This window comes from Gossypium raimondii, chromosome 13 (genome assembly GCF_025698545.1).
Source record: "Gossypium raimondii isolate GPD5lz chromosome 13, ASM2569854v1, whole genome shotgun sequence".
In the NCBI taxonomy this organism is placed as follows: Eukaryota; Viridiplantae; Streptophyta; class Magnoliopsida; order Malvales; family Malvaceae; genus Gossypium; species Gossypium raimondii.
In genome coordinates, this window is record NC_068577.1 from 11,431,251 (window position 1) to 11,503,339 (window position 72,089).

The following is a 72,089-nucleotide window of genomic DNA, read 5'->3' on the forward strand; positions in this document are numbered from 1 at the left end:
CTTCCCACACGGGCTGAACACACGTCCGTGTGAGCCACACGGGCTGGACACACGACCATGTGCCAGACCATGTCAATTTTGTGACTTGCATCCCAAATGCGCGGAAAAACATAATTTTTAGGCTTTCTAAAAATTCTAAAGTCTATAAATACCAAACAGAAGAAGAGAGAAGGGAACCATCAGAGAATATCGAAGAATATAACTCGAAGAACACCATTGGAGTCAACTCTGAAGCAGATTTCCATCAAGATTGAAGAGCTCCTTTTAATTTCTCTTAACGTTTTGATGAGTTTCTTTATTTCTTGTGGTTATTCTAACTTTGAGATGTTTTTATTCACAATTATGAACTAATTCCCTAGATACTTGGGGAAGATGAACCCTATGATGAATTGTATTATTTGATTTCTGTTTTATGCGATAAATACTTGATTCTTGTTATCAGTTATGTGCGCTTATCTCTTGTTTTAATATTTCTGGGATATTAATTCATGTTCATTGTGTTTAATTAGAGGAGCAAAAGTCTCTGTTTAAGAGTAGATCTAGTATAATTGAGTGGAGTTGCATGCAATCCTAGAAATAGAACGACATAAATCTACCAGATTAGAGTCAAATCTAATAGAGGAATCCATAAATCGAGTTAATACGATAACAAGGATTTTAATTAGAAAGAAATTTAAATTAATCAACCTAAAGTCAGTTTCTCTTACTCTCGGAAGAGATATTAGCATAATTTAGGGATTTCTATGGATCAAGATATCAAGTGAATAAATTGTTTAATTTTGATTCATAATAATAGCTAAACTCTAAGTGGATTCTTTCTTAGGTATTGTTTCTCTCATTAGTTATTACTTGATTATTTTATTGATTCATTCTCTGTTGAGTTCTTTAGTTAGATTAATTTAATAAATCTTAGTTTAAAACAATCACTCCAATTTGTCGACTAAATAATAGGAAAACGGTAATTACTAATACTTTTAGTCCTCGTGGATACGATATCTTTACTCACCGTAACTATACTATTTATCAATAAGTGCACTTGCCTTTGTGGTATTTTTAGTTAGTCACGTAAACATACATCAGTATTCATGGGCTAATTAATCACTCAAACCTCAACTTTGATGTAAACATGTCGGGTGAAACCTGCTTTCTGGGTCATGAATACAAACTATTGGTGCTTAAAACAAAAGAAGCCAATCCGCCTTGAACTGTGTCAACCAATTTTTTCTCTGTCTCAGCTTTGACCAACAGATAAAGAAAGCTCAAAGGGTGCTTCAAACTATGCCATTGGCATGGTGAACATCTTGATCAATGGATCAACTTTGTTATTTGAAAAGGGATTAAGAAGACTGACCTGTTTTCATCAGGAAAGAGGTGTACCGATGTGTACTACAATGATGACATGTATGAAACGACTTTTTCTTATTTCAATGTTTGATCAGAGTAAGTTCTTTGAATTTGCCTAATATCTTCTTCTTGGTGATGGGAGTGCTAGGCAAACGAACATCATTTTAATTTTCTTGGTTTCAAGACCCTCAGAAGCCCGGACCTAAATGGGTGAATTTGAAATCGGATGATCATTTTCATAACAAGTTGTCAAATTATTATCCTTTATGTCGTCAACTGAGGTAATTAAAGATTTGTGGCAGTATCTGGGATGATTTGAGAGAGTTGCAGATAAATGGTAGTGATGTTGAGACATTGGAATTCAAGGGTTACTGTTTCATTCACTCAAGTAAAAAATTCTAAAGACTGCAGTTATTCGTTTCACTGATGCAAAGACAAGAGACGATGCACTTTTGGCCTTTCTACAAGTTTCCCTGTGATATTCCACAGCTTGAGACATTGTGGTTAAGCTACATTTTCTACGGGAAGGTCAATGAGTACATGATGATGTATTTACTTCAGTGAGTTCTAATTAGTATTATTTATTTTTTGTTGTTTTAGGCCGAGACAGTCCCTGAGAGCATGCCAACACGTTACAGTCTCAAGCATATATAGCAATTTTAAAAGTTTTCGTGCCTCACATTGGCCTTCCGTGGATAAGAAATGTTCTCCAGGCACGTTCATTGATGCAAAAGTTCAGAATGCACGTAAGTTATTGTTTTTTGCAGTCTTTTTCCTCGTCAATTTTGAGTTTTTGACATCCCACAATGTGGAAATTTACCACTCAAATTCCATTATCATTGACGATACTATACTAATTATTTACTAAGAAGAAAAAGATTTTTCACATTAACTTTCGAATCCAGATAAATTACCATGAAAAGAAGAGCAGATATTCTTCTGCGTAGGTATATGGTTGTTGTGATTAAAAGAATATTCAGACAAACTGAAAATCAGTTGGGAAAGAACTAATGATAGCTCACATCAGCATGAATGATCTAGTAAAAAACATAGCTTGAACCAAAGGCAGCATTTGTTGGTGATGAATAGGATTGTCTTATCCTTGACTGCTTTAACTTTGCTGAGTTTCCCTGAAGCTGGACGACTGTTATCGATTAAGAAGCAGCAACAACCTGTCCTCCGAGCTGCCCTCATTTATCATCTAAGGCAAGTTTTTATTGCTAGCACAGATTGATTCATGAGATTGAGGTTGCAATCTATCTACTAAACAATGCAATGGTACTTGAGAAGATGGTGATTGATCCATGCACTAGATCTTACAAAGTGTAATAAAGATGGGAAGTTAAAGAAACTTGTGACAGTTGAACTACTATGTGAAGGCTGAGGCTCTTTGCACATCATAGAGCCGAAGTTCGTCCTGTGGAACTGCGTATTAGTTGAACAGCAAAATACTTAATGCAATAAATCCTGATGCATGGTATGTAAAATGAACATGATAATATGTGTAAGTTGAAGGAAGAAGATGTATACACAAACCTTGCCTTTATAGTTATGACTTCTTATGCTCATCTTTCTAAACAGTGTCAGGTGGCAGCCAGAGTTCCCCCAAACACTTCAGTAGGTCAGTGACCTCCCTTATATTAAGGGTCCAAGAAGAGCAGACCCCATAACCCCAGTGAAGTGAACAGGGGAACTCTAGAGGACATCTGACTCTCTATGTCTTCTTTGTGGTTAGTTGATTAGGCAATAGGAGGTCAGCCTACCTATTTATAAGTAAAAGCTCTATACGTGCATGTGGCCTAGTAATTGTGGCCAAGTAATTGTGACCCTTCAGCTGATCTGACCGGCGTCACATGGCAAGTTATTGAAACTCAAGGATAGGGAATAATCTTGAGCTCTCCCTCATCTTTTCCATACTTGTATTACTGTCATAGTTCAAAAAGTTACGTATGCATTGCCCTTAATAACTTTGACGCGTCTGTTATTAACAGTCCATGCTATCTTTAATTAGGAGTTGTCTGTATGTATATTTTTGACACGACATTAAATAAAAAGGTTCATTACGAAAGCTATATTTCAATTATTAGCTGCTTAGATTCTATGCGGGTGGGGTGAAGAAAATGATGGATAGAGAATAAAAGTATATATAGCCAGAGTTTTATGCAATTTTTGACCTCAAAATCCTTCAAAAGGATTCATCTGGCCTGTTATTGCGTCTAGATTAATTTTTCACAAGGGAATTTATCCCATCATCTTTAGACTCACATAAATCAAAATAAACAACCAGCAACATCGAAGATAATCGCAAGTGTCTTACCGAATAATTGAGGTTAATCAGCCCAAGTTTCCACATGAAGCAACCAGCAGAAGGAAGTTAAACAAAAAGAAGATACTTTGAAGCTACTCTCTCGAAACTGCAGTTTTCTTGTTTTTGCAGACAGTCCTGACATAATCAGGGAGCTACACAAAATATACTGCTTTCTATAGTTATTTTATAATGGTGATTCAAATGGCTTATTGCTACTGGATTTGATATGCAAGAGCAACAATTCTATAGCATTGTGTTGCCTTGTTAATAAAGATAAAAATAACCAGATGAAGTTGATTGATTACCTACTAAAACTGGTTTTCTCTTTTCTTTGCATAATAACTAATAATCTTTCTTGATTAAATCTGTAGGGAATTATGGTTTTTTATCAGTTGTATCATTACGCAATGCTTTGTGGCTAATAAGAAATCGTTGATGGCTTTTCTAGCAAGGTTAGGCTATTGTCATAAAACCGTTTCAGCTATGCTTGTTAACAAATCAAAAGTAGAGATTCTCTTTCTTACTTGCAAATGAATGGAAATTTTTTTTTATTGTAAGTACAAAATTCCGGTGAGAAAAATTTCGAATACACGAATGGAACTCGAAAAAAAAAAGAAATAGTACAAGGCTCCAAGGCGTGTATCAAGCCACTATCTTTAAAGTTATATTCGTCCTCACCTATATTCGGTGTGCAAATGAGTTCCAAGCAAATTAACCTCGAGGATACAATGAAGCCAATGACTATTTGAGTTTTACACTGACGAGAATAGTTCACTACGCACTGAGCAATGTATAACAAAAACTCAATTTCTACAAAGGATTTTTGCAGTAATACTTTATAGAATAATCTAATAATATTAGAAAATGAAGGAAGAAAAGAAAGAATATTAGAATTTGTTGGTGTGTTTTCCAAATGAAATCTTATTCCTATTTATAAGAATTTTCATGTCTCTTCATAGAGTCATTTTTCATCAATAGGTCATAATTATTCATTTAATATTATAACTATTCAAATAATATTATTTAAATAGTTATAATTCTTTTAAAAAAACAAATAATATAATCTTTTAATTAATTACACTGATTTATTTATAGTTATTGGAATACTATAAATATTTAAAAATATTCAACATTTATTCAGTTTAATTACACCATGATAAGATCAAGGCTAAACAAGATTGATTCATATAACTCCTTTAAATGAAGTTTTTTGTTGCACCAATATTGACAATGTTAAAGATAGAAACTTATGATCTGATTGAAATGCTAAACATTGATAATTAGCCATCAATTTCATAATTCATCAATAAACTGCTTTTTTTTAATGCATTGCAGATGCTACAAGAGATTTGACTAAACAAAATTTCTCATTTACTCCTAATATTTCAAATTTTTATTAAATGATTTAATTTTCAAAGCCAAGGAAATAATCCTAGTTAATGTCGTCAAGCATGAGGCATAGTGTTTTATACTTGAAAAAGGGTTCCTTTTTTCTTCTTCTGAAAAGTGAAAAGAAGAGGTCGGAATGGACAGATATTTAACATGTAAAGAGTTGGGGAAATCCAAAAAGCTTTTTGTCCACTTGTTACCATTCTTCTCTTCTCTTCTATTGCTATGCCCTTTATTTCCCCTCAAATATAGGCCGGGTTCAATTCGAACAATATGAAAGCTATGAATTTCACTCACTCTCAATCATTTTTCCCACCATGGATCGCCATTTCAAAATGTGTCAGTCTCTAAGCTTAGTGAAGCTTCCCTATTTATACAGTGAACCCTAATTGCATAAATATACCAAGAAAGAGTAGCATGAGAAAGGAAAGTGAGCTATTCCCTGGAGTTGCCCTGATCACTTCGCCGAGGCTATTTTAAGACCCTTAACAGAGGGAATTTGGTCCTACTGAAGTGTTTGGGGTAACTCTGGGAGATAGTTGACACTGGTCAGCAGCAAATGTTGTTGGAGGCTTATTTCATGTCTAGGCAAGCTTTCCCAGTACCATGTAAACTTCCTCATCCATTCTCCATTGTAGACATGCTGCCTGGTTTCCTTTTGCATCATTTGGTTTTGTTCTTATTATTATGTTTTTCATATTTGCATTACTATCATCTACTGCTCCAACAATGCCAACATTCATAATGAAATTTACTATCAGTTTCTATTGGTAAAATATCAAACTCTTTTAAATCCATTCACAAAAGTTACCCGATAACTAAAATAGCTTCAATAAGAAACAAATGAAAGAATGTTAAATACACAAAGTTCATATCTAAGCCTAATTGGCTGGCATCTCAAACCGATAAATAGGGCAATAATGGCTCTGCCTCAGCCACTTCTCGATGCAATCACCATAAAAAGTATGAGAACAAGGCATCCGAGAAGCATCAAACCCAACCTCGAGCTCCTCCAAACATATCATGCAGTCTTCTTTATCTCCAGCTTCTATTCTGACCGTCTTTAGCATCTCCTTAACCAAGGACTCTTTAGCCGGAACCATGCCATAGTTACTGTTTTCAAACTCTGGTTCTGATTCAGCCAAAGCTCTTCCCATCAAAATCCCATCATTGTAATGTTCCACAACGGATGCCTGTATGACTGATCGTAAAGGCAACACTTTACAATTAATTCCTCTGCTAAGAACCCAATGTGACATTCTTCGTCCACGTTGGAGAATTTCATGAATGAAGCTGTGATAACCAACAGAGGCTGTGTTAATTCGGAGTCTTGTAAACGAGGGAAATAGAATTTGGTGAAGCAGGTTGGAGATTCCATACTCGTTTGGAATTGAATCCATTAGGAACTTAAGAAGCAAGAAACGTTTATACTAAGAACCCACTTTGAAGTTTCCTATTCTCCTAATAGTATTTATAAGAAAAGACAATGGCGGTGTAGAGTATGGAGTAGAAATACGTAAATATATTTTGTTTAATCACTAATTATAAGTATTCCTATTCCTCTAATGACTCCTATAACGATTAGCAGTTAGAAACCTATAAATGAGAGGGTAAATACTAAATAATCCCTTGGGCTATTAACGTAAATCTGAAGGTTTCAAGAATAATTTTCATTCTAATATTTATTTTCATTTTGGCCAATTATTTTCTTGCTTGTTTTAATACATTTTTAAAGAGTTTGTTTCTAGATAATTCTTTTTGCTAAATAATGACAATAATAGTATTACCAAAAATAATTTTTATAATTTTTTAGGGCTGAAATTAAATTTTAATTTTTACAATAGTAAAATGTAATTTCACCATTTGAATAGCTTATATCTTTATAATTTTTAAAGGATTAAGTCAAATTTTATCATTTTCAGGGGCAAATGTAATTTCACATTTACTAATTTAAAATTTTAAAAAATTAAAAGACCTAAATGAATTTTTTCCATTTTAGGGAGGTCGAGACCCCACCCCTTGAGATTATTTTGTTCTCCACCTTTATAAAAATATTTATTTTAGCATTTCATTAAATTTTCATCTCTTTTAACCTTTAAATTTGCATTGTTTGTCAAATCACTTCAAGATAGGTGAAAAAATTAAGATCTGTTAACTTTGCTGTCGTGGTAATTCACGTGGCATCAAATTTTTAAAATTAATTAGCAAATAATTAGTTATTAAAATATTTAAAAAATTTTAAAATTTTTTATACTGTTAATCATTTTAATCTTAAATTTTAAAATTTTAAAAATAATTAATTGTTGATGTGACAATCCACTTTATATTATATTGTCACATCAATAAAGTTAACAAACATTAATTTTTTATCCATTTTAGAATGATTTGACAAACAATCTAAATTTTAAGCTAAAGATTAGGAGAGCTAAAATAATTTTTCTTTTTTAGTTGGAGGGCAAAATAAGTTATAATGCCTTTTATTTTTGTATTATATTGATATATTTAAGTTTAGGTCAAATTTTACTAGTCCTTGTACTATACATGAGATGTGGATTTAGTTTCATATTTTAATCTAATCATTTTTAGTCTTTTGTATTAATCTAAAATATTTTCTATATTAATATATATTTAAGGGTTGAAAGGTTTTTTAAATAAAAGGAATAGTTAGAAATTTTTAAATCATGTCAAATTTGACATGGATGATCTACATGAATGAAGAATGAAATATGACAATTAGATTGTTAAAATATTAATCGTATAAAAAATTACGAAAATATGTAAAACCACCAAAATTTTACACCAGTATAAGTTGTGTGTGTTTTTTTTAATAAAGAGAAGGCCTAAAAAGGCCATAGCTAAAACTTGTGTGAGACATTCGGCCAGCTCCAAATCTTCCATCGGCAACTTCCAGCTCCCAGCTAGTAGGCCTTCCAGCATCTGCAGTTCATACGGTCTCTGCTTGAAATGCTTTGCTACAAAATCAACAACTTTGTTTGCCTCCCGTGGCACATGCTTGATCTCCACACTTGACTGCTAGCTCAACAATTCCTATATCAGTCTCCAAAGTGGCTTTAAATAATTCTCCACAGATGCATTATTCTGTATCAACTTGTTGGTGTTAAAGGCAGTAAGCAAGTTGATTTAGCTTGGCTTGGTCAGCAAGCCTCGTGACTTGGAGAAGAAACAAAGTAGAAACCTTTCTTGGTTTGTAAGAACAGAAATTGAAAGCAAAGAATAGAGAGTATATGAATGAAAACAAGCTGAATTTTTCATTAAATCAGACATTGGCAAGTTGCCATTACATATAACAAATATGACTCAAGCTTACAAGTCAATATTACCTAAACATTTACCTAACATGACTTAACATATTGAAAGATAGCTAGACTAGCTTGCACTAGTTACTTTGCTAAATTTCAGTCAATCAAACATCTGAAATTACATCAAAAAGATTTACCAACTAAGTTTAAATCCAACTAGATTACAAAATGATCATTGGAGTAACAAGATGTACAAAAAAAACAGCAACATTGTGCTTCAGTTGCTGCATAGCTTAGCCTGACCGCATGTTTCGTTTCTTGCTGTATGTAACCTGTATGGTCACCTTTGCTTGCTGCATGGAGGCTAACTTCAACACTCCTCTTTAGCTTCCATGCTGCTAGCTCCCATTTGATTTCTTCAATTGTTGAACCTTGACACACCGAGGGCCTTAGTGAAGATATCTGCAATTTGTTTTTCTGAATTGCAATGAATCAGCTCCACCTCTCGAGCTTGTTCCATCTCTGTTATCACATGCAGCTTGATGTTGAAATACTTCGTTCTGCCATGGAAAACAGGATTCTTTGCAATTGTAACAGCAGACTTGTTATCACAATAGATCTCTGTTGCTCCTCTTTGATGTAGGTTCAAATCAGCTAGAACTTTTCTCAGCCAAATGGCTTGATTAACTACACTAGTAGCTGCAACATACTCTTCTTCTACTGTTGACTGAGCCACCATCGATTGCTTTCTTTAACTCCAACAAAACATAGCTGAGCTAAGTGTAAACGCATAACCAGAAGTGCTTTTAATATCATCCTTTGAACCAGACCAGTCACTGTTAGTATAGCCAATCAGTTTTAAATCGTCAGCCTTGCTAAAGTGTATTCCATGGTTCAAGGTACCTTTGATGTACCTAAGCACTTTTTTTCCTACTTGGAAATGCTGCTTGTTATAGCAATGCATGAACCTTGATAATATGCTTACAGCAAACATAATATCAAGTCTTGTTGCTGTCAAATACATCAAACAACCAATAAGGCTTTTGTAGACAAATTCACAAACATGTTCATGGTCTCATTGGCTCAACAGCTTTATACCAACAGCCATAGGTATGCTTGTTGGTTTACAGTTTTGCATAGAGAACTTGTTTAAAATCTTTATAGCAAAAGCTTTTTGACTAAGAAATATTCCATTTTTGGTTTGCATGACCTCCATTCCTAGAAAGTAGTTAATTTGGCCTATGTCAGACTTATTAAACATGCTCTGCATTTTGGCTTTGAAATCAACCAACATGTTTTTATCTCCTCTTGTTACCAAAAGATCATCCATATAGAGAGACACAATGAGTTATGTTCCGACCTTGTCCTTCTTGACATACAATGTTGGCTCACTAGTGCTTCCATCGAATCCCAAGCTGACCAAATAGCTGTCAATTCGAGTATACCAGGCTCTTGGAGCCTGTTTCAGGCCATACAAGGCCTTTTTAAGCTTGTACACCATGTGTTCTTTACCAGGCACAATATAACCTTGAGGCTGTTCAATATAGATCTCCTCTTCAAGAATGCCATTGAGAAATGTAGATTTTACATTCAATGGTGAATTATCCATAGGTTTTGAGCAGTCAAAGCAACTAGTAATCTGATTGTGTCAAGTCTGGCTACTGGAGCAAATGTTTCCATGTAGTCCAGACCATCGATACACCCATTTCACACCAATGGTCCTTTTGTTGGCAGGCTTTTCAACCAGCTCCCATGTCTGATTCTTTTGAATCATCTTAATTTCATCAACCATAGCTTGCTTCCATCCTTCATCAGCTTCAGCTTCTTTAAAATTGTTTGGCTCCACTATGGCAACTTGTGCTCTCTCATAAATTTCAGCTAAGAATCTGGTCCCTCTAATTGGCTCATCATCGATGTCCATTTCAGGACCAATTTGATCAGATTCAAATTGTTCAGCCATCAGCTCTTCAGAAATAGCCTCTGGCTGATTTTTTTCCCAGTTCCAGCATTCATTTTCATCGAAGACAACACCTCTGCTTACTTGGATCTTGTTTGTTAAAGGATTAAGGATTCATTACAGTAAGCTTGAAAATGAGCTGAGGTGTACTCAATCCCATTGTCTGACCTTATAGTCTTTAGCTTGCAGCCTGCTTCAGTTTCAACAGCTGCTTTGAACTTCAAAAACACTTGAGCTACCTCAGACTTACATTTCAAAAAGAAAATCCAGCAATATCTGGTACAATCATCAATGAAAAGAATGAAGTACCTGTTACCATTTAGTGATTCAGTCTTCATTGGGCCACATACATCAGTGTGCACCAACTGTAATTTTTCTAAGGCTCTCCAAGCTTTGTTGGTAGGAAATGGCAATCTAACCTGTTCTCCAAGTTGACAAACCTCACAAACCTCAACCTTTTCTACAGAGTTGGTGAAGTTTTCAGCTAGATCTTCACTGACCATTCGAGCCATCGATCTGAAGTTAGCATGCCCAAGCCTTTGGTGCCAAAGCTTGGAATCATCAGTTGAGGCAATGTAGGCTGAGTATTGTAAGTCACTTGGCCAGTTGACTTCAAAGTAGTTATCATTCATGGTGACTATCATGAGGCTTACTCCATTTGGATCAGCTATTTGGCACTCATTGCCCTTGAAAAACACTGAGTAGCCTTTCTCAGGCAGTTGAGCAATGCTGAGAAGATTCCTATCAATCTCAAGTACTAGCAACACATTTGAAATAATTTTATTGCCAGTAGGGGTGCATATTAGCACATCCCCTTTTCGTTCAGCCTTTATGAATTGACTATTGCCAACCTTTACGTTGGTTTTGCAGCTCCTGTTGAGAGTTTTAAAAATGCTTGCATCTGGTGACATGTGGTTGGTGCAACCACTGTCCAACAGCCAGCTTTTTGAACCCTTCTTCTGATCAGCTGAGCATGACACAACAAAGACCTGTTCTTCATGATCACTATTGTCTTCTGCCACACAAGCTTCAACATTCTTCTGTTGTAGTTGAATCTACCTAGGTTTTCCCTTATTTTTGCAGACCCTTTCAACATGCCCCTTTTTTTGCAATGTTGACATACAGCATCTGGTCTAAACCAACATTTCTGTTCTGAATGACCAGGCCTTTTGCAGTGCCTGCAGAGTTGGTCCTCTCTTCTTGCAACATCAGGTTTAGGCCTATTTTTCCAAACCTTTTTGCCTTTGAAGGCATTGGTGCTCGAGGCCTCTCGGGCCTTGGCTTGAAAGGCACATTCTTGGTGCTCTTCGACCCTGCTAGCTCTCCTTTGCTCTTGAGCATAGAAGGAGTTGATTAGCTCAGTTAAAGAGATGCTAGCTAGGTCTCTTGAATCCTCTAAGGAGGATATTTTTGCCTCATACCTCTCAGGTAAGGTAGAGAGGACTTTCTCCACTATCCCTGCTTCATCAAACTGCTCACCAATGAGCCTTATTCTGTTGACCACTACCATGATCCTATCTGCATACTACTTTACTGTTTCTTCTTCCCTCATCTTCAAGGTTTAAAAATCTCTTCTCAAATTCAACTGCTGCTGTTGCCTTATCCTCTCTGTACCTTGGAACTCTTCTTTAAGCTTTTCCTAAGCTTTCTTTGGTGTCCCACAAGCCATAATTCTGGTGAAGATGACGTCTGACACACAATTTTGAATACAGGACATGGCTTTGTGCCTTTTAGTCCTATTATCAACATGTTGTCTGATTTGAGCCACTATGGGATTGGCCCTAAGTGGTGTAGGCTCAGCATCAGTATTCATAGCTTCTCACAAATCAAAGGCCTGCAGGTAAGTCATCATCTTGACCACCCATATATGAAAGCCTTCCCCATTGAAAACTGGTGGGGCTGCTGGAGAAAATCCTGAAAAAGCCATTCGAGTTATGGTTCAGTTACAACAGGTCCACTAAGACAAAGGCTCTAGATACCAATTGTTAGTGTTAAAGGCAGTAAGCAAGCTGATTTAGCTTGGCTTGGTCAGCAAGCCTCGTGACTTGGAGAAGAAACAAAGTAGAAGCCTTTCTTGGCTTGTAAGAACTGAAATTGAAAGCAAAGAATAGAGAGTATATGAATGAAAACAAGCTGAATTTTTCATTAAATCAGACATTGGCAAGTTTCCATTACATATAACAAATATGAGTCAAGCTTACAAGTCAAAATACTACCTAAACATTTACCTAACACCACTTAACATATTGAAAGATAGCTAGACTAGCTTGCACTAGTTACTTTGCTAAATTTCAGTCAATCAACATCTAAAATTACATCAGAAAGATTTACCAACTAAGTTTAAATCCAACTAGATTACAAAATGATCATTGGAGTAACAAGATGTACAAACAAAACAGCAACATTGTGCTTCAGCTGCTACATAGCTTAGCCCGACCGCATGTTTTGCTTCTTGCTGTATGTGACCTGCATGGTCACCTTTGCTTGCTGCATGGAGGCTAATTTTAACACAACTAGATGGCCTCGAAGTTATCACACTCAAGCTCTACAAGCCTATAACCCTGTTGCCAAACTATTTGGAAACCATCGGTCATAGCCTGCAACTCCGCTTGTAGTATTGAACCCACTCCTATGTTCCTTCCAAAACCAGTTCACCATTTTCCCAATTTAGCTCGAGATACCCCACCTATGGCTTACATAGAGGAGTCCATTGCTCCATCTACGTTAAGTTTTATCCAACCCGACTTCGGTAAAGGCAATATACTGCTTCCCATATTCGACTTGGGCACCTTGTCCCTCCCTCTCTTTGCATGCTCCATACTTTATGCCCAACTTAAGTTGTGATTGAGCACTAGGTTAGAACAGTAATGAACATGTTGGAACAAGTTCTTATTTTTCCAGATTTGCCAAATAAGCATTCAAAAAGCGAAGCCCATTGCACTCCCGCATATTCAATACCACCAAGTTTGTTATCAATATTATCAGTAATCCAAGAGCTTAATGGAGCATTGAAAAAAAATCATCATTAACCTATTCGAGAATCACTTTCTTTGAAGTTGCCATAGCCCCTTGTACGATCACCCACTGCATGGAGAGTGGTATCATCATAGCATATTTGGGAAAAAAATATTTTAAGAAATACTTTTGAAAATATTTTATAAGGTTTTGAAATAATATTTTGAAACATTATATATTAATGATATTTATGATGTTTTAAAATATTTTCTATTAGAAATAAATTTAATTTCTAAAAATAAAAGTATTATTTTAATATATTATTAAATATATTATTTAATACCATCATAATCCTATAAAATTTATTAAATTTAAATTTTATAATTCAAATTCATCATTTAATTTAAGGGTAAATTCACATTCTATTCAATTCCTTACATAATCTTTTTCGATTCTTCCATCCAACCAAAAAATGTAATATTAAAAATCTTATCAAACGCATATGTGTGTGGAAACCACTAATTAAAAACATTAATATATAATTGATGGAGGTAATAAAATATTTATAATAAAAATTAAAAGATGAAAATTATATTAAAATAATACTTTAGTTTAGTAGCAATATTAATGTTTTATAAATGTAAATAACATGGGTTCAAATCTCAATCATGTAAGGTTTTTATTGATTTTTAAATAAAAATATTAAAATACGACTTTTTACCTACATAATACAAAAATTAAAAATAAATACTTAAATAGTATGTCAATACCATTATTTACCAAAATGGTACGTGTGCAATAGTACTAAGGGGTGGAGGGCATGGAGGAGGTGACACCCAATTTCTTTCTGACACATTCATTCAAACATCATTACAAAATGATGTATTTTTAATATATATATATATATATATATATATATATATATATGTAAGGGTGGAGGGTGTGAAAGAGGCAATACTAGTATTTTCTGATGTAGAAATACGTTTTAATTAGGGGACGGTGAGAGAGAGGCGGTACCAATATTTATTTATTTTACAAATGATTTTATTGATGTAATTGGGTTTTGATTTTGTAGAAAGGGTGTGTTTGAAAGAAATATAGGTATGTTTCTCCTGTGTGTTTTTAATATTTGTTTTTGTTTTTAATTTAAATGCAAGTAATAGAAAGGGTATTAGTTTAATTTTTGTTGATAGTTTATTTTGCAAAGAGGGTGTTTTGAAGAAAGAGAGTAGGTATGTTTCTATTTTTTGTTTAACATTAATTTTTGTTGTTTATGTACTTAATACATGGTCTCATTGTGTTGAAATTTTTGAGAGTTTTTTGCTATTTACTTAACTAGTATAGAGACGATTATTATGTTCAAGAATGTAATCTTTTCAATTTTATTTCTAATTATTATGTATTTATTTGTTGGCTTTGTTATCTCAAAAATACAAAAAAAAAAAAAAACTCAAATGGTAAAATAAATAAATACAAAAATAAATATTGGTGCCGCCTCCTCTATGCCCTCCACCCCTAGTACTGTTGCAAACATACTATTTTGGTAAATAATGGTATTGACATACCATTTAGGTATTTATTTTTTATTGTTGTATTATGTAGGTAAAAAAAACCTTAAAATACTCTCGAATAATATAATTTATTTTAATTACGGAAAAACATTTTCATAATTTCTCTAATTGAGTTAGTGATTGGTTGACTCATGGCACCAACTCAATCAGGAGCTTAAATAATAGTAAGTATATATATAATTGATGGATGTAATAAATTATGCAAAATAAAATTAAAAGGTGAATATTATATTAAAGTTTCAGTTTAGTGGCAATGTTGATGTTTTATTGATATAAATAGCATGTGTTCAAAAGTCATCCCATTTAAGTTTTTTTATTTGTCTTTTAAATAAAAAACTAAAATATCCTCGAATAATGTAACTTATTTTGATTATGAAAGGATATTTTCATAATTCCTCTAACCGAGTTGGTGCAAGTTGACTTGTGACACTAACTCATCAAAGGATTAAATAATAATATAGATTATTACTTGTGTATTCTATTACATCCAACTAAACGACTAATATTTTATTTCATTACAACCCTATTTTATTCCTACAAAATAGTTATATTTATAATGAGCCAAATGTGGCATTAGGGATTTTGTCTTTTTTCTTCTTTGGTTTGTTTATTATGTAACCAATATTTTGATAGCAATGATCCAGTTTAAATGAAATGAATCAATGTAGTCCATATAAAACGAAAGTAAGATAGTTAGTATTGTATCGGTGAACGCACTATTTTTACTAGAATTAGTATGTATCGGTATTGATTTGTTTTGGTGCACCATTTCAGATTTATCGATTTTTAAAAATACTTAATATATATATATAAATATATTTGTTTGATAATCAAATGAGTAATTTTTTTATTATATTTAGTTTTTATATTTTAAATGTAAAAGTATATTCTAAAAACTTTTAAAACTTTCACGTTCCAATTAAGTAGCATAATAATAAATAATTAAAAATTTTATATATTTTTTAATATTATCCGCACGAATCAAAATTTTCAGTAATGAAAAAATGATAATTGTTCTAATTTAACAATGAAACGGTGTGTATTGGTTGGCACAATCGAAACCAGTGCAAAACTAACCAAATTACATTAGAATATATAAAAAAGTAAAAATAAAGATATCTGTCCCCGCTCCGGTGATGCCCCTAATTATACTTACACATAGGGGTGAGTATTCGATCGAATCGAATCGAAAATTTTCGAGTTAATCGAGTTTTCGAATCTTATTTTATCTTCTTAATTTTATTTGAAGTTTTCTCGAATCGAGTCGAGTGAGATGGAATTCGAATCGAATATATTTGTTCGAGTTAAATTTTAAAAAATAATTTTGGGTCCTTGTAACCACTGTCACCCATCGTAATAAAATTTGTTCGCCTTAATCAAATTTTTTATTAACTTTCATCGCCTCATAATTTATTTATTAATTTTTTATATATTGGTTAGCTTCTTTGCTTGCTTAGTTGTTTCAATTATCTTGATTCTTGTCACTATGTATTTTGGAATTAAAAATATATTAAATGTAAAATTATGATTTTTAATAAAAGTTATTTTAAAAATAAAATGTGAAATTGATACCAATATAAAATTTTAACACGAATATTTTATAGCATAATTGATAATTCAATTTTAATATATATATTCAATATGACTAAACAATTCAATAATATAAATAATATAAAATGTGAAATTTAATTTAATAATATAAATAGTAGATATAAATAAAATTATTACTATTTATGTTTAGTGATTTTTTTTGGATAATTTTGATTTTTTATTTGAGAGTACAGGGTGTGAAGTAAAAGTTTAGGGGGAAAATAAAAAGTTTTGAGGAATAAAAGTTTGAAGAAAAATAAATAGGGGGAGTAAAATTTTGGAGGGAAAATATTAAAAAAAAATTGGAGGGTGGAGGGTTTGGGGTAGATGAGAGGTGAGATGAGAAGAGAATAAAAGTTTTAGGGGAAAAACAGGAGGGAGTAAAAATTTTGGGAGAAAATAAAAAGTTTTGAGAGTTTTTTGGAGTAAAATTTTGAGAAAAGTAAATGAGAGAGTAAAATTTTGGTGGAAAATAGATTTTGGGTGGATTGGGAAGTTGGGAGGGGAGGGGAGTAAAAGTTTTGGGGAAAAAGTGGGAATGAGTAAAAATTTTGAGGTAAAAGTAAAAAGGTTTGGGAGTTTGAGATAAAAATATAAAATATTATAGTTTGATATTCGAATTATTCGAATTCGAAAAGTGAACTCGATTCGAACTCGAAATTTGAAAAAAAAATTCGAGTCGATTCGAATAACTCGATTCGTTTAACTCGAAATTCGAATTTTTTTAATTTTTTCAAATCAAATCGAGTTTTGCTCACAACCATACTTTTCTTGTCATTTGTCTTACACATTTATTTGTGCGGGCCGTTTTCATCTCTTTCTTAGTTTTTATTTAGTTTTAAATTCACTAAAAAAAAGCCTGCACGAGATTCTCTTGTTCGAGGAATCCTTCACGGTACAAAATTCAATGCTACAATTCTTTTTTGTTCTTACAATTACAGTTTTAATTTCTCTTATATATAAATAAATAAATAATATTAAGCTTGCAAAATAAAAGTTCTAAAATATAAACACGAAATTCGTTCTTCAGATCTCTGAATGCTCACAGTTTCGGTAATGGCAGCTTAGTACCGAACAAGGACTTCATATTTGATACTCTTTTCAGGCAAAAGCTTTTGATCCTCTCTTCTTTTTCACCATTTTCCAGTTCTGCCAACACGCTTGCTTTTACTTTTTTTTTCTTGATTTAGTTATATTATTTTTCATTTACTTGAGTAGATGTGGATTTTGGCTATGTATCTTTTACTCTCTTTTTTTACCGTTGAGATTGTGAAGAAAATCTGAAAACTGAAAGGAAAATTTCAAACTTTCTTTGTTTTAGTTTGCTTGTCTGGGTTCTATATTTTCAATCGCTATCCAGTTCGATATCATTTTTTGTTTTTTATGATTGAATTAAGTTTGTCTTTTATTTATAGTAACTTATAACTAACAAGCTAATGATTATGTAGTGTACTGCCGTTTTGACTGCCATTACTTGCAAACCGTATTATGATATTGAGTGCGTTTGGTTGTTTTTAAAATGCTACTTTTAAAAAAAAAAATAGAGTTTAATGCTAACTAGCTAAATATTGACGCTTTGGTTGGGTATGACCTTCGCAGATTTCCAGATTTAGAAACTTGGGATTTTAATTATTTTTGGGTTTAACTGAGATGGGGAAATCTCCAGCGAAATGGATCAAGACCTTGCTTCTTGGGAAGAAATCTTCGAAATCCAGTTTCTCAAAAGGAAAAGATAAGCTGGTAAGGAAGTATTAATTATCTTCAAATGTTAAATAGTACTTGAAGATTGAAAATGTTGCATTTTCTAATTTTTGTTGATTATCATGGGCAGAATTCTGCAAATAAAGGTGAGGTTTTGGTTTCTTCCAAGGTAACTGTGTCTGACCTATCAGCGGATTCTCCATCGATTTCAGCACCTATTCTAGTGAGCCGTGCTAGGAATGTGGTGGACTCTGAGAAGGGTATACCTGCCCAATTGCCGATTGATGGGGAAAATATTCCATCTCTAAAAATGGATGGAAATAATGCCACAACCGGTAATTTTGGTAACCCAGAAAATCCTGATAGGATTAGGCTTGACCCAGCTGCTGTGACAGTACAGGCTGCTTTCAGAGGTTATCTGGTAGCTACTCTCCCTTTAAAAGTTACTTTTATACTTAAAGGTCATCCATAGTAATGAAACTTGTACGCATTTTACTGCTATAGTCTTCGTTCAGTTGTGTGAAAACTCTGTTGACTGTTATTCGCAGTAACTTGAATGCACTGTCACTGTTCTGCTTATTTTTCTAATATTGGAACCTTGCACTTTGCATCATGCCTTATGTTGTTAATGATGATTGTTTTAACTTATAGTTAAGGATATGTGAAGATTGGATGACATGTGATTGATTCATACTTCTTTCGTGGTATGATCTAGACCTTTCGTTTTATTGGGAGGTAGAACATTGAACCAGATATTGGTTTAACTGCTTATATATGTCAGACTCTACAATTGGCTGGCTGACTCTATGTTTTATATTTAGTTCATACTTTCATATTGTTATGAGCATAGGGGATGTAAGTGAATGTAATTCTTAGGGGCCTGGATTACTGTTTACAGTAACTTGGGTAGTCTACTACTCATTTGACTAAGTTTCTCAGGTTAACACAATTATCAGTTTCATCTTGTTTAGAGATATTTGAATCTGTAAATATTCGACAACCTGCTGATTTATAGTATTTGTATAAATTTTAAATGCAAATTTGGTTTTTATAGATTTGCATAAAGTTTGATAGGGGTACTGAATCTGCTGTCAACTTTTACATGCACTTATATTATGATTATTATCCTCCCTAAAATCATGTAGTTTTATTGATGACAATATCATGTGTTGGAAGGCTCGCCGGGAATTTCGAATCCTCAAGGGCATTATAAGGCTGCAGGCAGTTATTCGTGGTCACTTGGTTAGAAGACAAGCTGTTGCTACTTTATGCTGTACATGGGGAATTGTTAAGTTGCAAGCACTAGCTCGTGGTCAAAAGGTCAGATGTTCAGATATTGCCATGGAAATACAGGAAAAACATCTAAGACTGCTTCAGGTGATTTTTCTTACCGATCAGTGGATAATGGCTTGTTGTTTCTTGCTATCCTGACAATAACTGTAGACACCAGTTGTATGCCCTAGTTGAGTTTGTTGTTTATGTATAAAGTCTATGAGAATAAAGGTATTTTTGTGATTATATTGATATTAACATGGGCACTGATATCATAACCATTCAATAATAATAAAGGATTATTTTATTTCAGGTTCTTATCTGAAAATAAAAGTATACGTCCCTTTTGTTTCATTATGTGGCATTTTGAGTAGCTAATTGCACATAACATGATAAGGTAGCTACTTTTTCTTTCTTTATTTAAGCAGAGTTTGAAAAGCTCAAATTCTATAGGAGCGAGCATATCTTCTACAGTGAAGAATTTATCAAGTAATGTGTTTGTTCAGAAGGTATGATTTGGTTCCTCATACTACTATTGTATTCTGCTTACCGTTTAAAATGAGAACTTCTGTGCTGATAGAAAGTCCATGATGTTTAGCGACAATTTTCATGCTCCTAATTCTTGCTTTTGTCACCACAGTAGTGGTCTGATGCATATTTTTTAACATATCACTGCTCCCGTTTCTTTTGTGCTTCAAACTTGCGCTTATGCACCTTGATCCTTTGAATGGTTCTGTTTACTTTAAAGTTATAATTTTCTATTGCGGATATTCTTACTCTTTGTTATCTTTAGTATTTTTTTTTTCTCTGTGGTGCCTAATGTTTATAATATCAGTACAATAGAGGCATCTTTCCTATTTTAACTTGCAAGTGATGTCTAAAACTCTAAATAGCTGTATGCCCCATATTATTTTGAGAGCCACCATGCCTTAGTCCTGTATTTCACCTTCTGAGAATCTCGAATGCAAATGTATCAGTTGTTTATAGATCCCTTCTTTTTTTGTCAAAGCTACCTCTGGCCTATTTTTTAAGCTTGTTTATTTATCTACATTTTTTACTACTATTGATTTTTGATAATACTTACTTCTTAATATGTTCTTCTCAGAGGACTTAAATCTTAGAAAATGTCTTCAATTATTTTGGGCCCCCACGTGTGGCACTTCCTTTCCTAAGCTTGTTGAACCTCATGAAATGATAAACAAAAAAAGAAGAAGAAGAAAGAAAGAAAGAAAGAAAGAAATGTTATGCCAAGTACTCAGACTTTAGAACTCTAGCATAACTAGTAACAAAATTTTGCATGAAGATACATTCCTGTTCCTGGCCCCTTTTCCCTGAATATGGATGAAATTTGTTAGAGATAATGTTTTTGATGAGTGCCACTGCTTCCTGTTCCTAGCTGATGGCCTGTTGTGGATGCCAAGAATCATGGTGTCTTGACCTACGCCAGTTCTGTAATGTTTTTTTTTCATTGTTGTTCCAATCTGTATGTGACCATGCATTTCAATCATTTCAGCTTTTGGCCTCGTCACCTTCTGTATTGCCTCTACAACTTCAGTATGTTCCAGAGGAGCCTAACTCATCCTGGCAATGGCTTCAACGATGGACAAGATCACAATTTTGGGAATACCCCTCAAAACCAATTAGGAGTGGAAAGACAAAGCTAAGTGTTCAGAAACTATCCTTTGCAAAAGCTGTTAATGGATCTAGTCATTCTACATTGGAGTATGAAAAAAATAAACGAGGTCTGAGGAGAATTTCTGTCAACTCAGCAGCAGATTCAGTTCGGGAGCATCCACAAAATGAGCTCGAGAGGGTTAAGCGCAATTTAAGAAAGCTTTCCAACTCTTCAAAGGAGGTTACTGATAAGTCTGAGTTTGTTAATGAGAAAACAAAGAAGACTCTGAAAAAATATTCTAGTTCTAATGGCCCTGATGTTTTAGAACAGGAATCTGCTGAGAAGATAAGAGATGTGACTGCAACACTATCAGAACTGTCAATTCTTGAGGCAGATCTGAAATTTTCCTCAGAACATGCTTCTCTTGGTGAGCCTATTGTCTGTCCTGCAGTTGATTTTCCACCGGCCAAAAACAATGGTAAAATTGAGCACATGCCACTAACAGAGGAGTTAAACTCTAAGGATGAGCAGGTCGGTGATGAGAGCTCAAACACAAACCAAAGAAGAGCTTCTTTCCCAGCAAAAATTGATAATCAGGCAAATGGGTTAAATCACATGCCAAAAGTGCCCAGTTATATGGCACCAACTGAATCTGCGAAAGCTAGACTTAGGGGTCCAGGGTCCCCAAGGTTTATCCCCGAGGCTGTTGAGAAAAATGGGTTAAACAGGCCGTATTCTTTGCCAACTTCAACCACTAGTAATACAGGTTCACAATCCCCACATACTCAAAGACAGGTTCGAGTAGCTGGCAAAGGTGCTATCATCAGTGACAAATCTCAATCATCCTCTAAAGATGCTAATGGTAAGCACAACTTCACATTGAATGTTTTATGCCCTTCTGTTCGTGTTTCTGTTTTGCTAAATTAGTATTACCTATGGATTTTCTGCTTAGTTTTCCCCCATTCTTTAAGTAAGACATGGAAACTGGCAGCCTCTGTTGTACATAAATTCATGTCTACATGTGTGGTTAAACATGCTCTTATGTGGTAGTTCTATGCAATAATTAGCATGCAAGTTTCATTTTGAGCATGGTATCTAAACTAGACAGTTTTCGTCTTTGCTCATCACTATTGAACATGTTTAGTTCACTCCCTCTATGCTGCTTCTACATGATGACCATCCTTTATTGTTGGCTTGGCAATTTCAGATAAGGTGGTCAGAGCCGAGTGGAGGAGGTAATTCTTGCACAAGGAATTGTTTCGATGAAGTTTCCATGGGTAAATATTTGTAGATGTTACAGTTGTTTATTTGGTTCGTTTGTGTTTGGACGTAAAATTCTTTGGATCCCCTGTTCACTCTTTTCTACCATTTAATATCATAGGAATAGAGTGTGCCCATCTGCATATCTGGCTTTCAGAGATATCCTAGTGTCATAAATCTATCTATCTATTTATCTAATCTATCTACCTAATATATATAAAAGTACCAACTCTAAAATTGTAAATAGTGAATGACATATTTACTCTGAATATTTTTACAATTAAGTATTCAAACAGTAATTATGCTAGTAATAATTCTTAAATATTCAAACCTTAACTAATTCTTTTTATTAAATTAAAATATCAATTAATTTTATTGATTTTACTAAAATTCTTATTAATATGAAATTCTTTTATTTAGTATTTTATTCTTCTATTTAATATTTTTTTACTTTCCTTTTGAACGTATATATGATTTAATTAGATTTTTTACTTCAAAATTTTAATTTTATATCAAAATAATATTTAAAATTAAATATTCAAATAGTAAATAATTTTATTTTATTAAATTAAAAGATTAATTAATTTTATTTTGGTATTATTTCATTAATTTTTTATTAATGCAGAATTCATTTAATTAATATTTTTACTCGTACATTTTTGTCTATGCATTGAAAAAAATGACAAATTTGACCTTTAACATTTACACTTTTTATCAATCTTGTTTTTATTCTTTTTTTTGAGTTAAATTTGACCTCAACCTTTTAAATAGAGTAAAATTTGACAATCTGCATTTCAAAAAGAGTGAATTGTTTTTTTAAAGAGAAATATTAACTAAAATATAAAAAATTTTAAACATGGCAGCTCGCATGGCAACCCATGTATACTTCATGTTATTTTTCTTTTGAAATTTTATAATTTTTTCAAGTTATTTTATTTTTGAATATTTTATAATTATTAAATTATTATTGACGTGACATACAAGACAAATAGTGTCATGTCAGCATGAAGCACACGTAGACTGTAATGTTGACATCGTGAAAAGATTAATGTTTTAATCATCATATCCGTTAAAAAAAACGATTTAACTACTTTTTGAAAAATCAATGATTAAATTTAACTAAAAAAATGAATCAAATTGAAAAATATGTAAACTTGAAAGAGTTAAATTTATCATTATGCATTGAAAAAATTAATTGTAATATTAATGAAGATAAAATTAATGACTTTCTATCCTAAAATTACTTTAAGTCTTCCTATAATTCTACTTAATTTACCAATTCCTAGGACTTATACATGCTTCTCGAAATTTTGATTCTGTGATTCACTGCTTGATTGCATATTTATATTTACTTCCTCAAATTTATTTTAGGTATACAAATCACTACAAGTATGATAATTGTTTTACAATTTTCATTTTATATACTCATAATTTATTTTCATTATTTATACTTAAAGCTTCCGAATAAAAATTATATCCTTTTGGGAACACGTCAACATTTGTTTAGTACACAATATGTATATATATTTGTTAAAGATCTAAATTCTATCACAAAACAAAAACAAAATCATCGTACAATTCGTAGAACTTACAAATATATTCAAGGAATTGCAATCCAACAGAACCAGTAGAACCAAACTACACTAAGAAACAAAAGAAGAATAAATTGTTTTTTTTTCCCTGAGCCTAAAAAATATAAATACTAAAATAGTAGCTTGAGAGAGATGTTTATAAAGAAGAAATTGGAATGTATCATTGTAAGAATAATATCATATATGCAATTTCTTCTTAATTTTCAAGTGGACGGGATTAAAGAAATGTTTCTTAAGAGGGGATTAGTTAAGATATCAAGTTAATTTGAAGCGGTGGAACCATCAACGCGTTTGGACTACATAAAACATTGTTGATCTATGGGAAAAATAGCATCAATGAAAGAATCACTCACATAAGGATATGATTATAATAAAATGACTATAAAGTTTTTAATTAATTGATTAAGTCACATTGAGGAGGTTTTGATACTCAATTGTGATTGCATTCAGTCATCAGTTTTTGAATACAGAGAAGTATTGACATTCGTTAAATATTTTTGTTTGGAAAATTGTTCTAACAATCCATATATTCAATGCCATCTGATGTTGAATTAAGTGGCTTTGTTGATCAAAGAAAAAATCTGAAAAAAAAAAACTTATTTGTGTAAGTGGTGGAAATAATAAAAAAGAAGATGTGCACATTTAATGAAGTGGCTTTGGGAATTTTTTATGTTGAACATAACAATGAAAAAAAGGAGCATAATATCAAACATGATTATGTATGTATTGGTAAAAGGTAGATGTTGAGTATTTAGATGGAAGCAATTATCAAGAAACAATATTAAGTGAAACGATCAATGGAGATGAAGGAAGCTTACTACACCAACATTGGGCAATAGTAATTCATGGGCTTCTTCAATTAATATGGGCACAAAATCTTTGAGGTGATGTAACTAATGTGATTATAAACAAATTTTTTGGAGAGTGAAAATAGATATAATAGTCTTGGAATTAATAGAACAAATAATGATGGTCAAACTAAAAACAAAAAAAATTAAAGAGGATAATGGTCCATAAGTAAAAAGAAAGAAAGTGAAAACTCTTGAAGAGATCAAGAATGCACTTTGTTCGAGAGTAACAGGCAGAATCTTAAGAAGAAAAACGAGTAAACAAAGGAGAGAGGGGCAATCACCGCTCAACTAAAGTGAGAAATACGAAAATGAGTCTATTACTAATTTTGATATTCAAACCATAGGAGAATTTTGTGTAAAAATGTAGAGGAGACATGGAGAATATGAAAACTTACCTGATCATCAGAAAATTGTGATGATTAGTTAATCATTAATAAACTTAATCTTAAAAACAGGGTTTAGGGTTTAAGGTATATATATATTCTTTTTCAAAGCTAATCTTTTGATGTTGGATTGCAAAACCTTAAGATTCCATCATTGAACATTGAGGATGTAAATAGTAAAATTAAGTTGAGAAACATGAAACAATCAAGAAAATTGAAGGAAGCTTAGTTCACCAACATTTGACCATAATAATTCATGGGCTTCTTTAATTAATTTGTATAGCAATCAATGAGTTTTAGGGGTATTTTAGGAATTTTAGTCTTAGAATGTTCAGAACTTTGCAACATGGTTTATCAGTAATGTTTTCGACTATGGTTTTTAGAAAATCAAGTCAATTTTTGAAAATGAGTTTTAAAGACCTTTAATTTTAAAAAAGGATTTATTTGTAACAAGATCAAAATTGTGAGCATTTATGTTGCAGTTTTACCAAATTTTAAAATTGAACCTAATAAACCCCCATTCCCAGTTTTATTTCACGATAGCCACTCTTCATCCCTTGCTTTGTCGTTCCTCACTCTCCCAAGTCTCTCCCAATTGATTTTTGATTTCCAAACTACATTACTTTGATTCTCAGAATTCCCAAAGCATTAAACCTTCATAAATCTCCAAGAAATCACTCTAAAATTCCATATATTTCATAATCCTTTCCGCGTGTGGATTTTCTGGGTTTTCGATAAAAGTCCATTTTTCTTCCATCAAAAGTAACCAATCATCTACCCATTAGTTTTTAATATTATTAGGCCTTTGAAATTGAATTTTTAGCGTTAAATCGCATGTTTTGATTAAAAGTCAAAAATAGATTTATTAATGATGAATTTTAGATTTTTGAGTAAAAATGTAATTTCAAAGTGTTAATCATTAGGTTTTGATATGATTAAGAGATTTCTAAACTTGTTTTGAAGTATCGTTAAGGATTTTTGGGTTTTAATGATTTTTTCAAAAAAATAGCCATAAACATGTTAAAAAAAGCGATACTATGAACTGAGTATTTTAGTGTAGTTTAAAGGTTGGGAATTAGTCATAGGTGAATTAAAAGATGAACGGAATTCGGTTTAGGCGAAAAGATTGAGTATAGACTGAGATATTTGAATGTAAAGATTGCTAGGTTAAAGGTTTCGGTTATATGGGAACATAACTTAGACTTATGTTTTTGATTGCTTGTGGTGAATTCTTAGCTTTTTTTTGAATGTATTTTTGTGTGAATTGTTGTGTTGAAGTTCCAGATTCGTTAGGATGATTTACAAGCTAGGAAAGTCTAGTTTGAGCTTTCGGCATTTTTGCGAAAGTATAGTGGTGAGTGTTTAGATTAACTGTTTGTGGACACGATTCAATGTGTTATTGAGAATTTAGTGGTAGCCTAAACCCTTACTTTAAATTTTGAATGTAAGATTTCTTGTACTTATGTTTACCTTGTGAGATATATGCTTGTGTTATTGTGAAACTATGAACTGAAATGAGATGTTATATATATGTTATATGCTCATGATTACTGTTGTGAAAGAGTATATGTGTAGACATGTCAGACATGCTAAGTGACAGTGATAATATTGTGCAAATGATACAAATGCACAGTGAAAGTAATCGGAAATCGGTAAGTAATATGTGTGTTTAAATACGTATATTTTGGCCTTATGATACTTGAGATCATTGGATATAGTTGGCATGCCATAAGATTGTGAGTACTCACCTATATGTATATGTGATTTGGGCTTTGAAGCCGTGAGACATGTTTAGAGAGATAAGGGAATGTGAGCTAATCTCCATTCAGTAGGACATGTTTGGTGTGTTGGAGAGTGTTGGAAACACGAAAATATACACATTTTTTCATGCCCTTTTTAACTCAAATTCATGCAGTTTCGGTAAAATTCGTGTCGAAAAATAAATAATAATTATAAAATAATTAAATTGCACCCAAATTATGAACATGTTAAATTTTAATTGATTTTATATCAAATTTTGATTAATTTTGATTATTTTCGACAAATTTGCACAAAGAGCGAAAAAAAGCTTGGTAGACACTACTAGAAGCACAAAACCGAGAACCAATTTTGAAGCATCAAGGCTAATTAATTTTTCAACCTAAGACGGTCCAAATTATGTGTATTAATTCATATTATAATTCATTTTAATTTTAATCCAATTTAATTTGGGTTAAATAAATTATTATTAATTAATTATGAAAAGGGGCCCAGTTAAGCTAAACCGAGAAGATCCAACCGAGCATTGGGCAGCCCAAAACCATCTCACATGCTGACCCAATCAGATTTCTTGGCTGACTATTTGGCTTGCAAAATGACCCTTGAAGACTCCTTCAAATTGCATTCAAACCCCTCCACTATTTATGTCTTTCTAGATTTGCCCCTACAATAAAATAGCAAGTTTGAAACCTTCAAATTTGCCACATGTGTGGCCGGCCATGGGGGGACTCTATGGATGCTGATTTTTGCTAATTTTAGCAGCCATCCCAATCTACAAATAGCCCCTCTTGGCTGTTCACTTCAAACATATCTCAAACCCATTCATTTCTTCACTTCTGTCTCACTTTTCTCTCTTCATTCCCTTCTATTGTTCTTCATTTTCTCCCCCTATTCCTTTTCCGATTTCACCTCTTGAAAAGAGTCATTCATCCACCATTTGGAACTACATTCAATTGTTCGTGGAAGATTCGGTTTAACAAGAACAAGCAGAGAAAGATGAGCGGAGCAAACTAGTCAAGCCTCAGAGAAACATCAGATTTGATTCTTGTTCCCTATCCTTTTAATTTTGTTGTTGTTCTGATGAACATGTCTATTAATATTTGTGAACTTGATATGTTTAATTTAATTAATATGGCTTAAATTTAATTTGTGTTAGATTGATTGCATTTTGTCTACTTAATTTATTAAAATTGTGTTTGTGTTGTTATAGGTCTCGGTAAGATATTTGATTAAGTAAAACCATAACTAAGTTATTCTTACATTACAATTTTAAGGTAACTAATGAATTAATTATTTAAACAGATTGAAATTGTAATTAATTGACACAATACTTAATCAGTGCATGTTTAATCATCTAAGGTAGATGAGGATTAAATTAGCAACGGTATCTAACAATACATTAGCCTTGCATAACTTGCAAGATTATTGTGATTAAACTGTTTCAAGGTAGAAATCCATTGTTACTTCACGTAATCTTTATGTACTTATGAGATTGAATTAATTGTTTGAATTGGCATAAAGATATGTATAAGAGAATATTTTAATTTCAAAAGTATGTATGTTCATTAACACATTTGCTTATTAAAATTTGTTTAATCGGTTTAATTGACATAGAGATATAGTCAAGAGCTAAATGGATTTTGGTAAGTAAGTATTTTAATAAGTTAGCAAATTACCGAGTTGCCGTGAATTTATTCGTAACAACATAAACATGAGTTTAATAATTCTAAGTTAATAAATGTAATTAATCTAACACAATTATGTCATCTTGGTTAAAATCATCTTTTGAAGTTGTGCATTGAAACTTTTATTTTATTTTATTTTATTTTACTTAGTTAAAGTCCTAGTTTTTAATCACCTCCTCAAATCAAAATATTTTTCTTCACCAAAGTGTTTTAAAATTGCATTCATAAATAATTCTTTTCACAGTCCCTATGGGTACGATAACTCGACATTTACTTGTCACTTTATTACTTGTTGTGATTGTGTACACTTGCACATTTCCTTTGTTTCAAGATTTTAGCGCTGTTGCCGGGGACTGTTTTAAAAAGTCATTATTTGTGAATTTGTTAATTTTGCATTTTGGTTTATTTTTCTGTTCAATTTTAACTTAATTAATTTTTCTATGTTTATTTCAAGTGTTTATGAGTATTGACCGAATTATCGATTTACTCCCCGTAGACCTTGAGATAGAAAGAGCTCTTCGACAGCGGAGAAGATAAGCAAGTCAGAAAAGGACTGAAGAATCAAGGAAACAGAGCAAACCCTGCTTAAAATCTTGTCCTTATCACTGATGATAGGGATAGAGCTTTAAGACAATATGCCGTGCCAGTGTTTCATGATCTTAATCTGAGTATTAGGAGACCCGAAATCAAGGCACAACAATTTGAGCTGAAGCCAGTCATGTTCCAGATGCTTCAAACAGTGGGCCAATTCAGTGGAATGCCTATTGAAGATCCTCATATTCACTTAAGACTGTTTATAGAGGTGAGCGATTCTTTCAAGTTATTCGGAGTACCCGAAGATGCACTACGATTGAAGTTGTTCCAATAGTCGCTAAGGGATAGAGCTCGAGCCTGGTTGAACTCATTGCCACCAAATTCAATTTCCACATGGTAAGAGTTAGCAAAAAGATTCCTCATGAAGTATTTCCCGTCTAGCAAGAGCGCTAAGTTGAGGAACGAGATCACTGCTTTCCAACAAATGGATGATAAGTCCTTGTATGAGGCATGGGAAAGGTACAAAGAATTATTACAGAAGTGCCCTCATCATGGAATCCCATATTGCATCCAACTTGAGACATTTTATAACGGTCTCAATGCCCACACGAGGATGGTAGTGGATGCTTCTGCTAATGGTGCTCTCATTTCTAAGTCTTATAATGAGGCTTATGAAATCATTGAGAGGATTGCAAACAACAATTATCAATGGCCAACTAATCGAGCAGCGTTAGGAAGACGAGTCGCTGGAATACATGAAGTAGACAGTCTCACTTCACTCACATCTCAAGTATCTTTAATTTCCTTAATGCTTAAAAATTTTACCACTAATGGGTTTAATAGTTTTGCAGCACAACTATCGAATCAATTTGAAAATGTAGTCTGTGTCTATTGTGGGGAAGGACATCTGTTCGAAGAATGTCCATCGAACCCAGAATCCGTGTATTACATAGGTAACCGGAATCAAAATTGAGGAAGGCAAGGACTACAATCTAATTTCTATAACCCATTGTAGCGAAACCACCATAATTTCTCTTGGAGTAACCAAGGGGCTGGACCCAGTAACACATATGCCCAACCTAGATCAACCCAGCCACCTATTTTTACCCAACAAGTTCAAAAACAACCTCAAGTTGAACCATCCAATGGCTTAAAAAACTTGTTGAAGGTATACATAGCCAAGAATGATGCCTTAATCCAAAACAAGGTAGCTATATTGAAAAACTTGGAAAACCAAATGGGCTAGCTTACAACTGAACTCAGAAACCGACCACAAGGTGCTTTACCTAGTGATATGAAGAATCCGAGGAATCCAGGGAAGGAGCATTGTAAAGCATTGACAATACCTTGCAACATTGGAGCAATATATTGTGGTAAGACACTATGTGATTTGGGTGCGAGTATCAACTTGATGCCCATGTCAATATTTAAGAAGTTGGGGATAGGTGAAGTTAGACCTACTACGGTTACACTTCAATTAGCAGACTGATCCTTGGCACATCCACAAGGAAAAATCAATGACGTATTGGTACGTGTAGACAAATTTATTTTTCCCGCTGAATTTGTTATTCTAGACTTTGAAGTAGACAAAGAAGTGTCAATCATCTTAGGAAGGCCTTTTCTAGCAACCAGAAGGACCCTTATTGATGTGTAGAAGGGCGAGCTGACTATACGTGTTCAGGATAATCAAGTAACATTTAATGTTTTTAAGTCTATGCGATTTCCTAACATAATTGATGATTGTTCTGCAGTTGATTTAGAGGAATTAATGTTGGAAAGGGAACTTAACTATGTTGAGGACCCATTTGAATAAATTTTGACATTAGACCCTCCAAATGATGAAGAGGAGGATGAATACTTAGCTTTGTTAGAAGCTAATAAGAAGGGATTTAATTCGTAATCCCGTTTTGAATCTTTGGAGTTAGAGAATAGAGATTATACCCAACCAAAAGCGTCAATCGAGGAGCCACCTAAATTAGAACTGAAGGTACTTTCTTCACATTTAAAATATGTTTATTTAGGTAACGCTTCCACTTTACCTGTGATTGTTTTAGCAGAATTAACCGTTGAGCAAGAGGAGAAACTCATCCTAGTATTGAAGCAATTCAAGAAGGCTATCGGATGGACCATAGTCGATATTTGCGGCATTAATCCGTCTGTATGCATGCACAAGATCATCCTAGAAGATGGCGAAAAAGGGACGATTGATGGAAAATAAAGACTGAACCCCATCATGAAGGACGTGGTAAAGAAAGAAATCTTCAAGTGGTTAGATGCGGGTATAATTTACCCCATCTCAGACAGATCGTGGGTAAGTCCGATCCAGTGCGTGCCAAAAACAAAGTTATTACGGTAATTGAGAATGAGAATAACGAGTGGATACCAAATAGAACAGTTACGGGATGGAGAATTTGCATCGATTACCGAAATTTGAACAATGCAACTAGGAAAGATCACTTTCCTTTGTTGTTTTTGGACAAGATACTGGATAGACTCATGGGGCGAGACTATTACTATTTTCTTGATGGATACTCAGGGTATAATCAGATTACAGTAGCACTGGAATATCAACATAAGGCAACATTCACCTGCCTGTACGGTACATTCGTATTTAGACGCATGTCATTTGGTTTATGTAATGCACCTGCTACATTTCAAAGATGTATGATGTCTATTTTTACTGATATGGTTGAGAAATACTTGGAAGTCTTTATGGATGATTTTTTAGTATTCGGAGATGCATATGATGATTGTCTAGCCAATCTAGCCAAGGTACTAAGGTGATGCGAAGAAACAAACCTCATACTCAACTGGGAAAAATGTCATTTCATGGTAAGAGAATGTATTGTTCTAGGGCATCAGATAATGAGACATGGAATCGAGGTAGATAAAGCAAAGGTAGACGTTATTGAGAAACTCCCACCTCTGACATCTGTAAAGAGTGTTATGAGGTTTTTAGGTCACGCCGGTTTCTATCGAAGATTTATCAATGACTTCTCCAAAATTGCTAAACCCTTATGCAAATTACTAGAGGACACACGTTCAAATTTGATGAAGAGTGCTTAAGAGCTTTCAAATATTTGAAGAGTCAGTTAGTTTCAATACCCATAATCATCACACTAGACTGGGATTTTCCATTTGAATTGATGTGTGACGCAAGTGACTTCGCGATAGGAGCTATCATGGGACAACAAAGGAACAAAGTTTTTCATCCCATCTACTACACAAGTCGGACTCTAATAGGAGCTCAACTGAATTATACGGTAACAGAGTAAGAGTTACTTGCTATTGTGTTTGATTTTGACAAGTTTCGATCCTATCTTGTAATTAAGTATATACTTGCAAAGAAAGACGCTAAGCTGAGATTGATCTGATGGGTACTTCTGCTTCAAGAGTTTGATCTAGAAATTCAAGATTGAAAGGGAGTAGAAAACAAGTAGCAGACCACTTGTCCAGATTGGAGCCGCAAGAAGGTAATTCTCCACTTATACCTATTTAGGAGACATTTCCAGACGAACACATACTGAAGGTAAATTATGTCCATAATACCCCTTGGTTTGCTAATATTGCTAACTATTTAACTTGTGGTTTGATGCCGATTGATAAGATGTATCATCAAAAGAAAAAGTTTCTTCACGATTTGAAGTACTATTTCTGGGAAAAGCCATACTTGTTTAAAAAGTGTGCAGATCAAATGATCAGGAGATGCATGGTAGAAGATGAAGTATATAAGATTCTATATCATTGCCACTCAGCTCTGAGTGGGGGAAACTTTGAAGGTGCACGTACTGCGGCCAAAGTATTGTAAGCCGGATTCTTTTGGTCAACACTATTAAAGATGCATATGCTTACGTAAGGAGCTGTGATCGATGTCAAAGGGTTGGAAACGTCACCAACAGAAATGAGATACCTCGAACAAACATCATTAAGGTGGAATTATTTGATGTTTAGAGTATTGACTTTCTCGGTCCTTTCCCTCTGTCTTTTGGTCACAAGTACATATTGGTAGCAGTAGACTATGTGTCTAAGTGGGTTGAGACTGAGGCATATCCGACGAATGATGCTAAGGTTGTGATGAAGTTTTTGCAGAAGCATGTGTTCACAAGGTTTGGAACCCCAAGATCCATCATTAGTGATGAAGGGTCCCATTTTGTGAACAAATGGTTGAAATGGTTACTCGACAAACATGGAGTGAAGCACAAGGTTACCATAGCTTACCATCCGCAGACGAATGGGTAAACTAAACTGGAAAACAAATAGATTAAAGGCATACTCGAGAAGGTAATTTGCCCAAACCGACGAGATTGATCCAAAAGACTGGATGATGCTTGATGGGCCTACAGGACCGCATACAAGGCACCTTTAGGGATGTCACCCTATAGGTTGGTCTTTTGAAAAGCTTGTTATCTACCCTTGGAGCTAGAGCACAAAGCTTACTGGGCTCTCCAACAACTCAACTTGGATCTTAAGCTTGCTAAAGAGAAATGGATGCTTCAACTCAACGAGTTAGAAGAATTCCAAATGTTCTTATACGAGAATGTCAAATTACTCAATGAAAGACTTAAGAGATGGCATGACAAGCACATTCGGGTTTGAGAATTTGAAGTAGATCAGCAAGTCTTGTTATCCAATTCCAGATTAAGGTTATTTCCAGGTAAGTTAAAATCACGTTGGTCTGATCCATTTAGATTTCACCAAGTTTACACATATGAAGTTGTTGAACTTCAAAGTAAGGGAGGTAATTTCTGAGTCAATGCTCAGCGCTTAAAACATTACTGGGGAGATAAAATTGAATAGGATCAAATCTCATTCATTTTATCAAATATTTAATTTTTCTTATTTTTCTTTTTAAATAAATGATTTAAGGTATATTTTCGGGATTAGTATGTTTAAATAAATTCTGTATAGGAGATTGGAACTTAAGCGAGACCGCTTGTGACCCTTCTAATTTTTCCTAGGAATTGATTTTAACTTAATCTTCTGAGAAATTATTCCCTAAATGGCAAAATAATTTTTAGTTTTTCAAATAAAAGGGTCAATTTTGATCCATGTTTTAATTGCAACTCAATTTCAAATTTTTCTTAAGTCTAGGTACTTAATTGATTTTTTAAATTTGGTTGCTCTTTTTGTAAATATTAAAATTAGATGTCTCTGTTTGTAAATATTTTCAAAAGGCATCTAGAATAAATGTTTTTAATTTAATAAATAAGATGATAATCATTAATATATAATTATATCTATTATAATATATATTAATTATTATCAACTTTGTATAGAATTAGGATTAGTTTAAATTTGATAATATTTTATTTAATAATTATTTATTTTTTAATAAATTAATAGCAAATAATAATTTAATTGCATTATATCAATTATTAATTGTTGTTAACTCTATGTAGAATTAGAACTTAGAATATCTTAATTATTAATTTGTTCTAAGAATTCTAATTAAACTCCTAATCCCTTCACTATAAATTTCACCCACCTTTTCCATTTTTTTCACTCATCCCTCCATCAATCCTAGCAACCAAAACCCACCAAGTACCGAATCACCTAGTGCCGAACTCTTTAGCCAAAAACCGCCTAGCTCTACACGGCGCCCTCACGCCTAGCAGCAGCCCCATTAGGTCAGCAGCCGACGCACGCACCAGCAGCTCACACCACTATTGCCGCTTGCGCCAGACCTGCTCTCACTCACCCGCTCGCGCGCGCCAACGCACCAGCCTTGCTATTTGCCCGATAGTTCCACTTGTTGTCCACGTATTTGCTCGACGCACCTACTTTTTGCCCATTTTCCCACATCCACGTGACACACGCATGCCCTGCTGCTACCTAGCGTGCCGCTGGTGCTTTGCTACTTACACCACACCATCAAGACACCCTACAACCATCCCTAAACCAACCTCTTTTGCTTTAGATTTATTTTCTTTTTGAGTTCTTAACTTTTTTTAAAAAAAGTGGCAAGATAATTTTTTCTCCTAAATTTTAATTTTATTTAATTATTTAATTTTTCAATTTATTGAATTATTAATATTTTATACTAATTAATTTTTTGAGAAAATATTTGTTTACAACTTATGTTCAGGTTAATCATGCCTCGCAAGATAACTCATGCCTCTGCTCAAATTCACGAATCACAAAACAAATTCCACTGTGAAGAAGCCAAAGCGAGATAGAAAAGCGTTTTCAAGAATCAATAGATGCACCCAGAAAAAGGCTTTACGCTGAAAGAAAGCAACTATATTGATTTCATGCACGCATTCGACAATTTGTTGAAGCTCTCAATTGGGAATTATTTTGTGAGAAAAGACCTAGTGCAGATGAGAAGTTAGTTCGTGAATTGTATGCTAATTTAATCTCAAGCGAATTGACGGAAGTTTTTGTTCATGGAATCAAGGTACTAATAACCTCAAACGCTATTAATGAATTCTTTGAATTACATGATTTCAAAGACGACGAATATTCTTCCTTGATGAGCAATATTGAGTCTAAAAATCTGTAAGAAATTCTCGAGGAACTTACAGTTCCAGGTTCTAAGTAGATTGTGTCAAAGCAAGGATTTCACACTTGTCGCAGAGAATATTTGACACCACTAGCAAAGGTATGGTTCTATTTTATCCGGTTCAGCCTTATGCCCATTTCACATGGGACTAAAATTTCATTAGAGCGAATGGTCCTATTATACTCGATTTTAACTGGAAAGACCATTGATGTGGGAAAAATCATCCTAAGAGAAATGTAAAATTGTGCCACTAGACATTCTGGCCCAGTTTACTTTACCTTTATGATAACAATTTTGTGCTTGAAAGCTAAAATTCTTGCAAACGTAAAGAATACAGGTTTTATCCAGGACACAATCACAGATTGGGACCTCTACCAGATAGCTAGAGACTCTATTCTATAACAACGAGTTGAAAAAAGTGAGGATCCCGAAGAAGAAGAAGAAGAAGAAGATCCCACGGAGATCGAACCGATGCAATCAGCGAAATCCCTGATAAGGCAGAACCAATGGAACCAGTAACCGAACCTGACATCACAACTTCAAAGTTCAGGACACAATCGCCTCGCCCAAATCTTCGAGATGAGCTGTTAAAGTTGATGGACACCATGCAACATATGTAGTGGCAGAAACAAGCTTACTGGAGATATTCAAAAATACGGAATGACTCAATGAGAAGCACTCTTATGAAAATATACAATAACCTATTTATTTTTGTGCCTGAGTTTCCAGATTTCATATTTGAACCATTGAGTCCATTATCAAAGAGGGAGTGAAGCGATTCATGCAAAAACAAAGACGATGGAGCAAAAGATGAGTCGTATTTGGAGAGATCTGCAAATAAATAAAAAGAGAGGATCTTGGCTTTATTTTATTTACATTCTTAGGTTATTTAATAGGATTATGTTTATTAGGAATTTTTATTTTTTGCATAATAAAACCAGAGGTGGAACTCATTAATAAAAATAAACAAGTTGTAAAGTACAAAGTGTGGTAATAGATATATACATGTCTAGGATTGGATCTAAAGAGAGCTTGGTACTTAAGCAATCAAATTGACTCACCTCCTCTTTTCTAGAATCCTACCTGGTGTATAGTATTTGTTCACTTTTAACAATGAGGACATTGTTTATCTTAAGTAGGGGGACCGAAAAATTGAAATTATTTCCACTTAGAATAATTTTTCTTTCAATTATGATTAAGATATATTTTGATCAAAAATTTGTAATTTTGTTAAGTATGCTAAACTTGAAGATAAATAAAATTGATTATTTCAATAATTTTCATGTTAGTGAATTATGACATAAATGTATTTTTAATAAAACATGCAAATGATACCATAAAATTTTTAGTTCCTTAGGAAAGTTAGGCATGTATGAAAGTTAGGCATAAGTAGCATAAATATCAAATTTATTGTTTTTGAGCATAAGTATACTAAAATCATAATTTTGGAAAGAATGTTGTTTTAAAGAAAATTTTCAAAGGTGTTTCAGAAATTCTTTTCTAATTTTGCATTACTCAGGATGAGCAATGAATTAAGTTTGGAGGTATGGAAACACGAAAATATACACACTTTTTATGCATTTTTTAACTTAAACTCATGTAGTTTCGATAAACATTGTTTCGAAAAATAAATAATAATTATAAAATAATTAAATTGCACCTAAATTATGAACATGCTGAATTTTATTTAATTTTATATCAAATTTTGATTAATTTTGATTATTTTCGATAGATTTGCACAAAGGGCGAAAAACGGCTTGGTAGACACTACTAGAAGCGCAAAATAGAGAAGCAATTTTGAAGCATTAATGTAATTAATTTTTTAGCTTAAGACGGTCCAAATTATGTGTATTAATTCATAATATAATTAATTTTAATTTTAATCCAATTTAATTTGGGTTAAATAAATTATTATTAATTAATTATGAAAAGGGGCCCAGTTAAGCTGAACCGTGAAAATCGATCCAACCGAGCACTGGGCAGTCCAAAACCGTCCCACATGCTGACCCAATCAACTTGCTTAGCTGATTATTTGGCTTGCAAAATGTCCCTTGAAGACTCCTTCAAATTTCATTCAAACCCCTCCACTATTTATGCTTTTTTAGATTTGCCTCACTAAGCTTGTCAGACTTGTCCATCATATATCTTTTTTTTTTATGGGTCAAAGTAACACCTTGATGACCCATTTTACATGGTTTTGTCATCCAACATAGGAAATAAAGAGCTCCTGTTCATGCAACTTTGTAATAAGCTCCATATTATATCATCTTTATGGTTCCCTCTATAATAAATTGTAACACATTAATAATTGACATGAAATAATTTAAATTATGCACAAAATTAATACAATAAAGCATATATTTGCATTTTTTTATAAATTCATGCCCATCATCTAAATATAAACAAAATTGACTTAATTAATTAATAAATACTTGAGATTAGTATTATTATTAAGTAAAAAGTGGTAAAAATAACTAGAAAAGCCCTACATAATTTAGAGTTTACAACATGATGATTAGACATTAGTTGGTATGAATTATATGCTTGTAATTGCTATATTTTTTATGTCTAGAGTAGAGGTATCGATATTCTTGTTTTAATATTGATACCTTTATGTTTTTGAAAGTGTAGGAAGTCAGTAATGTAATTTGGTAACGATACCTTATCACGAATATCGATAGGGTAAAATAATCTATACTTTTTGAAAGGTACCGATAATTTTTGAGACTTTAGATTTTAGACGAGAAGCAGAATGCTGATTTGGTATCGATTTTTCAAGAAGTATCAATACCGCTTGAGAGAAATATCGATACCCATATTCTAGTATCTATACCTACGTAATTAGTTTTGAGATTTTGCTAAATGGACCTTATACATGTTAAACTATTGTTAGAAGACTATCTGTTGTATGTTTAGCATGTAAGAGTGAAAACTTAAGAGTAAGATTGACTTAAAACCTATAAGAATATTAAAATAGAAGACGTTCCTTTAAGAATGAGCTTTTAATTGTTGTGTATGACATGAGACGGTGGTGCGGCATCCTGATATTCGGGCTCAGCACGACTGGGCCGAGTATAGGGTGTTACATTTGGTGGTATCAAAGCTCTAGGCTCAATAATGCTTGGACCTAGGTGATTGTTGTGTGTTTGGAGTTGCAAAACTCATGAGTCTAAATCTCTTTAATTTCTTCAAATTATTGATATAACTTTGATTGAATGGCATGAGATTGGTTGAAATGTCTTTGATTAAATTGCATGTAGGGTAGGAATGGGAACACATTGCCTTAATCTTGAAGTTTGCTTCTAGGAACGAGACTTGGTTCATCTCCTTGCCATTCACACCATTTATTTGTTTGTTTGTATGCTAGATCATTAAATATGCCTCCTAGATGTGTTAATGTGAGACCTAGCACTCAAAAGAATAGTACATCTTCTGCACCTTCTGTGCCACCGCGTAGAGTGAACATGCCTGATGAGGGTGTAGGCCTTCTAATGGAAGCTATGATAGGAGTGTTTTAGCGGATTGTTGGTGTTAACCCTACTCTTGCACCTAAGAATCCTGCACCTATTAACTGTGGGTTGTCGCTTGAACAGCTTCGGGCGTTGGGTGGTAAAGAGTTTTCTAGAGTGAAAGGTATTGATCTGACCGTTGCTGAGTATTGGTTGGAAGGAGTTGAAAGGATCCTCGAGAAGATGTCCCATTTTGACGAGGAGAAGTTGGATTGTGCGGTGTCCTTACTCAACGATGAAGCTCATCATTGGAGGAATACGATTAGGAGAGGTACTATTTCTGATAGATTGACTTGGAATTTCTTTCTTGAGGTCTTTAAGAGGAAGTTTATAGGCGAGCAGTGTATGGAGACTTGTAAGTGTGAGTTTCTGGATTTGGTTCAAGGTGATTTATCTGTGACTGATTATGAGGCAGAGTTTGTGTGACTTAGTCAGTATACTTCTGAGATGATACTTTCTGAGAGGGATTGTTGTAAAAGGCTCCGATTTGGGCTTAACTGTGAGATTTAGGTTTACTTGGTAGCTTAGAATGTAGATATTGTTGATGAGTTAGTGGAGAGAGCTAAAGCAGTTCAGGAGACTTTAGCTGAGCCACCTCGTTCTGTGGTTACTGAGTCTGGTAAGAGGGCTTCTGATGGTGCTTCTAGAAAACTGCCTAAAAGAGGGTGTGATAGCCATAGTTTTAGTAAGGGTGCGAGATGTGGGTCTCGACCGACTCAATTTAGACAGTAGAGTAGTACTGTGGTCAGTGCTAGTGGTTCGACGGGTGGTTTTGGATGGTCGCTTTGTGCACACTGTGAGCGTATGTATTTTGGAGAGTGTTGTAAGTTGACAGATGGATGTTTTAAATGTGGTTCAAAGGAACATTTTTTTAGGGGCTGTCTGAATAGAGTTGAGGTTTCGCAGACTTAGAGTTCGGCACTTGCTTCTGCGCTTACTAGAGGTCATGGTCGCGATAGAGGTAATAGGAGACTGGTTGGCCAACAAATTATTGCTCATACTATTGCTACAAAGGTTGAGTTTGGAGGTCCAGCTCGAGTTTATGCTATTAAGGAGCAAGAGGATTAGGATCTAACTAATGTTATTGCAGGTACTTTTACTTTGAATTCTACTTCTTTATTTTCATTAGTTGATTCTGGTTCTACGCATTCATATATCTTGAGTGAATTGGATTGTAGGTTAAGGATTCCAGTAGAGACTATTGAGTTGGATATGACTGTTATTAGTCCTTTTCGGTGATAGTGTAGTAGTGAATAAAGTGTATCATAGATGCCTCATTATGATTCAAGGGCATGTTTTCTCTGTTGATCTTATGGAATTGTCTTCTTATGGTTTCGATGTTATTCTTGGTATAGACTGGTTAACTGAACATAAGGCTAAGGTAGATTTTGAGACTAAGTGAATTACTTTAAGGAATGGTGATGGGTTAGAAATTGTTGTTATTGGTGAAAGACTGAGTTTTTTGGCTAATGTGGTTTCGACTATGAAGGCTGAAAAGATGATGGAGAAAGGTTGTAAAGCTTATTTAGCTTATGTGATGAATTCAGTTAGTAAGAAGTTGAGAGTTCAGAATATTCGCACTGTTAAGGATTTTCCTGACATGTTTCCTGAAAAGTTACTGGGTTTGCCACCAGAATGTGAAGTTGAATTTGATATCGAATTTTATCTTGGTACTGCATTGGTGCCTATAGCACCCTATCGCATGAAACCAAAAGAGCTCAAAGAGTTAAAAATTCAATTGCAAGTTTCTTAATAGATTATTTATTCGACTGAATGTATCTTCGTGGGGTGCACCAATTTTGTTTGTTAAGAAAAAGGATGGTACGATGAAAAACTGTATTGACTATAAGCAGTTGAATAAGTTGGTCATTTGGAATAAGTATTATTTTCCTCAAATTGATGACTTGTTTGATTAGTTTCGAGGTGTAATGGTGTTTTTGAAGATTGATCCTAGATTTAGGTATTATCAGTTGAAGGTGAAAGAGTGTGATGTGTTGAAAATTACTTTTAGGACTCAGTATGGGGATTATAAGTTTTTGGTGATGCCGTTTGGTTTAACTAATGCCCCTGCTGCGTTCATGGATTTGATAAATCGTGTATTCTTTTCGTATTTGGATCAATTTGTGGTTGTCTTTATAAATGATATTTTGGTGTATTCTCGTTCTGAGGAGAATTACGACGAGCATTTAAGGATTGTTTTACAAATGCTTCAGGATAAGCAGTTATATGTGAAGTTGAGTAAGTTTGAATTTTGGCTTAAGGAAATGACATTTTTAGGTCATGTTGTTTCAGTAGAAGGGAGTCGAGTGGATCCAAAGAAGATTAAGGTGATTTTAGAGTGGAAGCTGCCTAAGAGTATTACCAAAGTTAGGAGTTTCTTCGGTTTAGGTGGTTATTATCGTAGATTCGTTGAAGGGTTTGCTCTTATTGTTACACCCTTAACGAAACTGCTTTAGACAGATGTGGTTTTTGAATGGACTAATAAAAGGCAAAAAAGTTTTTAACAGCTTAAGGCAGTTTTGACTAAAGCATTAGTGTGGATTCAACCAAAGCATGGAAAAGGTTTTATGGTTTATAATGATGCTTCACATTCAGGTCTCAATTGTATGTTGATGCAAGAGGCTAAAGTTATGGCTTATGCTTCGAAACAGTTGAAGACGCATGAGCGTAATTACTTTACTCATGATTTGGAATTAGTTGTTATGGTATTTGCGCTTAAGGTTTGGTTCCATTAGTTGTATGGAAAGAAGTGTGTGATTTATACGGATCATAAGAGCCTTAAGTACCCCCTCACCAAAAAGGAGTTGAATTTAAGGCAAAGGTGTTGGATTAAGCTTTTGAAGGATTATGATTGTGTGATAGAGTATCATCCTAGCAAAGCGAATGTTGTTGCTAACACTTTGAGTAGAAAGTCGATGACGGAGTTGAGAGTTATATTTGCACGTTTGAGTTTAGTTAGTGATGGTGGTTTGTTAGCTGAACTTCAAGTGAGGCCAAATTTGTCATAACAGATTAAGGAGAAGTAGCCTTTAGATGGAGAATTATTAAAGAGGATTTGACAAGTTGTGCAAGGTTTTAAGAGAGATTTTGATGTTGATAGTGATGGTACCTTTAATTTTGAAGGTAGGTTTTGGTGACGCATGATGTGGATTTGAGGCAAGCAATTCTTATTGAAGAGCATAGAAACGCTTACGTTATGCATCCCGATAGTGGCAAGATGTATCATGATCTTGGAGAGGTTTATTGGTGGTCTAGTTTGAAGCATGATGTTACGAATTTTGTGACTCGATGTTTGGTTTGTCAAAAGGTTAAAACAGAGCATCAATTTCCTTTGGGGTTGTTGCAACCAATTGCGGTTCCTGAATGGAAATGGGAAAGGATCACTATCGACTTCGTTTTGGGTTTGCCTTTGACTCCATCAAAGAAGGATTCTATGTGGGTTATAGTTGATCGATTTTTGAAGAGTGCGCATTTCTTGGCTGTGCGTACCAACTATTCTTTGTAGCAGTTGATTGAGTTGTATATAGCTGAAATTGTTCGTCTTCATGGGGTTCCAACTTCTATTATCTCTGATAAAGACTCGTGTTTTACTTCGAGGTTTTAGAAGAGTTTCCAAGAGGCTTTAGGGTCGAAGCTTAGTTTCAGCATGACTTATCATCCTTAAACCGATGTTCAGTCTGAAAAAGTGATTCAAGTGTTAGAGTATATGCTGCAAAGCTGTGTGATTGAGTTCAGTGGTAGTTGGGAGTGATATTTTCCATTGGTAGAGTTTGCTTACAACAAAAGTTATCAAGCGAGTATTCGCATGGCACCGTTTAAGGCATTTTATGGTAGAAAGTGTAGAACTCATTTGTGTTGGACAGAATTGGATAAGAGGCGAGTAGTTGGAACGGATTTAGTTCACGAGACGGAATAGAAGGTAAAGTTGATTTGTGATTGTTTGAAAGCAGCGTCTAATAGGCAAAAATATTATGCAGATTAGAAACGTCAAGATATCGAGTTTCAAGTTGGTGATAAGGTATTCTTGAAAGTTTTGCCTTAGAAGAAAGTTTTGAGGTTTAGTAGAAAGGGTAAGTTGAGTCCAAGGTATATTGGACCTTATGAAGTTGTTGAGAAGATTGATTCAGTAGCTTATCGTCTCAAGTTGCTACCGGAAATTGAGCAAATTCATGATGTATTTCATGTGTCTATGTTAGGAAATTATCATTCAGAACCGTCGCATATAGTGCCAGTGGAGGAAATTGAAGTTCGAGATTATCTTACTTATGAGGACGAACTAGTTGAAATTTTAGCTCATGAAGAAGAGAACGTTTTTTGTAATAAGAGGGTTTTGTTGGTTAAAGTTTTGTGGCGCAACCACAAGATTGAAGAGGCTACTTGAAAGCTGAAGAGGTAATGAGACAACAACACCCTCATCTATTTAGTTCAGGTAATTTCGAGGACAAAATTCTTTTTAAAGGGGGAGAATTGTAATACCTCAAAATAGAACCTATGAGTTTTAAGGGTATTTTAGGAATTTTAGCCTTAGAATGTCCAAAATTTTTCAACATTGTTTATCAGTAATTTTTTCGACTATGGTATTTAGAAAATCAAATCAATTTTTGAAAATGAGTTTTAAAGACTTTTAATTTTAGAAAAAATACTGATTTGTAACAGGGTCAACATTGTGAGCATTTATGTTGCAGTTTTACCAAATTTTACAATTGAACCTAATTGATAGCACTAGAAAGAACATAGATTTTCCTCCTTACTTGTTGTTTAAATTGTTCCCATTGAGTTATCCTTAGCATAGATTTTAGCATTTTCAGTTTAGTAAATTGCCTTTTATAACTCAGTGAATCTTAACCTATTTTATCCTTAATTTTGCTATCTTTTTGCATTAATGTCGCTGCATGAGTTAATTCCAGATTGCGTCCAGAATTTTTGCTGCACCTGACAGCTATCCAGATAAGAACTAAAAATACGTGAGCTATCCAGTCTGGTGTAGCCAACTTGTACGTACAAGGACAAAATAATTCTTAAGAAATGACACAAATATTATTGGAGGAGGACATAAAAAAGTTGACGTGAGAAAAAAAAAGGTGAAAGAGTTTTTTCTTGACCATCATTTTCTTCATCCTACCTTGAAACTTACGGTTATGGCAACTTAAGCCTCTCACTGGTGAACCAGAGTGAAAATTGATGCAGATTAGCTTTTAACGAGGAGACCTAAGTGCAAGATAAGAGGGAATAGAGAGATTTAGTCGAATTGTCTAGGAATAGTATTCTCTACTCGATTCTTTCTTATTTCTTTCTAAATGCTAGTGATTACTCTCTATTTTCTGTTTGTATGGAAGTGCATATGAATTCTTGGTTAAAGGTTATCTTATTTAATCTTGCTTTTATTGTTTAATCTTGGGGTTTGAATGTTTCTTAACATGGAGGTGTTATTGCAGTCACTGACACTAGAAAGTGTAGTAACAGTTCGAGCCAACAAGCATTACAACGGAAGTTGAGTGAGAATTAAAGGAATTTAGTCCACTTGTTCTTAATAGTGTCATGTTGTCATCAGTGGAAGGTGGGGTTAATGTGCATGTTTAAGTCTCAAATTAAATAGCGGAGTGAGGCTCGGTAAGATATACATTGAAATTTATTGCCTCGACAATCACCTATCCTTTTATACCTTGTGAGCACTTAGTATTCTGCTGAAGATTCATGTTGGGGATCCCAGTTTATCATTATCATATTTTATTTTATTGTTTTCAAGTTATTGCTTCGATAACGATCCTCAGAATTTATCTCGTTTCTATCTAGTTACTGCACCAACATTAATAGACAAAAGACAACCATCCCTGTCGGAATGATACCCAACAGACTCACATCTGTCTACTATACTTGCATCGACAGTGTACGCTTGCATATTGTTACTGTGACGTTAAAAAATCGATCAAGTTTTTGGTGCCGTTGCCGGGGATGGTGTTTGTTTGATGTTTATTTTTGTTTTTGTGTGTTTTTGCAATTTATTTTCCTTACATAATATTTAGTATTCACTAATTGGTTTTTCTTTGTTGTTATTTCTTCAACTTCATTTTAGGTGTTTTATGACTTGATGTAAGTCAGATTTTCTTGCTGATTTTGATCTAGAAATTGAAAGGACTGTTCGGAGTAGACTTCGAGAAAAAAGAAATATGGCTCTACCATGGAACAATACAGCCATACCCCCGATGCAATAGCAAAACGTTAATAATCCATTGTCGTTGCAAGATGCTCACGTACAAAATAGGACTGTATGAGATTTTGTAGTACCTGTCTCGCATGATTTACAAGAGGGAGTCATTAGGCCAGAAATCAAAGCTGGGAATTTTGAACTCAAGGCAGTAATGTTTCAAATGTTGAATTCTAATGGACAATATGTTGGACTGCACATGAAGATACGAGAGAACATCTTAAATCCTTTTTATTGATCTGGACTTCCTTTAGTCAGCAAGGCATTCCTGATGATGCCTTGAAGATGCAATTATTTTCTTATTCCTTACAGGGAAGATCCCATTTTTGGTTTTTTTGGATTCCTGCCAGATCAATTACTTTTTGGGATGCACTAGCAACACAGTTTGTTTTGCGATTTAACCCGCCGATAATGAATGCTCGTCTTCGAAATGATATTACTGCTTATCATCAGCTGGATGATGAAAATCTTCACACTACATGGGAACGTTATAAATCTTTACTTCGATGTTGCCTCATGCACAACATTCAACCAGAAACACAAATTGAGATTTTTTATAGTGGGTTGAATTCACATACAAGGAATCTTGTCAACGCATCAGCCAATGGACCTTTGCTGGATTGTACTTATATTGATGCTGTGAGAATTCTTGAGAGAATTGCTCAGAATGATTATCAATACCCTATCTCTAGAGCTGCACAAGCAAAAACTACTCTAGGAGTTATTGAATTGGAGTCAATAATTACACTAAGTGCTCAAGTTTCTTCTCTTACAAACATGATTAAAAACATTCAAGGGACTAGTGGTGTTGCCCCTATACAAGTCGCTCAGCAAGTTGATGTTCCTCCTTTTTGTTGTGAGATTTTTAGTGACAACCATAGCTATAAAGATTGTCCACAACATGATGAGAATGCTTGTTATATTAGTAACATCCGCAACAATTCTTATGGTGACTCTTACTACAACTCTGCACGCAACCAACAGTTTTGGGGAACTTAGAATGCTGGACAAAATGCTGCGACATTCAGATATGGGAATACATCTACTCAGGGAAATTATAATCCAAGACAAGGGAATTACAATCAACAACAACAGAACTACAAACAACACACTAAGATGCATCCACAACAAGGCTAGACACATCCACACCAAAATTTGATGCAGCCATAACACTCTTCAATACCGAATCAGTATGCTCAAGGAAATTGATAGCAACCGTACACTCAAGTTTCTACTTCTGACCCATTAGCAACTTTTGAGGCGTTAATGTGGGAGCATATTACTCGCAAGGAAGCTATCGTACAAGGGAATTCATCTTCCATACGAGCACTAAAGGCATGATTAGGACAATTTGCTTCAAATCTAAATACTCGACCACCAGGCTCATTACCTAGTGACATGAAAAATCCTAGTCTGAGGGGGAAAAAACATTGTAAGACTATCACTCTTAGGAATGGTAAACAAACTGGCAAATCATTTATAGACTCTATTGTAACACCTCAAGATACGAATAGAGTGATCACTGGTGAGAAGGTTGAATCTGAAAAGTTTGTCGATGCAACAAATAAAGAAGTTCCACAAATTATCACTCATATGCCTAATGTTTGACCTTCGAAACTGTCGATGCAATCAAAGGTGTCAGTGCAAGCAGATGTATCTCTACCTTTACCTTTCCTACAAAGATTCAGGAGGAATGAGCATGACAAGCAGTATTAGCAGTTTCTGGACACACTAAAGCAACTACAAATCAACATTCCTTTAGTACACTCTGGAACAAATTCCAAGTTATGAGAAATTTATGAAAGACCTCTTGTCCAAGAAGAAGAAGCTCATTAATATTGAAACTATTGCACTCACAAAAGGCTGTACTACTGTTTTGACAAACAAGTTTCCCCCTAAATTGAAAGATTTTGGGAGCTTTACTATCCCATGCTCAATTGGCAATCATTATTTAGGCAAGACTTTATGCGACTTGGGAGCTAACATTAATCTAATGTCATTATCTACTTTTAGAAAGTTGGGAATTGGTCACATGAAATCTACTATAGTGACATTACAACTAGTCGATCGATCATTGGCTCAACCTGAATGGCAAATCAAAGATGTCTTATTTCATGTGGATAAATTCATTTTTACGGTTGATTTTATCATACTTGACTACGAGCCAGACAAAGAGGTTCTCATAATTTTGGGACGACCATTTTTAGCCACTGGCCGAAATCTTATTGATATTTACAATGGTAAACTAACCATGTGACTTAATGATGAGCACGTCACCTTCAGTGTTTTTGAATCTATTCAATGCAAGGACAAATAAGAATGTCATACTGTCGATGTGCTAGATGATCTAATTAAGGAAGAATTCAATGACCAAAGCACAATACTTTCTAAAGAGTTTGCAATGACATCTGATGCCGAGTCCTCAGACAATTGTGACAGCATGGTTGAAGCTAATAATCTTGAACTCAAGCATAGATGGCAGATTGAATCCTTAGACCTAGCCAAAAGAACAACCCCAATTTTCAAACCATTTATTGAAAAAGCTCCTACTATTGAATTGAAACCACTACCTCCTCATCTTAAATATGTCTTTCTGGGTAATCAAAATACTCTCTCAGTTATTGTCTCCTCAACACTAGATGTAACTCAAGAAGAGAAATTGGTCTATATTCTCAAGCAATATAAACGAGCTATTGCTTGGAGTATTGTCGATATTCAAGGTATTAGTCATTCTTTTTGCATGAACAAGATCAAGTTGGAAGATGAAGGTAAGCAATCGGTTGAACAACAAAGAAGATTAAACGAGAAGATGAAGGAAGTTTTCAAGAAGGAAATCATAAAATAGCTTGATGCTGGAATTATTTACCCGATTTCTGATAGCAATTGGGTAAGTCCAGTGCAATGCGTACCTAAAATGAGTGGCATCACTGTGGTTCACAATAATAAGGACGAATTAATTCCTACACGTATTCCCACGAGATGGTGAGTTTTTATGGATTATCGCAAATTGAATGCGGCCACAAAGAAGGATCACTTCCCACTTCCTTTCATTGACCAAATGCTGGATCGACTTGCTAGAAATGCCTATTATTGCTTTTTAGACAGCTATTCTGGGTACAATCAAATTGCTATTGGATGTATTTATTCTTTGTTACGACTATTCTTCATGACATAGTAAATTATCATTGGAACGAGTCGTATTTATTCAAGGTATGCAATGACAACATCATTCGACTTTGTTATCCGGAAGAGGAAATGCTTTCAATCTTGAAGCATTGTCATGATGCTCCTTATGGAGGTCATATTAGTGGTATGAGAACTACTGCTAAAGTTCTCCAATCAAGATTCTACTGGCTGAAATTATTCAAAGACGTCCACAATTTTATGAATCAATGCGATAGGTGTTAGCGCACCGGTTCTATATCCCGACACAATGAAATGTTGCAGCAGCCAATTATGGAGGTTAAATTATTCGATGTTTGGGGTATGGATTTTATGGGACCGTTTCTAAGTTCATTTGGAAATCTTTATAAATTAGTAGTTGTTGGCTACGTCTCGAAGTGGGTTGAAGCTGTTGTAGTCCCAAAGGATGATGCAAAGGCAGTGCTAAAATTTTTTCGTAAGCATATACTCACCCACTTCGGCAAACCAAAGACATTAATTAGTGATCAGGGTACACACTTTCATTGCAACCAAGTTGCAATCACACTGAAGAGATATGGAGTTAATCATAAAATAGCTAGTACTTATCATCCGCAAACCAATGGACAACCCGAAGTATTGAATCGAAAAATTAAGAACATTCTTGAGAAGGTTGTAAACCTTTCGAGGAAAGACTGGTCTTTCCGATTGGATGACGCTTTATGGGCTTTGTGAATAGTATACAAAACTCCATTCGGGATGTCACCATATCAATTGGTTTTTGGGAAAGCATGTCACTTACCAATTGAACTAGAATAGAAAGTAATGTGGGAAATTAAGCAAGTGAACATGGACTATGAAGCGGCTGGAAAGAAAAGCCTGTTAGATATCACCCAACTAGAGGAGATTAGGAGAAATGCCTTGAAAACATTGTGATTTATAAGAAAAAGACCAAATGATGGCATGATAAGGTTATTTTACAGCGAAAATTTTTCGCAAGTCAACAGGTTTTATTATACAATTCTTGACTTAAATTGGACCCACGTAAATTGCGTCCACGTTGGTCTGGACCTTTTGAAATTGTCAACATATTTCCTCATGGTGTAGTCACAATTTGAGATTTACGTGATGGACACCAGTTCAAAGTCAATTGACAGAGGCTGAAACACTATTTTGGCAACAGTGATCAAAAGTAGGTAGAGACCATTAAATTGGTCGAAAAATTTTAATTTTTACTCCGTGACTTTAGTTTATTTTATTTATGTTTTGTTAAAATTTGTTTTCCTTCCTTTTTGTATAATAATTAGGTACCATTGTCGATGCATTTGCTGTCAACGCATTCCATAATTTTATACTACCATTTATTACTCATCAAAATTCAGGGAAATTCAAATTTTATCGTTGGATCAAAAATCACTCAGCCATTTGATCCTTCTGAGCAGACACAATTTCTATTGGACATAACTATTCCCGCAAGCTGTATATCTCTCCACAAACAACACGCCTCTCCATTTTCCTCTTTCACTCACTATAAATTCTCCTCTACTATACCGACTGTAACGCATTCAAGCATCCATTTTTATTTCCTTTCTCTTCGCAAGATCATATCTTTTTAACTTTAAACCGTTTTTCCCTTTAAAAAGGATGGAAAAAATAAGAGGCTCAGTCGAGAAATCCACCAAACTTGCTGAAGAACATGCGTCCTCTGCTACCGCAATTCGTGAATCAAAATCCCCTAGGCCAATGCCGAAAAAAGAGCCAGTAATATTTTTGAATAAAGCGGCAAAGGAACAATTTCAAGACAACATATTGAAGTGAAACTTCAAACCCGAGCAGAGCATTTTCCTTTCGCAACAATAAGAACTTGGTAATCAAGTCTACAGAACCAACTCGAAGATGCAATGGAAACTTTTTGCACCCATCCTAGAAGTTGTTGTCCTTTACTGGTATGTGAGTTTTATGCTAACCTTAATGATCATGAGTTAGAGTTAATTTTTGTTCGAGAAGGCTTAATACCCTGGGATGCTACAAAAATCAATGAGTTGTACAACACCAAGGTGGACATAGACGAACACTCCGAGTTTATTGAGGATAACACAAATGAAAAATGAGACTTGTTGTTGAAGGACTTGTGTGTCGGAAGAGCATTGTGGACGGGTTCCCATCAAAAGAATTATACAATATAACGTCACTTCCTGATGATGTAAGGCAAAATCTGGTTTCATTTTGTCAACTACAGGCTAAAACCCTCTACTCATAGCACCACAGTCACCCTCGATAGAATGTCTCTGATACATTCCATTGTCAAGGGCAAAAAGTTTGATGTCAGTGCAATACTCCACCAGGAAATTACTGACTGTGCCGCAAGGCAAAGTGAAAATCTTGGTTTTCCCATCATTTGTGATGTTATTGAGCTAGGAAAGAGGAATCATGCCACGTGATGTTAAGGAAGTCTTGGAAAATAAGGGCCTGATCAATGAAGCCTCTATAGAAAGAATGGCTTGCAATAAAGATATGATGATACTGAAAGAGGCAGAAACAAGCAAGACAAGGAAGGGTAAAACCAAAACCAACAACAAAGGAACAAACTTGAATGCAGAGACATCGTTATGGCGCAAAATGAAAGATGTCAAAACAATTGGTCAATTCCATCAATAATGGGAAAATCAGGCTTATCGCTATAATAGAGGATATGGAGAAATCCCATAATTTGTTTTATGCTTAACCAAAGCCTGGAACAATTCTATTGTAGCCACATTAAGCCAATTGAGCCCATCCCCACTATTGGAATTCCTAGTGTTTCTACCAATCATTCGAAATTATGAACTCTCATTTGTGGATGATGACTTAAAAGACCGAGAGAGATCTGTGGCATCTCCTCTCATTGTGCATGTCTCTGATAACAATAAAGAAGAGAATCCACGAACATTTAAGAATTCATGTGAAAGATTGATAGTTTGTTTGAGGATGATATTTTTCCTGAATAAGAGGACACTGTTATTGAGAAAGAAGTTGTTGCAGCAGAAGAAGAAGTAGCTAAAAATGAAAAAGAAAAGGAGTGAAAGATTTCATTGTGAATATTGTCATCGCACCCAAGTTTGTGGGTGCAATTATTGACACGTTGGAGCGAGATGGAGCGAGATCGGCGAAAGATTCTAAGGTAACCAGTGAGGAGTAATGTAATTCATTGGAAATAGTGGTCTACACTGGACCACTCCAGGCGGCCTCTCCTACACAGGAAGCAATCGATGATGCTGTGGTAGAGCCGAAAACTGATGAGCAATTCGAGGACCTTGCAAAGCCCAAAGAAAAGAAGAGAAAGTGCTCTAAGGATAAAAAAATGAAAAAAGAAAGAGAAGAAAAGGAGGAGAAAGAAGCATCATGCAACCACATTGATGGCTGAGGATAACTAAGTTAGTTTATATTAAGCTTTAGCTGTAGTATTCATGCATTGCATGTAGCTGTAAGTTTTATTTTGATAAGTACACTTTGTCATTGCATTTTTATTGTCATTACATTTTCATGTTAGTGCATTGGGGACAATGCAAACTTTAAGTTTGGGGGAATGCACATGGGCCTTAGAAATGCACCCACATTTCAATTTTTTTTGGTACTGAAGCATGCAAGGTTTAATTAAAGTTAATGAAAATTGTTCGAAACTTTTGTTACATTCGATGCTTAATTCTTGAATCATGTGAATTATCAATGAATGAGTTGGATAAATTTGACAAAAAGTTGTAGCTTCAATTTTTTTTGAATGGATTAGGTTGCATTAGTAATGGATGATTGCTATCATTCTTGAAATCTTGAATGAATCTGTTTTTTACAGATGCTTATATATGTATATATAGTTATAAATTAGAGACACTCCAAAATCAGTGTAGTATGGAATGTTAAAGAGGGAACACTCTAATGCAAGAGTTAGAAAAATCAATCTGGCCAAAGGCTGTCGTTGCATGAGTGTGTGTCCGTGCAATTACGTATTGCTTAGAGCTTGTTGAACTCCATCGTTACTTCTCAAGAACAAGGGTACTGTAATGCAATGATATCCCTTATTCTGAAAAAATATATATCTATATTTATAATATATAAATACTTAGTATTGTACAATAAATGCTATATTGGTATATAGAACTTAGGGTTTAAAGCATGATGGTAGCATTGATGAGGTTGCAACCTTATTCATTCATGCTTATGGATTGTCGATGCAATATTCTTTCATCTGAATGTAATTCATTCATTGGAAATTTAGAGGGTTTAAGTTGCTAGAATGATCATTTTCCTTAGTAAAATTTTTGTAGCCTTGCTAGTTTCTGTTTTACTTGAGGACAAGAAAAAACTCAAGTTTGGGGGTGTGATAGCACTAGAAAGAACATAGGTTTTCCTCCTTACTTATTGGTTAAATTGTTCCCATTTAGTTATCCTGAGCATATATTTTAGCATTTTTAGTTTGGTAAATTGCATTTTATAACTCAGTGAATCCTAGCCTATTTTATCCTTAATTTTGCTATCGTTTTGTATTAATGTCGCTGCATGAGTTAATTTCAGATTATGCACAAAATTATCATCGCACCTAACAACTATCCGGATAAGAACTAAAAATGCGTGAACTGTCCACTGTGGTATAACCAACCTGTACGTACAACGACAGAATTATTTTGAGGAAAGGACACCTGTACTGTTGGAGGAGGACATAAAAAGGTTGACGTAAGAAAAAAATAATATGAGAGAGCTTTTTCTTGACCATCAACTTCTTCATCCTACCTTGAAGCTTGTGACTATGGTAGCTTAAGCCTCTCACAGGTGACCCAAAGTGAAAATTGATGCAGATTAGCTTTTGATGAGAACACCTAAGTGCGAGACAAGAGGGAATAGAGAGATCCAGTCGAGTTGTCTAAGTATAGTATTCCCCAATCAATTCTTTCTTATTTCTTTCTAAATGCTGGTGATTACTCTCTGTTTTCTGTTGTATAGCAGTATACATGAATTATTGGTTAAAGGTTATCTTATTAAATCTTGCTTTTATTGTTTAATCTAGGGGTTTGAATGTTTCTTAACACGGAGGTGTTATTGCAGTCACTGACACTGGAAAGTGCAGTGACAATTCGAGCCAACAAGCATTACAATGGAAGTTGAGTGAGGATTAGAGGAATTTAGTCCACTTGTTCTTAATAGTGCCATGTTGCCATCACCGAAAGGTGGGGTTAATGTGCATGTTTAAGTCTCAGATTAAATAGAGGAGTGACACTTGGTAAGATATACATTGAAATTTATTGCCTCGACAATCACCTATCATTTTATACCTTGTGAGCACTTAGTATTCTACTGAAGATTCATGTTGGGGATTCCAGTTTATCATTCTCATATTTTATTTTATTATATTATTTTCAAGTTATTACTCCGAGAACTATCCTTACAATTTATCTCGTTTCTATCTAGTTATTGCACAGACATTAATAGACAAAAGACAACCATCCCTATGGGATTCATATCCGACAGACTCACATTTGTCTACTATACTTGCATCGAAACTGTACACTTGCACATTATTGTTGTGACGTTAAACAGTCGATCACTAATAAAACCCTCATTCCCAGTTTTGTTTCAGGATAGCCATTCTCCATCCCTTGCATTGTCGTTCCTCACTCTCTAAAGACTTTTCCAATTGATTTTTGATTTCCAAACTACATTAGTTTGATTTTCATAATTCCCAAAGCATTAAACTTTCATAAATCTCCAAGAAAACACTCTAAAATTTCATAGTTTTCATCATCCTCTTCGCATGTTGGTTTTCCAAGTTTTCGATAAAATTTGTTTTTCTTCCATCAAAGGTAACCAACTGTATACCTATTAGTTTTTAATGTTATTAGGCCTTTGAAACTGAATTTTTAGCCATTAAATCACATGTTTTGATTAAAAATTGAAAATAGAGTCGTTAATAGTGAATTTCAGATTTTTAAGTAAAAATGTTATTTCAAAGTGTTAATCAATAGTTTTTGATATGATTAAGAGGATTCTAAACTTGTTTTGAAGTATCGTTAAGTATTTTTTGGGTTTTAATGAATTTTTGGAAAAGTTACCATAAACATATCAAAAAAAGTCAATATTATGAATTGAGTACTTTAGTGTAGGTTAAAGGTTGAGAATTAGTCGTAGGTGAATTAAAAAATGAATGAAATGGTTTTAGGTGAAAAGATTGAGTATAGACTGAGATATTTGAATGTAGAGATTGCTATGTTAAAGGTTTCGGTTATATGGGAACATAGCTTAGGCTTATGTTTTTGATTGCTTGCGGTGAGTTATTAGCTAATTTTTGAATGTATTGTTGTGTGAATTGTTGTGTTGAATTTCCACATTCGCTAGGACCATCTACAAGCTAGGAAAGGCTAGTTTGAGCTTTCGGCATTTTAACTAAAGCGTAGTGGTGAGTGTTTAGAATAACTGCTTGTGGACACAATTCAATGCATTATTAGAAATTTACTAATAGCCTAAATACCTACTCTAAATTCCGAGTGTAAGCTTTCTTGTACTTATGTTTACCTTGTGAGATGTATGCTTATGTTATTTTGAAATTTTTTAAATGAAATGAGATGCTTTATATGTGTTATATGCTCATGATTACTGTTGTGAAAGAGTATATGTGTAGGCATGTCATACACACAAAATGATAGTGATAATATTGTGCAAATCATACATATGTGCAGTGAAAGTAATATGAAATCGGTAAGTAATATTTGTGTTTAAATACAAATATTTTGGCCTTCTGATATTTGAGACCATTGGATATAGTTGGCATACCATAGGATTGTTAGTACTCACCTATATGTATATGTGATTTGGGAGTTGAGGCCCTAGGACATGTTTGGAGAGATAAGGGAATGTGAGCTAAGGTCCTTTCAACGGGACATGTTTGGTGTGTTAGAGAGTGTTAGCTTAATGCTTCACTTACGGGACATGTTTGACTTTATGAGTCTATGTGGTGTGCTAGAGATTCGTGTATTTGATGAGTGGTGATAGTAATCACTTTTATGTTTCATAACGTAAGTGTCAAATTATCACCAATTATCTTAAAATATGTATATGTGTGTATTGTGATATGCATTTATATGGTATGTGATTACTATGGGAATTATTTATAAATATGTTTGTATGTCTTGCAATGTATATATGATAGTGTATGCAATGACTTAACCAATAAACTATTAAACGTGCATGTGTAAATGTAATTGTCGAGAAGGTTGTGATTATTCTAATTATTCCATGTATGTGTTCTACTAATGCTTGATGACATGTTTGCATGGTAAATGTTCTAGGCATTCACTGAGCTTGTTAAGCTCACCCACTCCTTTTAAAACCGTTGTAGATTAGTATCGTCTCAGTGTGAGCGGTGTGGTTCTGAGGGGTGATTCCAAGCAAGTCCACTTGAATTATTTCGTAGGTGTTATTGTTTTGGTTATGTTTGGGAATAAGGCAATATGGTAGACTATATGTTGCTTTTTTATATGATTTTTAAGTTCTTGACATGGTTGTTTTGCTCAAGACTTATGGACTTTCTACTTAAATTATTAGTTTCTTGCTCGGTCATGATTATGATGTGTTGGACTGTTACTTCAAAAAATTTAGTGACCATTTGATGAAGTGAATGATACATGATGATTAGACATTAGTGGGTACAAATTATATGCTTGTAATTGTTGTATTTTTTATGTCTAGAGCAAAGGTATCAATATTTTCAAGTTTTAATATCAATACCTCCATGTTTTTGAAAGTGCAGAAAGTTAGTAACATAATTTGGTTTCTATACCTTATCACGAGTATCGATACTCAGGGTAAAATAATCAATACTTTTCGAAAGGTACCGACAATTTTTGAGACTTTGGATTTTAGATGGGAAATAAAATGCAGATTTGGTATCGATTTTCCGATATTGATACCATTTGAGAAAAATATTGATAGCCATATTCTAGTATCAATACCTACGTAGTCAATTTTGAGATTTTTCTAAATGGACCTTATGCATGTTAAACTAATGTTATAAGACTGTCTGATGTATGTTTAGCATGTCACAATGATAGCTTAAGAGTAAGAGTGACTTAAAACCTATACAAATACTAAAATAGAAGACGTTCTTTTGAGAATGAGCTTTTAATTGTTGTGTATGACATGACACGGTGGTGCGGCATCCTAATATTCAAGCTCGACGAACGGACCGGGTATAGGGTGTTACAATTTGGGCACATTTTCCTTTAGCCAATGTAAACGATATGGTTATGACTAAATTTTTGTCAAATGAAAATAGATACAATGACTTTGAAATTAATTAAACATAGTGATGCTCAAACTTAAAAAAGAATTAAAGATCATAATGGTCCATAATTAAAAACAAAAAAAGTGAAAGCTCTTGAAGAGATTGAAGATGAAATTTGTGTAACACCCCTCGTCCGACCCGATCATTGGGTCCGAGCTATAGGATGTCGCACTCATTGTCGAACCAACTACAGTCAAATACATAGCAATAATCATTCACACAAGCAATTTAATGTCAATTACATTCAAATCATGTTAAAAAATTAAATTCGAGTCTAAATCAAGCTTTCAAAATGTATTTTTATCAACCTGAGCATGAAATAGGACCAAATTACAAAGTTTTAAAAGTTCATGGTCGACGTCGTGATGTCACCTCTTCCACGCCGTGAAGTTGCCAAATGGTTTGTCACGACATGACTTCAGGTCACTCGACTTCATGATGTGGCTCACTGTCGGTCGACATTACGACGAGGGAGGTTGGTAGTCAGGACATAGGGTCTGTTTTTGGTAAAAATTGAACCGTTTGGTACCTATCTCAAATTTTCCTAACGTGCCTATCCTTTTGTGCACCAAATACCAACTTCAACTAATTCAAAGCGTACCTAAAACATACCAATTCAAATTCAAACACTCAAATTCAAATTCTTAAAAAGGCATTCACTACATACAAATCAATTAAACCTAAACAGTTCAATATCATTAGGGCATACCAACCACATTTTTCAAATTGTCTATCCTTACCTCCATCAAATCTATCAAAATATGTCACTCATATATCCATAGAACATCACATCTTTTGCATAAAAGCACTTATGTGTCCAACACCATAAGCAATACTAAAACACCAATTCAACATGGTTTAAAAAAACTTGTCACAAGTAAGTACATTCACATATTAAGATACACATTAAGTCACCTACATACATGCCACAACTCTTAACTCAAAATGACTAAATAGCTACTGAAATGAGGATAGTGTAAGATTGAAGACAATCTAACTTGACGTGTTTCGCAAGGTAACGATCTACAATGAAAAGGGAAAACAACTAGGTAAGCATAAAAAATACTTAGTAATTTCATATGAAATTTAAATTACTTACCTTAATCAATTCAATAAGCTAAATTATTAATCACATTAGGATTCAATATGGCTTTCCTTGACATTCATTGATGCAACAGATACATGCCATCATATACAACCAGATACGTTAGTCAATTTGCATCAGAAGTACCTTAGGCAAGAATTCATATAACACATCTCAAATTAAATACATATGCAATACATTTCTAAAAAATTTCAAGTTTTCATTTCCATTAGATTAAAAACTTCTCCCGAGGGAACTATAGTAAAATGGATTCCGGTACATGGGAATATTTTGCTCATACAAGCTGACATATATCAGGGTTGCTAACACAAGCTAACATTTTAATGGAATTGCTCACACAAGCTTATGCCATATCGAGGTTACCCGTCTGGGCTAAACCAATTATATATATAACCCGAGAATCTACCAAAAAACACAAGATCTCATAACAACATGTAAATCCTTGATCAATTACGTGTATAACTCTAATGACATGCCATACGTATCCTAATCTTTTACTATGTTCACACGAGCATCGTTGTCATATACATATCATTAAGAAACTTTGTACTAGTTTGCATATTTCATTAGAAGTCCTATAATTATTCAACATTCAAATTAGTACTGTTGGAAAATATCCGATTTGAAAACGACTTTATTTCAGAGCAGAAAATTAAAATTTGAAAATTGACCTAGTTTGTGATATTTATAACAATAAACCTTAGACCGAAATTTTACTTGTGTTTTCAGATAGGTGGATCCTTGATGTTTTCCAGCTTTCAACCAAACGATTTTCTATGCTATTCTCGTACCCCAAACTACTTCGAGTTTGGGCTTAAACCAATTGAATTGACTAATATGTCCTTAGTCTAAACATGTCCTTAGTCTAATCAGAAATGGGCAAACCGATTGAAAGACTAATATGTTGTCTATCAAGTCCAATTGGGGAGATTCTTTATCTTGGGCATCAGAGTGAATGACTCTAGAAAGAGAGAGACATAGATGTAACTAACTAGACTCACAGTATATTGGGCTGGACCCAAGAATAATAGATACTTAATCCATTCATGGATTTATTCACTTATGACGTTCATAGTGTGGCATACCTAAATCATAAGTGGATGGCGGACTATGTATGCGTGACTTGTATACTTTGATGTAAGTAAAAGCCTAAGTTCATTGGGTATACAAATTCTACAATATGTAGCGTCATTCACAACAATGGAATTCATAACCTGAAAATTGGGTAAATGATATCCTCTTATTGGCACTACATGGTTGATGAAAAGTAAATGTGGTCACGGGTCATTCGTCTTTGTGATGAATGACTTAATTACTATTTGATAGTAATTGACTTTTCAAGAAGGAAGATATAATAGTTACCATGAGATAAAATAGGATCATATTGGGCTAATGAATGTTATCCCTAAGATATTAAGGATATCCTATGAGGGTAACACACTTATGACAAGGTCATTAGACGAGCACTTATCAAATTGCTTTCGTAATGGTATGTCATTGGGCAAAGCTCAGTCACGATACTATAGTGGAATGAATTCATGACTAAATAAGTTTATAATTAATAGGTGAAAAGCTAAATCTTAATAATAAATAATTTGATCCCTAATTGCATATGTCCAATCGTTCCTTACGTTAGTTCGTTGAAACCAGATATGAATTGCATGTTGAATCAAGTGAACAGAAACAGATAGAAATTGAGAAAATGGATGTGGTTTTCTCCTAAATGAAAATCAAAATGGAGAAATGAAAACATTTGGAAATGAATGTGGTTTTCCTTAAAATGAAAATGAAAATGACCTGAAAATGAATTTATGGTTTTCGAATTAAATTAAGTTTGAAAATGGAAAAAAATTATTTGGTCATAGTAAATCGTTGAATGCATAAATATTAAATATATTTTCTCATAGATTCTTTTACAATAAAGTCATCATGATTTTAATGGAATTAGAATTGGGTTGAGAAGATTATCTAATTGAAAATTAATTGAGATGTTTATTTTGGGAAATAGAAAAACAAATACAGGGTTGGATCAAATTATAAAGTACTAGATTAAAAGTCTAGAAAGTACTTGTAATTGGACCCGATATGAGAGAGGCCCAAAATCCCCTCATCTTAAAGGGACGGATGGAAAACTGATATGTCGTAATTTGATATGTAAAATTAGGCTCCCTAATACACTTAAAAAGCTTGTTTCCGAGAAATTGGTATGTTTTTATTATGTTTCTACTTAATTGCTATTATTAACTTTAATAATGAGCTTTTTATTTCTTTTGAGACCCGAAATGGCTAAATACACCATCAAAGACCTAATGCTTGGTTGAGTGTTGTAATGATTCATTAGAGGCCTGAACGTGAGCGAAAACATCGCCCAAAAAGGGGTATTGTGATATCAAATTTTAGAAGTCGTGATACCCCAAACAATGCTGAATTCAAGAGGATCAAGGCTTTGTTCAGCGATTTAACTACTAGCTATGGATATCACAATACTCAGCTCCCAAGGACTCCCCCATTTCAAAACTGGACCTAATATCGTGATACCAAACCCTGGGTATCACGATATCACTGTCAAAGGGAGAAAAAAATTGACCAAAAGGGTAGTCCTTGTCCAGCATGTCCCCAATCAAAATTATACGCTGAGGGGAAAATTGGTCAACAAAATTGGGTCTGATATCTACTAAAAAGGCCAAAATATTGGTTGAAGAGAGAGAGTCACTTAGACACTAGACTTAGATTAGTTTTCTTAGTTTTCTCTTCATCTTTTAGGGTTTAGTTTTCTCTTCTCTTCTCTTCTCTTCTCTTCTCTTCTCTTCTCTTCTCTTCTCTTCTCTATAGATTAGTTTAATTTCCCTGCACATTTTCTTGCCTTTCTTGGTTCCATAGTTGGTAGTTAAGTTAGTTATTATTGTAGCTACATTTTATTTACTTAGTTAACCGTTTAAATTCTCTTGTATTTACATTTTAATCCTAGTTTAATGCTAATCAATTTTATTTAATTTCTTGTATTAAAAATTACTCATTTAATGTTCATGTTTACTTCTTTGTTGCCATTGTTGTATCCAAGCTTTTGCAAGAAAGCTTGGGTTTTTATTGATTTGCTCAAGGTTTAAGTTAATTTTAGTTTTATTTGATTTCTTGTTGACTATTGGATTCAATATGAGTATGAGCAGCTAAATATTTAGGGGTTGGTTTATGGAAATGTTGGGTAATTGATTTTTGGATTTGGGGACTAAATTGCAAAATTAGATTAAATCGAATAGACTTAAAAACTTAGGATTGACACCCCTGAGGGAAAATTAAAGATAATTGAGACCGATAGTAGATCTTATTGGGCACCAATTTGATAGGTCCCAGGTTAGTTGCTCAGGTTAAGAGATAAATCGTACTAATTTGCCTAATTTGGTAAAGTTGAGGCCAAGAGGTAAAATGAAGCCAATTTAGAAGTAATAACAATTTAGATACCTAATTTTAAAGTGAACCAACCACATGGAAATCAACCAACCGCTCTTTGTTATTGTATTTACTCATATTTGATAGTTGAGTAGTTTTATTTCTTTACAATTTAGTCCTTTGCAACTTTTAGTTAGTTAGTTAGTCTAATCCAACTCTTGAATGGTTTGTCATACTATAATATCTAGTGAGAAATTATTTAGACTCTTTAATTACATGCTTGTATCTAGAATTCACTTAATTGTTGACTCATTTGGGTTCGATCATCGGAGTACTCTTGTACCGCATTGTACAAATATCTTACAACTGGTCTGTCACACTTGCAGATAACGCAAGTAGTTATTGATTATTTGATTGTGTTTTGTGTTGATTTCTCTCGTGGTCAGCGAGGATGGCGAGAAGTGGTCACAAACCTTAGTATTATTAACTAGGGTTGTTACCCCCTATACTTCTAGTTAAACTAGGTGTTTGTTTTTCTAGTTGAAATGAACTTCTACATTTCAACAACGGTTTTACTTATTTTCCATATAAATATATGCCACTTGTATGGCTAAATACAAAAATTTAAGATATTGTTACTCTGCTCGAAAATAGTTAGAGTTTATTCTCTAAGTGTTAAATTTATATTCCAGAATAACAATTTGGTTAGTTTCTATTGAAAAGATATTTTACTTTAATACTAAAAATAAAGAAAACTATTTACGGTTTTGTGTTTGATTTGAACCGTTTGAGCCCACACTCAAAGCATTTCATGGTACGAGAATAGCAGAGAAAGTCATTCGGTTTAAAGCTAGGAAATGCAAGGATCCGTCTAGCCGAAAATACATGTGCGATTTTAGAAAAGGGTTTATTACTATAAATATCATAAATCGTCTCGGATTTCAATTTTTTAATTTTTCGTTGTGCAAGAAAACCGTTTTCGAACCGAATTTTTTCCAACAGTAAGTTCATATAGAACTTAATATCTTATTTTATGTTATGTGTAATTTTGGGTTTGGTTTTATATGTGTTTGGATATAATTAAAACACTAGTGAAATTTGCATGCATGGCTTGTAAAGGGTTAAATTGAAATTTTACATGATCGTTGGTTATTATGTAATAGTACAGGATACAAATGTGAAAGTTGATTAATTACAAGGTATGTAAATGAAATAAGTGGTCATGTACACGGTACGATATGAGTTATGGTTGATTTCAGGGATTGGTAATGATATATATATGAAAATGATTTCTATGTGAACTTAGTAAAAGGATAGGAAACAATTGGCATGGAAATAGATTTATACGCGTTCTTGATTAGATATTTTACATGTTATAATAAGATCTGGCATCTAATGCAAACTCTTGGGTTATAAGCATGTGTGAAGCATCATAAAAAGCTCTCCATGTTTATAGATGATTTATATGAGTTGTTGCATGAATATGATGATGTATGATATGCACGCATGTAAAAATAGGTATGGAAGAGTATGAATTAGTCAAGTGAGTGAATGAATCCAGGTAATTGTAACTAATGTTAAGTGAGTAAATCATTCATTTGTGATGCCCCCAGTAGGGCAGGTACATTGCTAACCGAACAAACAAATCACGTTGACAACAAGTATACTCATGGTGTAGCCTTTGGTAAAATGTAAACCAAACTGGTAGAACACGACATAAAGATGCGTAAGTCCATGTGGCTGAGACCCATGGCATAGTATGACAATGAAAATATTCATGATGTTTCCTTCGATGAGATGTAAATCTAGCTGGCAGATCACGACATAAAAATAGGCATACAACCATGTGGAAGAAACCCCATGGTATCATCTGAGATAGTCTGGCGGGATAGTATACACGTAATTCTCTATGAATCTTATGTGGCATATTCTGTAAAGCCTGTGTGGCATATTCCATAAGTTTGTACGTCTTATTCTATAATGTCCTTGAAGTGAAGTTTGGTCAAACGCTTCTACGTCATGATCTGGATAAGCTTTGAGAATTCTTCACTACCTAATGCTATGGTAAAGATCTCGTAAGTGTGAAGGTATCTTTGTTTGGTTAGTCTTATGGTAGAATTTGTATATGATCTAAGAGATATTCCTAAAAGAGTTCCCACAGTGTTTCTAAAAGAGGGAATCCTCCATAATAATTCATCTGTATAAAGAACTTGGTCTAATAATATATATGAATGGTCTATGTTTTTGTCATATTTGAGTTTATCTACGCTATGTAAGGAAGTGATCTGAGTTATCTAGTATCCGCCAAATCTGAATAGTTTTCATGTTATGTACAGAGGCCATCTGGAATATAAGTTGTTTGTCAAGTTAGGCATTCTCATGATAAGTAACATAGTCATCTAGAATTCTTTAAAATGATTTAGAACGTTTCATTATCAATATAAGTTATGATTTGGGGTTGGTTTAAGAGATGACCTTATTGGTATTCTAACAGTTACTAGAATCAGTATTAGAATCTGCCAAAGGTAAGGTAAGTATGGAGTTCATCTTAAAAGTTCAGTTAGTTTAATTATCTGTAAAGAATAGTATCTGTGAGTAATCATCCTAGAGGAAAAAATTCAATGTCTGTTTGAAAAAGAATCCTCAATGACAGGTTCTAAATGAATATTCTTTTGAGAAGTATATTTGCTGAGAAGGAATTGATATTTGTATTTATTGATGAAATATAGAATCAATCCAAAGAGTGATTTTTGAACTGATTAGTCAAGTATGGAAGTTGATGAATATACATATGCCGATATAGAAAAGTATCCGCAAAAGGAAGAGATGAAATCCAAAATCCTCAAGATGAGAAGTTCAACTAAAAAGGTTTCAAGGTAATTTGGGTTAAAACTCACTTAGTCCGTGTGAACTTACCAATATTTGTTCATAATTAAGGTTCTGCTGTAAGAGAAGGTACACCATGAGGGGTCAAGCCTGGACTGTGCCAAAGTATCAGTTTGAGTTGCGATATTATGTATACAGAGGACATCATAGGAGTATGGTGTGTACTACTCTACTCCATGAAGAGTTTTCTTGTAACAAAATTTTATATTGTAACGTTTTACACTATTAATAGTTCTAATGTATATAATTAATATCCTCTTTTATATTAATGAATAGTACAAAATAAATAAGATGTAAGTTTAAAAATAGTTTACGTCGGTTATATAAATTTCTATTAAGGGTTTTGTGTTATAACATCCAATATCCAGATCTGGTAATTTGGGTTGGTAGAAGGTGTCACAATTTATTGGTATCATAGCTTTTGATTTAGCTGATCCTCTCGCTATCAAGTGAGAAACAGTCTTGCATGCATAATACGCTGGACCTGGCTTAGTCCCTTAGGTACATTAAAATTTTCTATATATAGTGGAATTTGTTATATTGGTTGACAATGTGGTAAAAAAAGTTGGAAAATAAACGATAGCTTCATTGATAAATGACAAGAAGGATAGTACATGAGGAATAGAAAGAGGAAGTACAAGTCAAGTGGAAACACGAAAATATAAACACTTTTTCACGCACTTTTTAACTCAAATTCATATAGTTTCGATAAAATTCTTGTCGAAAAATATATAATAATTATAAAATAATTAAATTGCATTTAAATTTTTAAAATGTTGAAATTTAATTAATTTTATAATAAATTTTGATTAATTTTGATCATTTTCGACAGATTCGCACCAAAAGCGAAAATTGGCTCGGTAGACATTGCTAGAAGCTCAAAACTGAGAAGTGATTTTGAAGCATCAAGATGAATTAATTTTTCAGCCTAAGACGGTCCAAATTATGAATATTAATTCATAATGTAATTAATTTTAATTTTAATCCAAATTATTTTGGGTTAAATAAATTGTTATTAATTAATTATGAAAATAGGCCCAATTGAGCTAAACCAAGAAAATTGATCCGACCGAGCACTGGGCAGCCCAATACCATCCCACATGCTGATCCAATTAGCTTTTTTGGCTAATTATTTGGCTTGCAAAACAACCCTTGAAAACTCCTTCAATTTGCATTCAAACCTCTCCACTTATCATGCCTTCCTAGATTTGCCCCTACCTTAAAATAGCAAGTTTGAAACATTTAAACTGGCCATGGAAGGATTCTATGGCTGCTGATTTTTGCTATTTTTAGTAGCCATCCCAACCTATAAATACCCCCTTGGCTGCTCATTTTAAACACACCTCAAAACCTTTCATCCTTTCACCTCTCACTTTCTCTCTTCAATCCCCTTCCATTGTTCTTCATTTTCTTCCCCATTACCTTGTCGATTTCACCTCTTAAAAAAGAGTCCTTCAACCACCATTTGGATCAGCATTCAAGTGTTCATGGAAGCCTCGGTTCAACAAGAACAAGCGGAGAAGAAGAAGCGGAGCAAACTAGTCAAGCCTTGAAAAAACATCGGATTTGATTCTTGTTCCTTATCTTTTTTATTTTATTGTTGTTGTTATGAACATGTCTATGAATAATTGTGATTTTTATGTGTTTAATTTAATTCATATGGCTTAAATTTAATTTGTGTTAGGTTGATTGCGTTTGGTCTACTTAATTTATTACAATTGTGTTTGTGTTTTTATAGGCCTTGGTAAGATGTTTGATTAAGTAAAACCATGACTAAGTTATTCTTGCATTACAATTGTAAGGTAACTAATGAATTAATTATTTAAATGGATTGAAATTGTAATTAATTGACACGATACTTAATCAGTGCATGTTTAATCATCTAAGGTAGCTGAGGGTTAAATTAGCAACAGTATCTAACGATACATTAGCCTTGCATAACTTGCAAGATTATTGTGATTAAACTGTTTCAAGGTAGGAATACATTGTTACCTCACGTAATCTTTTATGTGCTTATGAGATTGAATTAATTGTTTGAATAAGCATAGAGGTATGTACAAGAGATTATTTTTAATTTCATAAGTAGGTATATGTAGTAACGCATTTGCTTATTAAAATTTGTTTAATCGATTGAATTGATATAGAGATATAGTCAAGAGCTAAATGTGATTTTGGTAGGTGAGTATGTTCATAAGTTAGCAAATTACCAAGTTGCCATGAATTTATTCATAACAACATGAACACGAGTTTAATCATTCTAAATTAAGAAATGTAATTAATCTAACACAATTATGTCATCTTGATTAAAATCATATTTTTAAATTGTGCACTAGAACTTTTATTTTCTATTTTTTTATTTTCCTTATTTAAAAATCTTAATTTTTAATCACCTCCTCAAATCAAAATATTTTTCTTCACCATAGTTTTTTAATTGTATTCATAAATAATTCTTTTCACAGTCCCCGTGGGTAGGATAACTCGACATTTACTTGTCACTTTATTACTTGTTTTGATTGTTTACACTTACACATTTCCGTCGTTCCAAGTTTTTGGCGCTGTTGTTGGGGACTGTTTTAAATGTCATTATTTATAAATTTGTGAATTTTGCATTTTGCATTTTCATTTATTTTTCTATTCAATTTTAATTTAATTAATTTTTTTGGGTTGTTTTAGGTGTTTATGAGTATTGACCGAATCATTGATTTACTCCCCGTAGATCCTGAGATTGAAAGAACTTTTCGACAACAAAGAAGACAAGCAAGTTAGAGAAGGACCAAAGAGATGAACTACGAAAATCTAAATCAAGGAAATGGAGCAAACCCTGCTCAAAATACTATCATTATTGCTGATGATAAGGATAGAGCTCTAAGACAGTATGTCGTGCTTGTGTTTCATGATCTTAATCTGGGTATCAGGAGACCCAAAATCGAGGCACAACAATTTGAGCTGAAGCCAGTCATGTTCCAGATGCTTCAACCAGTGGGCCAATTCAGTGGAATGCCTACCGAAGATCTTCATCTTCACTTAAGACTATTTATGGAGGTGAGCGATCCTTTCAAGTTAGTTGGAGTACACGAAGATACGTTACGAATAAAGTTGCTCCCATATTCGCTAAGGGACAGAGTTCGAGCCTGGTTGAACTCATTGCCACCAAATTCTATTTCCACATGGCAAGAGTTAACAGAAAGATTCCTCATAAAGTATTTCCCGCCTAGAAAGAATACTAAGTTGAGGAACGAGATCACTATTTTCCAACAAATGGATTATGAGTCATTGTATGAGGCATGAAAAAGGTACAAAGAATTATTAAGGAAGTGCCCTCATCATGGAATCCCTCATTGCATCCAACTTAAGACGTTCTATAATGGTCTCAATGCTCACACGAGGATGGTAGTTGATGCTTCTACTAACGGTGCTCTCCTTTCTAAGTCTTACAATGAGGCTTATGAAATCATTAAGAGAATTGCCTACAACAATTATCAAAGGCCAACCAATCGAGCAATGTTAAGAAGACGAGTCACTGGAATACATTAAGTGGATCCACTCACTTCACTCGTATCTCAGGTATCTTCAATTTCTTCAATGCTTAAAAATTGTACCACTAATTGGTTTAACAGTTTTGCAGCTCAACCACCCAATCAATTTGAAAGTATAGCCTTTGCTTATTGTAGGGAACGACATTTGTTCGAAGAATGTCCATCAAACCCAGAATCCCTATATTACATGGGTAATCAGAACCTGAATTGACGAAGGCAATGACTGCATTCCAATTTTTATAACCCATCTTAGCGAAACCACACTAATTTTTCTTGGAATAACCAAAGGGCTGGAACCAGTAACACTTATGCCCAACCTAGACCGACCCAGCCACCTACTTTTACCCAACAAGTTCAGAAGCAACCTCAAGCTGAAACTTCCAATGGTTTAGGAAACTTTTTGAAGGCATACATAGCCAAAAATGATGCCTTAATCCAAAGCCAAACAACCACATTGAAAAACTTGGAAAACCAAATGGGCCAGCTTGCTACTAAACTCAAAAATCGTCCACAAGGTGCTTTTCCTAATGATACGGAGAATCCAAGAAATTCGAGGAAGGAGCATTATAAAGCATTGACACTAAGGAGCGGAAAGACATTAGAGCCCAACACTGTCGAAGTTGAAAAGGAGCTAACTGATGCTCAAAACTCAGTGGAAGTTCAACCGAGTGCTGAAATTCCAATTTCACTAGAACCAGAATCTGTAAAATCTGATAAGGTAACTTCTGAATCGATCAATTCTAATAAACTACCAGAGTCGTTAGATGTAGAATTGCCACAGAAGATGAATCTACCAGTTCTAGAAAAGAAGCCTCCACCACTCTACCCTTAAAGGCTTCAAAAGCAGAAACAGAAGATAGCCCAGTGAGACAGGAGATAGCCCTGACCTCAATAGATCACACCTAAAGAAAATTCTCCTGCTTCACTAGAGGAAGCATGGTGTGGTAGAGAACTAGAAAGAACTATTGGTCATTTTAGGTGTAATGTCTCTATTAAACCTCAGCCAATGGAAGATCAGTGGTGTGAACTAGGGAACCTACTGAGTGGACGGACTCCACTAGCATACTAGAAGCTACAAGAAGGGCGGGAATTGGAGAAGTATGAGTTTCTGGTGTAGTAAGCCCTTTTCTTGAGTCTACGCCGTGTTAATTACGGGCATTCACTATCCTCAGTTTCTTAGGTGCTTCCTTCCACCCTAACCTCTTCATAGTTTTCTTCACTACTATTTTTAATTGATCAGCAGTAGCCATTTCGTTCACACGGGCCTCATCTAGAATGGCGGAGACATCCATGTTGTGTGTTGAAATCGGCGTAGTATAAGAAGTTGAAGAAGACCCTACACCATCAACATGAGAGTTAGCCCGACTACAAGAAGAAGGTGTACCATGATCTATAATATTTCAGTGGCATGATCATAGTCCACAAATTTCGTAGAATAAAATAAGAAGATCCCTTATGCACCCTACTAAAACTTGTGTCAAATCACCAGTGGCATTATGAGGCCATGTCACTAAAGCGAAAAGAACATTATGGTCATCCACCCATATTAGAAGGCCATTTGGTCGACAACTATTTGGACTTGAATCTTGTAGGCAATATCAAAAGATATTTCTGACTAAGACAACTTCTACCAACTCCAGTACACGCCCTCCCCTCGGTTGTTTGTATTAATCCCAAGCAACTTGGGCGTCAACTGGCTAACTTTGTGCACAGGTACATTCTCGAGGAAGGGACTATAGCGTAGGAAATTTGAACCCAGTCTCAAGTTTACAGATAACTCTCACATATTTTTCCTTCTTTAAATGAAGATTCCAAGTCCAGTTTTGGATTATGGGCTCACAGCCTTGCAGTATGCTAATGTGAGCGTTACCAATTTAAGTACCTTGTCTTTTTACCTTCAACTGATAAAACTTCTGGAATACGTCTAGCATCGATGGCTCATTATGCATAAAATGATCGATGAAAAAGGCCACCAATGTCTACCAATATAAAGTTGTTAGTTGCTCAGGTGCTATGTCGTACTTGTTGAGTACTAAATAGAAGAAGGGGTAGAGAGGCAGATGAAAGCCAGGCTCTAGCAAGATGAGAGGAAGAATTAAACCCCTGGTATTGTCACTTAGACAACAACCTCGAGGTCATCAGAAGTCGCAGGAAATTTTTTGTTGACAGATGCATCGGGCTCCAACATATTGATTCAACCCATTTTCGGTAGTGCTACATTCATACATCAGAGCCTCTGCGCATGATGGGGTGTCATCGGGACCTTTGGCTTCGAACATATTGGACCTCTGAGATTGTTTTGGTTGCTAAGTCCACGGACTCTTCCTCGAGTGGTGGTTCTAACAATTTTGTATTAAAGAAAAGAAAAGAAAGAAGAGTGGGTATTATCTCAGGACAAGAATGAGAACTGGATAAGACGAAAGAAAAAAGCTTAGACAAAAAGAAATATAAGGTTTCGATGATAAAGTAAAGTGTTTGGAAAAGTGATTAGGTTCCAATCTTATAGGGAACCAAACGTATGTGAGAAAGGTGATTAGGTTTCAATCTTAGGTTTCAATTTAAAAATTTATTCTCGCAGTATTCTCCAATTGAAGAAAGAATACGACATGTAAAGAGTATGCCTCAAAGTTTTGTTGAGCATGAAGCGCCTACTATGTATATGTTAAAGCTGTAAGGGGCTAAAGTGTCTTTAAGGCCACGCCATATACGAGTTATCACCATAGATGTGATACACTAAGTGTACTCAAACAATGTGCAACATGAGTTCTACAACTCAATTGGTTGGGAGTCAACTGAATAGATTGACTGGTCAAATAGCATCGACATCAGATCTTTTTTATAAACTCTCTCAGATTTTTATAGGACATTTAAGGGACAAATTCTGTATGCATTTGAAATTTTTCAAGATCCACTATGAGGTATTGAGTATATGTATCGTAAGAAGGGAAACATTTTGATGGTTTTTCTTCCTTTCGTTCTACGCTTTAATTTTTATTTTTAAGATTTCATACTCTCTTCTTCTTCATTAAATTGGTGGCTAAGGTTCCTGGGTTATCAGTGGATGTTTCAATCTCTTGGTAAGTCTAGCAACTTTTAATGTTAGGATTTAGAAAGTGTAAGGATGTTAAGAAGTATGTAAACAGTAAAGATTTGAATAAGAGGCCCTGCATGGGGTTGTCTGTAATTGAGATTAGAGCGAATTATCTATAAATGGATTTTTAATGGTGAATCCATGTTCTTTTAAGCAATTGCTACTGCTAGTTCGTGAAAGACATTCTACTTTGGAACTTTGAGTTGTTGTAAAGGTGGGTTTCAGGTGAGTCTTTATCTTGACTCATAAGTAATAATTTATAATGGAAAATCATATGTAGATGTTGCCATGGATAACTGGTGAAAGTATGTATGTGTGTAGCATCGTAAAAAGCTCTACATTTTTATAAATGAGTTATATGAGTTGTTGCATGGATAAGATGATGTATGATATGTACGCATGTAAAAATAGGTATGGAAGAGTATGGATCAGTCATGTGAGTGAATAAATCTAGGAAAGTGTAAATGATGTTAACTGAGTAAATCATTCATTTGTGATGTCGCCAGTAGGGCAGTTACATTATTAACCGGAAAGGTAGATCACGTTGACAACAAGTATACTCATGGTGTAGCCTTCGGTGAAATGTAAATCGAACTGGCAGAACACGACATGAGGATGTGTAAGTCATGTGGTTAAGACCCATGGCATAGTATGACAATTAAAATATTCATGGTGTTGCCTTTCTTGAGATTTAAATCAGATTAGAAGATCACGACATGAAAATACGCATAAGACCATGTGGGAGAAACCCCATGGTATCATCTAAGATAGTCCGATGGGACAGTAAACACGTAATTCTCTGTCAAGCCTATGTGGCGTATTTTGTAAAGCCTATGTGGCGTATTTTGTAAAGCCTATGTGGCACATTCTGCCAAGCCTGTGTGGCGTATTCTATAAAGCCTATGTGGCGTATTTCGTAAGGTTGTACGTCTTATTTTGTAACATCTTTGAAGTGAAGTCTGGTCAAACGCTTTTGTGTCGTGATCTGGATAAGCTTTGAGAATTATTCGCTAGCTGATGTTATGATAAAGATCTGGCCCGTATGCCAGGCTGTGTGCTAGGCCGTGTAACAGCCTGAATTACATGTCTTGAACCTACAGCGGACACATGGCCGTGTAACCCCTGCAGTCTAAATTTTGCAACTTTTTCCTAAAATTCCTAAATGTTTCTAATTTAGTCCCAGATTGTTTCTATAGTATTTTTAGGGCCTCAAGGGCTCGATTAAGGGACATTATGAATGTCTTTGAATAAAATTTGATTATGTTTGTATTAATGTATGATTTGAATAGTTTACTATTCTATTTTTCCAGTAATACTCCATAACCCTGCTCCAATGATGGATACGGGTTAGGGGTGTTACATTTAGTGGTATCAAAGCTACAGTTTAGTCAATT

General features: G+C 34.2%; 3 protein-coding genes and 2 non-coding genes across 9 annotated transcripts; 2 read left to right on the top strand and 3 right to left on the bottom strand.

Moving 5' to 3' along the window:
* Positions 1-5,922: 5,922 nt before the first annotated feature.
* Positions 5,923-6,441, bottom strand: LOC105781376 (uncharacterized). Its single transcript, XM_012605917.1, has one exon. The coding sequence runs from the start codon at positions 6,439-6,441 to the stop codon at positions 5,923-5,925; it is 519 nt and encodes a 172-aa protein (XP_012461371.1).
* Positions 6,442-17,165: 10,724 nt separating this feature from the next.
* On the top strand, positions 17,166-22,420 carry LOC105783551 (protein IQ-DOMAIN 29). 5 transcript variants are annotated; one of them, XM_012609083.2, is made up of 8 exons: positions 17,230-17,269; positions 17,405-17,479; positions 17,974-18,114; positions 18,206-18,496; positions 19,252-19,452; positions 19,776-19,856; positions 20,861-21,824; positions 22,170-22,420. In XM_012609083.2, the coding sequence occupies exons 3-8, from the start codon at positions 18,025-18,027 to the stop codon at positions 22,199-22,201; spliced, it is 1,659 nt and encodes a 552-aa protein (XP_012464537.1). In that variant the 5' UTR covers positions 17,230-17,269; positions 17,405-17,479; positions 17,974-18,024; the 3' UTR covers positions 22,202-22,420. The 5 variants fall into 5 exon arrangements, with proteins under 5 accessions (XP_012464536.1, XP_012464537.1, XP_012464535.1 ...); XM_012609082.2 differs by lacking the exon at positions 17,405-17,479 and having other exon boundaries at positions 17,166-17,269; XM_012609081.2 differs by lacking the exon at positions 17,230-17,269 and having other exon boundaries at positions 17,347-17,479.
* A 7,056-nt stretch (positions 22,421-29,476) lies between these two features.
* Positions 29,477-29,583, bottom strand: LOC128036478 (small nucleolar RNA R71). The gene has a single exon (XR_008193273.1). It is a non-coding gene; the product is annotated as a small nucleolar RNA R71 (small nucleolar RNA).
* A 9,321-nt stretch (positions 29,584-38,904) lies between these two features.
* LOC105781377 (uncharacterized) lies at positions 38,905-41,492 on the top strand. Its single transcript, XM_012605918.1, has 6 exons — positions 38,905-39,036; positions 39,121-39,456; positions 39,565-39,701; positions 40,279-40,417; positions 40,526-40,717; positions 40,980-41,492. The coding sequence occupies exons 1-6, from the start codon at positions 38,905-38,907 to the stop codon at positions 41,490-41,492; spliced, it is 1,449 nt and encodes a 482-aa protein (XP_012461372.1).
* A 25,801-nt stretch (positions 41,493-67,293) lies between these two features.
* Positions 67,294-67,400, bottom strand: LOC128036323 (small nucleolar RNA R71). Its single transcript, XR_008193121.1, has one exon. It is a non-coding gene; the product is annotated as a small nucleolar RNA R71 (small nucleolar RNA).
* Positions 67,401-72,089: the final 4,689 nt, after the last annotated feature.

What these genes read in the sequence shown, in the direction of transcription:
- LOC105781376 (XM_012605917.1), bottom strand. Translation starts at nt 6,441, where the DNA reads ATGGATTCAATTCCAAACGAGTATGGAATCTCCAACCTGCTTCACCAA.
- LOC105783551 (XM_012609082.2), top strand. Translation starts at nt 18,025, where the DNA reads ATGGGGAAATCTCCAGCGAAATGGATCAAGACCTTGCTTCTTGGGAAG. An exon ending in CTGCTTTCAGAGGTTATCTG is followed by an intron (nt 18,497 to 19,251) that starts GTAGCTACTCTC and finishes ATGTGTTGGAAG; the next exon opens with GCTCGCCGGGAATTTCGAAT. An exon ending in AACATCTAAGACTGCTTCAG is followed by an intron (nt 19,453 to 19,775) that starts GTGATTTTTCTT and finishes TTATTTAAGCAG; the next exon opens with AGTTTGAAAAGCTCAAATTC.
- LOC105781377 (XM_012605918.1), top strand. Translation starts at nt 38,905, where the DNA reads ATGCCTCCTAGATGTGTTAATGTGAGACCTAGCACTCAAAAGAATAGT. An exon ending in TAATGGAAGCTATGATAGGA is followed by an intron (nt 39,037 to 39,120) that starts GTGTTTTAGCGG and finishes TCGCTTGAACAG; the next exon opens with CTTCGGGCGTTGGGTGGTAA. An exon ending in TAACTGAACATAAGGCTAAG is followed by an intron (nt 40,418 to 40,525) that starts GTAGATTTTGAG and finishes TCGACTATGAAG; the next exon opens with GCTGAAAAGATGATGGAGAA.